Source organism: Diabrotica undecimpunctata, chromosome 8, assembly GCF_040954645.1.
Source record: "Diabrotica undecimpunctata isolate CICGRU chromosome 8, icDiaUnde3, whole genome shotgun sequence".
NCBI lineage: Eukaryota > Metazoa > Arthropoda > Insecta > Coleoptera > Chrysomelidae > Diabrotica > Diabrotica undecimpunctata.
The window spans coordinates 52601495-52673583 of NC_092810.1; the positions used below are offsets into that span (position 1 = coordinate 52601495).

At 33.4% G+C, this 72089-nt stretch overlaps 1 protein-coding gene across 1 annotated transcript; it reads right to left on the reverse strand.

The window, feature by feature from the left end:
• Positions 1 to 41141: 41141 nt before the first annotated feature.
• On the reverse strand, positions 41142 to 56318 carry LOC140448821 (uncharacterized). The gene is made up of 3 exons (XM_072541941.1): positions 56267 to 56318; positions 41910 to 42219; positions 41142 to 41775 (listed from the first exon to the last, which is right to left on the reverse strand). Exons 1-3 carry the CDS (start codon positions 56316 to 56318, stop codon positions 41142 to 41144), a joined length of 996 nt encoding a protein of 331 aa, XP_072398042.1.
• Between the last annotated feature and the right edge of the window lie 15771 nt (positions 56319 to 72089).

Consider the following 72089-nt stretch of genomic DNA (forward strand, 5'->3'; position numbering starts at 1 on the left):
TCTAATTTTAGCATTATTTATAGCGTGTTCTACATCGCATTTCATAATTTCTGGGCCGCCAGTACAGTTTTGGTAGAATTCGTCAATATTTTTCCTGTCATCTTCAAACAACTCTGATATATACAGCTGCCATTCTTTTCTTATTTCGTGCTCATTTACAATAATTTTGTTATTATTATCAACGAGTACAGAGGGAATTTGTTTTTTAAATATATTACTCATTTCTTTTAATTTTTTGTGCTGTGTTTAAATATTACATCCTCCATTTCATCGCACCTTTCTCTCATCCATTTTTCTTTGGCTAATTTGATCTCCTTTTTTATTCTTCTTTGCAGGTGTCTATATTCTGTTTCATTAGATTTTATCAGTCAACGTTGTTCCATTAATTTCAAGATGTCGTCTGTCATCCATTTATTTTTCTTGATTAAGTTTTTTCTATAATCATTGTTTATGGAGATTTCATTAACTTGGTTTTTAAATTCACTCCATAGTTCTTCTGGATCTTCTTGTTGTTCTCCGATGTTTTTTATTCTATTGTTAAATGCTTTTTTAAGGGTTGTTTAACAATCTCAAATGTGTGAGCCATCGATAATTAATTATTTCTATTGGATATTCTATCGAAAACAATATTAAAGCAACGTTCTGACGTAAGGACATTCAATCTCAAACTGCTCAATTTCTGTGTTACCAAAACTATCCTAAAAATACTTTTGTCTGCAAAGGCATGTTTTGATACATCTTCTAACCACTTTCCTGTTCTAAAAACTGCACCTAAATATACCACAAAAATCTAGTTCCCAAATCAATGCAGCTGTAGACACTTCACCCGTTTAGTTCAGCTAGCTGCATTGCAATCTACACTCAGTCAAAGAAAAAATATATATTACAATAATTATGACTGAGCAACACTCATTAAAGATGAAATTGATAACAAAAGGAGACTTGGGAAAATCTGGCAAAGAAGAAGGTCACCACGAGATAAGGCAATGCTTAACAGAACAATGATGAAACTAACAATAACAAGAATTTAGGTATTAACAGCTACCTTAAAAACCTAACAGCGACCAAATCAACACAATACTTATTATGGAAGACTACAAAAAAATTAACAGTCCTCAACACCTAGTCTCTCTAATCCGTACGAAAAATGGCAACTGAGCCTAAACTAACTAGGAAAAAGCTAAAACGTTTGCTAACCACTTATTGAGCATTTTACAATCGCATCCTTCGAGGTTAAACCCTGGGGAAGAGGAATATTTTTTATAACCTACTGGTAATTCCATTCCATCTTAAACTCCCACTGGCAAATATTTTTAAATCAATCAAGTGAAAGAAACCATTAACACTAAAATGAATCCAAAAAAGTCTCCTGGTCAGCATATGATTACAATTACAATACTTACAGAATCGCCCACTAAAGGGCTAAAATTTTTAACACAAATCTATAATTCCGTTCTAAGGACCGCTCACTTCCCGACTCAGTGTAAACTAGCGAAAATTATACTTCTGCTCAAGCCTGCGAAACCTCTGAATAGTGCTACTTCCAATATATCAATTAGTCTGTTGTTAATTACAGGTCAAAACTATTTAAAAAACTCTTGCTCCTAAAATTATAAACCATATTGAAAAACCTTCAGATAATACTAAATCATCAACCATCGTGTAACTTAGTACAATCCAATACCTAGTTTGTATTTTGATAACGATTTCCAAAGTAGAAATTGAAACTTCAAGAAACTTATTTTAAACTTCAATTGTGGCTTATTCCCATTAAAATAGTAATTACTTTAAGTCGCCACAAGAAAATAGCTTCAGAACTTTATTATGTTAGTAATGTTATGTTGTGTAAATATATTTGTGTTAAGTTAATATTAAGTGGGTGATCGATGAGCGAGCCATAATACCGAGGTTTTAAGAACGACGGTTTTATGGGTGATCGACGAGCGAGCCATAATACCGAGGTTTTAAGAACGACGGTTTTACTCGCGGCTCGTTAGTGCTGATCGACTAGCGAGCAAAACAGTCATTGTCAACCATCCACAGCTAACATGTCGTATTCAACTGAAAGTGAAGTTTTATGTTACCTCGCTATAGCATACTACGAAATTACAAAAAAAAAGCGGAGACGTCCTAGACGTTGGGTATTAAAAAGTTGAACATATGCGTTAAGTCGAGTTGTTTTGTTTTTGTCTTCTGGCGATGTACATTTCCATAAACAAACACATTCTCGTAAACAATATATAAATTCTAATAAAAAGTCGTGGCTGAGAGTTCGCATATCCATGATTAAAAACTGATCTTTTCACTTCAACGGTCGCTGAAAACTGCCGGTTTTGCTCACCAGTAGTGATACACGCGCGGTTTTAAATGACGAGCCAAGTAAAAAATAAATCAAACTGACGAGCCACGAGCCAGGCTCGTAGGTATATAAAACCGCGGTATTGCAATGATACACTGACGAGCTTTACCAACGAGCCACAAAACCGCAGTTTTACTCACCTGTCGATCATGGCCTTTAGGTTAGTTCACTTTGTATAATAAATAATAAGGTTATTTGCCTATAATAAATATGTTGCTTGGAGTATAGTTAAGGTCGAAGTATGGTTTCTGAGTGTTCAACTATTTTGAAACACCGAAAGCAAAGAACTATTACAAAAGCAACGAAAACGCCAACGAAAAGGAAACCCCAGCAAATACACAATATTATAAATTAAACAATTTAAAGAAAAGTGTATTCATTTTATTTTAAAGTAATATACCTACTTTGGACAAAATTTTAGCAGACATTAATATTGACGAAACTTTGCCAAACATAATTAACATAAATTGTGGATAATTTTGCACGAATTATACTTCATTTGGGAAAACACGATAACACAAGATTCAAACTTAACGAAAGACTACTTAAAAACTTGAGACAAAAGGGCGAACTCACTAATATCCCTTAGTTTCTGCCAAAAGCTGGCAAGTCTTTCTTCAGTTGCGCCCGTAATTGTCTAGGCTTCAACTAGATATAAAAGGACAGAGAATAGTAGCATCTTAATATTCTAGTTTTAATTTATATTACCAATTATCCATTGTTTACTTGTTGTATATGTACGTGTAATGTAATGAAAATGGTGTTGAATGAATTTTATGTTAATTTTTCACTAATTAAAAACATGTGTGTGGTAACCTACATAACGTAACTCCGTAAGTAATGAAGTTAGTAACGTCCCATGACATCTGTCAACGTCCAAGTGTCATGTCATAGAACTACTAAAATGTCAAGTATACGACAATACTACTGATTTCACCTTATTGAAAGCGCTTCTGGCCATCTCAATGCATCGTTTTCTTTCAAGACTTTTGTCTCACTGTTCATTTAGCTCACACCCAATTAATTGTAACTGGATAGTTTCTCTAAAGCTTTTCCTTTAACGTAAATTGTTTCGTTTTCAATCTTGTTCTTTCCGACAATCACGATTTTTGTGTTTTTTTTGTGTTCAGAGCCATTCCATACCTCTCGCATTACTGTGTAGCGCAATCATTCAAAATGTACACTCCTCCTCTGCTGTTATCAAGAAGTATTGTACTGTCTGCATATCTGAGATTACTCACTAGTATTCCGTTAATTAATATTAATTCAATGTTGTTTTCCAGTGCTACTTTTGTAGCATTTCAAATCACCTTGTATAAGTTAAAACACCGAAATATTATTTCAATCCTTTTTGCGTCGCCGAGGTCGATAATAAACACATTTTAAAGTTTGTTTATATAACACAGATGGGCATTTTTTCGGTATTCTTTAATCGAGAGCCATTTTAGGATATCCTGTGTGTCAATTTAACCATATATGTTTTATTTTACCGAGTTGTGCGAATGCATTCTAAAGATAATTACATCACTCTCCGTAAAGCCGCTGTCAAGGGCAGTTGGTTTCGTTGTAGTCCGGATTTTCATCAAATTCGTGGGAAAACGTGTAGTTGTGTAGCAGTGCAATGTGTAGTTACAGTTTTAAGAGAGGTTTGGATGAGATTTTGTTGAGACAAGACGCGGCGAGTGACGGCGTTAAGAATCCAGCAATTTTTTTAAAGAAAGTGAATTATACTCAATGTAATGTGTTAGTTTTGAAAGAGTAATCACTGTTTCTATGTCTCTAAGTATCTAAGAGATTTGCGGCGTTTAAAACAACTTTGAAAGATACCCACATGTGTTCCAGTTTTTAAAAAAGCCGAGTGTCAAGGTTTGCGTCCCAGTGAACAGCTTCTATCCTCATTTTATTTGTCCCTGGTTGTCATCCCAGGCTATTTCGCAGTTGATGCATTGTTTGCGTGGCAGAGAATCTAAATCCAGTTCTAACCTCAGAAATTTTAAAAGAAAAAAATTAACATTTAGTGAAATACCAGGTACCATTTTATAGTTAAACTTTTTTCATGAAAAAATAAACAGTTTTTCATTTGTAGCATTATAACATTTGTAAATTATAACCACATAAATTTTAGTCTGTTTTTTAAATAATAAAATTGCTTTCATAACAGGTGTTAAGAAATTGTAATAATTAAAATTATAAATTTTAGGTTGTGGCCTAGCTGTCATATCAATTATTCTCAAGTTTTAAAATTTAATGTTGACATCTGACAGCTAGTTTTATTTTTGACATTTGGTAAATACCTAATTATAAATTGAGATCTTTGTTTTGGTTTGCTTTTTAAAAAAAGGTTAACCACTATGCATAGTTCCATTTAAAAGCTATTTTTCATTTCTAATTTTTTCCGTTACAAATTATCGCCCAGTAACAATTGTAAATTCTTGTAGTATCCCCAACTTCCAGAGTTTGTAAATGGATAGTAATATAGTAAGTTTTTTTTTGTGTATTTTATTATTACTAGGTATTTATTTATGTAACTGTTTGTGGTGAGATAATAATAAATATTTAATTTTTTTCCCTAAACTATTTTGTTTATTTCTTTTAAAACAAGTTCCTACTTTCTTCTGAACATATATTAAAAAGTAGTGGAGATAATACACATCCTTGTTCTACTCCTTTTATTATAGGTATCTATAGATTTTTGTTGGTTTTGTCGTATTATGGCTTTTTGATATCGATATAAATTTGAAATCATTTTCACATCTTGATCAACTATTTCTGTATTTCGTAATTTGTTTACAAGCCTTCTGTAATGTATTTTGTCGAAAGTTTTCTTAAAGTCAACCGGACATATAAATACGTTACAGATGACATCTCGACACTGTTAAATGAGTGTTTTTAGAATAAATAACGCCCTTCTAGTGCCAAAGACTTTTCTAAATCCCAGTTTGTTTCCTGCTATTCTATCATCTAGTTTTTTGTAGACACGTTCATGTATCACTCACAAGAAGACTTTAAACGTGGTTCATCACGCTGATCTGTCTATATTCTTTACATTTCATTGCGATGGGTTTTTTTAATATTGGATTGAACTCAGATATTAGTCAATCTTTCGGAATTTTCCCGGTATAGTAAATTTCATTGAATAATAATTATCCTAGTATATCAATATCGTTTTCTGTTAGTAATCTTAAGATTTTTGTAGGCGTTTCATCAGGTCACATGGCTTTATAAATGTTTGTGTGTTTCGGTGCTATTTCAATTTTCTCTTTTTTAATTGTAGGTGCATTTCTAGCCAATATATTTTTTATACTTGGTGTTATGTTCTTTTTTTTTAACATAGGCCCTCCAGCGTAGCCCAGCGTCTAATGTAATACTTAAATATTTTGGGGTATCTGTATATTGTATCTGAGTATTTTAAACATTAACAAGCCTGTATTGTTTTTTCTTATATGTAAAATTAATGTGCACTGACTTTATTTCGTTTAATTCAATTCACCAACATTTAATCCAATTGTTATGTCTCTTAACAGAGGTTTGAAGTTTTCTTGTTGCTTCTTCATGACCTTCACCTACGGCCATCACGGTAGTATCATTAGCAAAGTTTGCTATTTTATTATGATCTACTTTAGGTATATCACTAATATATAATGAGTACAGGACTGGTGCTATCACACTTCTTTGTGGTGCACCTTAATTGATTTCTTTTCCGAAGGGGCTCTCTAATCCCAGAAACTCTATCTGAAATGTATGATTCTAATATTTATGTGTATTTACTTGGCAAAATTCTGTTTAATTTATATTTAAGGCCTGCTTGCCATACTTTGTCAAAAGCTTACGCCACGTCGAGCAAGAGAGCGAAGAAAACTTTTTTCTTCTACTGACCCCTCTATTATATCCCTTATCCTATGGACTTGGCCGATAGTTAAAAGACTTCCGCATGTCTGCCGCAGTTGCAGACGAAATGATTCCATGGCCAATAAACCCCGAGTACGATGTACGATTGTACATTATTTATGTTCACATGTACTATTTATTGTTACCGTGTTCTTGTGTTGAAGTCTGTATATTAATTAACATCGTCTGCAAACTTACGGAAGCATTTAAAATCAGCCAATAACTACCTTCTATTTATAGTAATTTGCTCCTAGTAATGTCAACTTTATCATATAATTTTTTTAATATTATATACTGTTCATAACAATATTAAAATAAAATGTTTTGATCATAATTCTTATAAAAATACAATGTATAATGCATATTTCTACTTAAAGAGATGCATAATTTATGAAAATATTTATTACAAATATACAATAATTAGTTTGTTTTCGTCAAAGTAAGATAAATATTATATGTATATCCTTATCTATACGTTTAAGTTCATATTATTATTCACTGATTTTTACTTTTAACAATTAAAGCGTAGAATTTTTATCTTGAGATGCATTTAGTAAATACTCGTCACAGGTTTTGTATTAATTATAAAGACCCTTACCCAAAAAAAAACTAAATTAATCTTATTCAATGAGACAAACAACTAATTCCGGATACCTCTTTCTTCGATACAATTCTTGTATGTGATATAAATGATGAGTCGTTAGTTACAGTTTTCTCAATCTACCATTATTATAATATTTCTTCCTAACGTGCCTTATCAAGTCCTTTTGACGTTGGCGATTAACATGGCAAGACTCTCACTGTCTTGTGAGCTATTCCGAGCAGTTGTTCGACTTTCCATTTCCCGACCCATTCTGTGATATTCTTTAACCACGATGACTCTTTTCTCCCAATTCCGCAGCGTCCTTGTCTTTGTTTGATTGTTTCTATCAATTCCTGGTCGCAATGTATGGCAAGGAAACTGTAAACAACAATGGCGAAATGGTTATAAATATGTACCAACAGTATGACTTAAAGATTTAAATGGTTTCTTTACAGATAAAGACATATTTAAATTTTCCTGGTATCAACACATGATCGGTCTAAAATCGGTAATAGACTACATAATAATAAGACAACATACTAAGGTATAAAGGTAAACAGAGAAGCAGAGTGTTATTCAGATCACCACTTATTCTTAGGAAAGATATACATACATTTTATGGAAAGACGATATAGAAACATAAACGTAGAAAATAGAATGAAAATAGAAAAAGATATTGTTCAACTTATATAGTTTAGACATCGAAAGAATATGTCTACTGCATTCCTGGAGATTAACACAAAAATTGAACGAAGCTCAGCAATAACGACGGCTAAATATATGCATATAAAAGAGGTTATAAAAAAATAGCAGAAGAAGCTTTAGGAAAACAAGATACAAAAGTAAACAAACCGTGTTGGTCCAGGAAATCAAATAGAAGATCAAGAAAAAGAAGAAACTGTATTAAAAAGTATTACAAAAGGGAGACGGACAAACAAAATACAATATAAAGATGTGCCTAGAGAGGTAAAACGAGAAGTAGTTACAAAAAATAAGATCTGGGAAAAAAGTGGAAATACATAGGCAACTTTCTACGAGGCACAAAGAGTTCAGAAGCATGGAGAGCCATAAAAACTGTTAGAACTACTAATAAAAATAATGCTAGATTAAGTATAGTTTATGACAAAACATGGATAAAACATTTAGGGGATCTGACAACGAAAAAAACTGAAAAAAGGTCCTAAAAACAAATGAACAAATAGAAGCTAAAGAAAATATAGAGCTAAAAATAGAACACATAAGAGATGTCGTTAAGGAGAAAAATATTTAAAAAATTCTCACCCAGGTCCTGATGAAAACAGAGCTAATAAAATATAATTCACAAAACTATTTGAAATGCAATAATTACATAGTCAGATTTCTTCCTTTCTACATTACAGATAGTGCTTGGTAGACCGTTTTATTGTTGTCAACTACCCACTGTCTAATATATTGTTTAGTCTTTTTCTTGGATTCTTACTTTACGTCGACTTCAGTTGCTCTCAAACTAACACCCTATTTATTATAGACAGGTTTGAGTGTGAGATCTGGATTATTCAATCTACTTAAAAAAATATTCTATATAATTTTATATTTCATCAGCGACCTCTTATAGTAGTGTCAGTTGGACTTTTGGTCAATACTTAGTTTCATAGAATTTTAAAAGGTGCAGATCACATATTTATAATTGTGACTGCTTATCCAAGCTGTCATTTGTCACATGTCACCCCAACATTTCCGTTAGATCGGGAGCCATTCTGTCTCCGGCTTCGGCACGCAATGTAGCTTTTCTTTAATAATTTTAAATTTGTTTGTCCTTTTGTAGTGTAGTGTGATGTACAATTATATGTTGATGACATTTTGTTCTTGTCAGATAGGCCGCAATTGACGAAGTAAGTCTATATATGTTAATCACATAAAAACTCTTTATCAACCATAAAATTCGAGTTTTTATCGAAGTTAATCAATTTCTTTAGTTATAAAAAAACGTTTCTTGGCTTATTTCAGATGCTCCTGAAGATGATCTAGAGATCGAAAGTACTTGGGCAAGATTAAATTAAACTGTGCTCGATATATGCCTTTTATTTGATTAAAGTTCATTTATTCGAGCATTTAACCTTATATATATATATATATATATATATATATATATATTTATATATATATATATTTATTTTAAAGGAGTTTAAACGACGAAAAACTTCAAGAAGAATGGAGACTGTGCTATATTTCTCTAATGCATAAGAAAGGCACAAAAACTGATCCAGCAAATTATAGGGAAATAGCAGCAATACCAAAAATAGGCAGATTATGCTCCAAAATATTACGAAACCTAGTATATGTAGACGATAAAGACAAGCAAGCTGAAGAACAACCAGAGTTCAGAGTTGGACGATCTACCATTGATAATTTATTTACATCTACGCCGTAGAAAAATGAGTACAGAGAATTAGAGAAACTCATATTTAGCCTTATTAGACTTGGTAAAAGCATATTATAGCGTGCCGCTTTCACAGTTCTACTAAAAAAAATTTCACAAATCTACTCAAAAATATTACACACCCACATTAATTTAAAAGGATATATATTGATAATACAAGCAGAGGTGTAGTGCTATGATAATGAAAGAAACTATCAGAAATCATCAAAAAATAAGGTACAAAACAGAAACGTTTCAAGCTAGTTCAGTAATTGATAAAAGAAAATCTTGAGTTTATCGGTTTTGCTTTTTACTCTCATAGACATATAATACAAATAGACTAACCGTTGCAATACAAGCCCGTTCCCCCAGTGCGATAGAGCAAACTGACGCAAAGCAGTCGCTGCATATCTTTATACTGTGCCGGGTTTATCGACCACGTGACCTAAATGACGAACGAGATTGCCAAGCACACCCATTGACGTTTTAGGTTAATCACAACCAAGGAAAACTGATTCTTGCAGGTAGTTAAGTAATTGAAATGCGAAAAACATTCAACAGGTAAACCGACATACTGGCCTACTTATCCCAACAAAATTCCAGATCTGATTGATTTATTTATAACCAGAAATATTTCTGTTAATTATTTACATATTGAAGAAAAATAGGACATGAACTCCGATCATTCTCCCATCCATCTCACAGTGAGTAATACTGTTATTCAAAGTCAGCCACCCGCTATACTAATTAATGTACTAAGATATTGGTGGATATTTCAGCTCTACTTATAAGAAACAATCAATTTGAAAGTTTCCTTAAAAACTAAACACAAACTTGATGAAAACACAGAATCTTTTGTTAAAAAAAAAACAGCAGGCTGTGTCGGATAACTCACCTGAACTGATCCATTGAATTAAAGGTGATAATTATCCCAAAAGAAATTAGGAAACCTATCGTGAAGAACAGAAAACACATAAATATCTGGCAGTGCTCTACAGCTTCATCTAACACAATTAAACTAAATAATTCTACTAAACAGCTTAAAAGAGAAATTAGAAAAAATAAAAATTAATCAATTAGTAGCTATCTTAGAGAACTCACAACTAATTGTTTCCTCTGAAGAGCCACTAAAAAATTAATACGAATGATCTTGCAAAATCTAACCAAATCTGACCAAACAACTATTAAAACTAATCCAAAAAATATTAAAACAAAACAGAATTCCTCAGGAATGGATATCAAGCATCCTAATACCTCTCTTCAAAAAGGGAGACAAATCGGACCCGGAAAATTACAGAGGAATTAATTTATTAAATGCAACACTAAAATTAACAACCAAAGTGATAACAAATAAATTTAATACAATTATAACACTATCAGAAGAACAACAAGGTTTTAGCTCGGGAAGATCATGCACCGACTCTATATTTATAATGAGGCAAGTGCAAGAGAAATCATTAGAATACAACAAACTGGCATATCTATGTTTCCTGGCCATTACAAAGGCATTTGACCGGGTCAAATTAAAAGACGCTATCCATGTACTGTATTCAAGAGAGATACCTCTAGGAATAATCAAAAGTCCTCTATTGTTCAACCTGATTATGGACGAAATAATTAAAAAAGTAAAAACTAAAAAAGGATACCAAATGGCAGAAAAACAACTTAAAATAATTTGCTATGCAGACAACGCAATACTACTCTCTCAAAGTGAAGATGATTTACAACGTATGCTGCACGAATTTAATATAACCACCAGAAAATTTAACATGTTAATTTCCCCAAAAAAGAAAAAATGCATGGTTACAACAGCAAATTTACTAAGATGTAAATTCGAGCTAGAAGGTCAGATAATAGAACAAGTGATGGAGTTTAAATATCTAGGCATCACATTATTTAGCTACGAAAAGCTCGAAACCGAAGTGGAAGATCAAGTAAATAGAGCAAACAGAGCCGCAGGCTGCCTAAATAAAACAATATGAAGAAATAAAAATATCGAGAAAAAAACGAAAGACAGAATTTACAAAACAGTCATCAGACCAATAATGACATACGCGGCAGAAACAAGACCTGACACAGAGAGGACAAAAAGGATGTTGGACACAGCAGAGATGAGAAAACTTATAGAAAAATTGATGGTAAGACACTATAGGACAGAGCTAGAAGTACAGATATACGACATAGATGCAAGGTGGAGAACATTAAGAACTGGGTAAGAAATAGAAGAGTAGAATGGAACGATCATATAAGCAGAATGACAACAAATAGAGTAGTAAAGACGGCAAGAGACGGTTCCCCAATAGGAAGACTATCAGTAGGAAGACCACGATGGAACGACAACCCACTGGAGGCACATTCAAAAACAGACAGAGTCATGTCTATATAAAAAGAAAAAGAAGAAGATCTTGCAAAATCTTCCGTTAAGAAATATATATGAAAGTTTAGCAAAAAGTTATTTAGAGAATACATTGCTAATAAATTTACTGAATATCTCGAGGAAACATTTCAGCTAAATGAAGATAATAACACACTTGAGTGGGAGAACGTTATACAGAAAGAAGATGAAATTCAACTAGTACTCCAAAAAAATCTCCAACAAAAAATAAAGTAAGCATCAACTCCAAGAAAGTACCTGGGTTTGATTTAATTACTTTGGAAATTTTAAAACAACTTTCTAAAAAAGTCATAATAAAGCTGATATACTCGTATCTTATAAATGCCTAGTTCAGATTAATATATATTCCCAAGGTATGGAAAGTAAGAGGTCATAATAATCCTTAAACCTGCAAAGAAACTAAATACAGTATCATTGCACAGGCCAATTTCCTTACTACCTGTTAGTTCGAAGCTATACAAGCAGCTATTGCTGAAAAGGCTGAAACCTCTTGTAGTCATGCTAAGGCTCTAATTATATCATACCAGTTTGGAGAAAGTCATTTAACTATCGAGCAAGTCCATAAAATAACGGATATAATAGAGAGATCACTAGAAGAAAAGAAAGTTTGCTCCGTTGTCTTCCTCGACGTGGCGCAAGCTTTTGATAAAGTATGGTACGAAGGACATAAATATAAATAAAGCAGAATTTTGCCAAGTAAATATATACAAGGTGTATAATAGGTACAGGACTTGTCCTGTACCTATTATACACTAGTGATATCCCTGAATTAGATCATAACACAATAGCTAGCTTTGCTAATGATACTGCCATCTTAGCTGTAGGTGAAGATCATAAAATAGCAACTGTAGCAACAAGAAAACTACAAACCTCTGTTAATAGACTTCACAACTGGACTAAATGCTGGCGAAATATGTTATACAAAATGAAGTCAGTGCACAATTAATTTTCAAACGACCATGTTAAAAAGGAAAAGAGAACAGCTTAACTTCAAGTATAAAAAACTGTATTGTTACAAAATACTTTTCAAAAAACAGATTCTAAAACCTACATGAACATAGGGCATCCAGGTGTGAGGTTGTGCTAGTAAGAGTAATTTAGACATCATTCAACGACTCCAAAAAAAGTGCTAAGGAGCATGGCCAACGCTTCTTTGGTACTATAGCTTTTACAAGATCAGACTTTAGTCTGCAGCTCAGAATCCGAATGATTAGATGTTACGTTTTTTCTGTCTTACTGTATGGCTGTGAAAGTTGGACAATGGACTCTGAAATAGAAAAAAGAATATACAGACGAATGTTGAGAATTCCATAGGTACAAAGAGTTATTAATGTTGAGATACTTCGTCGCATGTGTAAACAAAAAGAATTACTAAGAATAATCAAAGAGAGAAAAATGCAATACTTGGGTCATGTGTTAAGAGGCGAGAGATACGAATTACTTCAAGTTATACTGAAAGGAAAAGTACAGGGCAAAAGATCAGTAGGAAGACGCCAGAACTCGAGGCTGAAAGACCTGAGGAGATGGTTCGACCGCTCATCCGCAGGAATCTTTCGCGCAGCAGTTTCCAAAACTACAATTGCCATTTGGATCTCCAACTTTCGAAAGAAGACGGCGCCATGAGAAAAAGAAGGAGCAGTGTTCTCCATAGAGACGTAGAAATGGATACTGTTACCAATACCATTGCAAAATTCGCCAAGAGTAACGAACGACGAGTTTTTGACGTGACAACGTCTTAAATTAGGTTGTGGCTCGGAGTCACTCATGAAAAAGTGTAACGCCCGCTCACGTCTGTTACGATGAGTCACCGAACGAGAGAGAGGCCCGCCGGACCGGCGAATACCTTGCGTCTCTCTCCCACTCAGACATGATCGGTCCGCTGCGCGCACAGCACTAGAGAATTAGGCGCGTTGAATCGGTGCGTGCTTGTGTCTCTGTCTTTCTCGAGCGTTCTTGGCGTTGGAAAACCGAGAAAGCGTCATAATACAAGTTCACACGTGTGGTTAAAGTATCGTCAGCTGTGTCTGTAGTGAAAATGTGGAGTGCTTAGATTCGTCATTTACAACAACTACAACAATAAAGGTAAATAATTGTACACTAATATTTCATTATCGTAAACTATGATTGATTGATTAATTGTTAGATTGACACAAAAGTTGAGAAACTGAGTTTATAGGTTATGTCATACTATTGACAAATGTTGATAGTGTTAAGTAAATTATTAGTTTAAATCACTCTGCACTCAATCGTAATTCAGTCGATTCACTATCCTCAACAAAATCACTCAAATAGAAATTAGTTAAGTTTAAGTTTACATGTACAATGTTTTAGTAAACAAAATATATTTCTATAGTTAAAATTTGTGCAATTCTTATTTTCATTCAATTCCTTGTTCCTATTGTGCAATTTAATAATATTCATATCAATAAATATTCTACCGAGAAAAAGACGTTGTCACGTAAAATCTTCGCCCGTAAAACCGACTTTACAGGCAACCGATTTTTTCAACACGTCATTGTTGAGGCCATCCAACTCCTTGACAATACAGATCTAGCTAGAAGACTTAAGAGGAAAAAACCCTTCGAGTCACTTAAGTGAAAGCAGAGTATAGTGTAAGTGATGATACAGGTTTATGTTTGTGTAATAAATTAACAGGGTCTAAGGTATACTGTGAGTTTGTCCTTAGTCGCAAGTTTTTAGTAATAATTTAAGCTAGAATAAAGTCGCTTATTAATCATATTATTTGATCAGATTGTAATATTCCTGAGCATCTTATTGGTGTTTATTAAATAAAAAAAATCTAGACAGATCCCTACAGAAATCACCGAGGAAATGTGGAAGCATAGAAATAACGGCAGAACACAAGTTTTCTACACTCTTCTTTTCTAATGATCAAATAACGATCACGGAAAATGGAGACCATCTTAGCTATGAGATAATGAAATGAAAATCAGAATATGAAGCGGCGGGTTAGAAACGAATATGACAAAATGTAAATATTTAATAGTTAGCAATGACAATACACCCGATTTAGATGTGGAAAAGAAAAAAATCAAGAGTGTCAAACCTGAAAATCTTTAATGGTAATTTTCAATAAGAAAGGGAATAGTAAAGATAAATTCAGAGCAAGAATAAATATGGATAGAGCAGTGACACGAGCAAAGTGTGAGCAAAGTTTTATTTTGGCAAAAGTCAATTAAGAAAAAAACATATCTATATAAGTATGGTACAAAGTATTACATTATACTGTTCCGAGGTTTGCGGTGTTACCAAAGCTAATAAAAACAAACTAATGACAACAGAGATGGACTGTTTAAGACAAATTTGTGGTATATCAAAACCAGAAATAGTCAGAAACGAGCAGCTACGAGATAAAATGAAGCTAGATCTTAAGGCGAGGAGATTGAGAAAAGACAGTTGACATGGTTCTGAAACGTAAAGAGGATTCTCGAAAAATATTAAAATGGATTCTGAATGAGAAAAAAAAAATAGAGGACGTCCTCGAAGAAGTTAAGTCGATAAAGTAAATATAGCTAGAAGCCTAGAAGAGGCAACAACTTATGACAGAAGAGCATGGAAAATAGGGACGGGTTAAATAAATAAAATATACATGTTCTTGGAACTTTTATAAACAGATCCGCTATATACAAGCTCTCCACCAATGCCCGATGGACCTTATATTTAGCCCTGGTAAGGACTAGATAAAAAGTCCATTTAATATTAAAGGTTAATTTGGTATTAAAACTACATCGAAACTTCTTGTATCATCAGTAAGTTTTGCCGAAGCTAACTTAGTGTGCTCAAGGTTAGTGCATAGGACGCTGATTGGTGCCATCGAAGCATCTTATGGTCTTAAATAATATCTTACCAAGTTAATAATACGCCTTGAAGTGAGCAGCCTTCAACATTTCTAAAAATCTTCCCCGATCTTTCGTTGTTTCAATAACCAGTCTTTCGTCTTAATATATTGAGTGTATTTATTAAAACGGGTTTTGGTAAGTGCTTCGTTAGTCCCTTTCATAGGTGAGGACAATAGAGCGATTCGATTCGATAGAATGGCTCATTCACTAATCCACTGCTTGTTCCAATTTATTGAATTGTAGATCTGCTTGAGCCTGATCTAGTTAAGTATCTTTGTATTGTGATGTTCCTGGGATCTTTATGCGACTTAATCTACTTGTTACTGTTCCTAGGTTTTTGCGACTCTGTTGGGAGGTTGTAGTACTCCCTCGAGGTCTTTTATTACTTTCTTCAAATACTTTTGTGGTTCTGGTTCTTTTGCGAGGTTTCTTTTGTTCTTATCCCAGCAGTTATATTTTCGTGTTTTTTGATCTTTCTAATTTAAGCTCCGCTTGTGCCAAGTTTGTTCATAGTTGATTTGAAGTTTATTTTCTTAGAAATCCTTTGGAATAATATTTGACAAGGAGAAAAAGCCCGCAACCAAAATCGCCCCTCGGCTTGTTTATGTTATATTTCTTTATTTGTAAACTTAGGACCACTCATTTCTGAGACCTTTTCTGTGGCATTTTTTTTCTTTTATCTTGCTATTCATTTGTGTTTCCACTTCCTGGGACAAAATGCTCTTACTCACGGCAATGCGCTTCAATAGAGTAAGTGCTTACATAAGTTTGTATGTATAAGTGTATATGGATCATGTTCAATCAACAAATCTACAATAATAACACAGCTGCTGCTGATATGCCATAGTTGATCTACAGGTACATATTTTTTAAGCCCTTTTGTATTCGATAGTTCGAATTTAATTGTAACTCATTTCCTTTAATGCCTCTCTGTCTAGATTTCAATTCATTCTTAGTCTTCTACTGATTTCCGTTGGGTAATTTTCTTTATTTATTTTTATATTTTGATTCAAATAGACATATTCATCTACATGTTCCACGATGGTTTCCTGCACAGTTATTACCGGGTTGTCGTCATCGTTGTTTGATATGAGTTTCGTTTTGTTTATGTTTATTTTAAGTACTTTTTATTTAAGATTTTATACTTAACTCTTCCATCATCCTCCTTAATTCATTACACTTGAGCGCTATTATAACTACATCATTGTCGCATCAATTACTTTTCATTGGCAGCAGAAATTCCTCGCCTTCTTCATTCCAATGACTTGTCCTCCAGTGCTGCTATAAATAGTTTTGAAAATATTATATCACTCTATCTTACGAAACAATTTATTTTAATTCGATTAGGTTTTTGATTGCTTATACTCATCATCTATCCAGCTATCTCCGTGTCTTTCCGGCTGTTGAGCAATGTTTCCTCGATGGCTCCATAGTTCTACACTTCTTCCTATTGCGCCTCTTCTTTCAAAGGTAGACAATCCCAATCGCAATTGAAGCTTTAAAACTGCTGCGTGAAAGATGTCTGGAGATAACCTGTCAAACCATCTGCTCAGATCTCTTAGTCGTGAGACATGGCAACTTCCTACTGATCTTTTTCCCTGTACTTGACCTTACAATATGAGTCGGAGTAATTTATATCTTTTACCTCTCAATATAACCAAGGTATTGTATTTTCCTCGTTTTAATCATGCTTAGTAATTTTTTGTACACTTATGCGCTGAAATACCTCATCGCCGGTAACTTTTTGTCCTCATGGAATTTTCAGCATCCAGTTATATACATCTCAAATATATCTATTCTTTTATACATACATAGTAAAACAGAGAAAACGTAACATATAATCATTCGGATTTTAAACTTAGGTTCCAAACTATGTAAGGCTATATCATAACTTATAAAGACGCAATAGAAAGAAAGAATATAATCGTTTAAATTTTCTATTCGAATTTTTAGGGAGTGCAAGTGGTCACAAGAACTGTACTTCTTTCTAAATCCAGCCTGTTTTACTGATTGGTGTTTATCAAATGTTTGTGTAAGCCTATTGGTAATGACTTTAGAAAACGTTTTGTATAATTATGAAAGAAGCAAAACTGATCGGTCATTTTTTAGGTCCGTGGTCTTACCCTTTTGTGAATTAGGATGGTGTTGGAGGTATTTCATTGTTAAGGCACATTTTCCTAAAATAAGCGTTTACTAAAAACCGTGTTGGAATTGGACGGTTTTTCTTCCTCCTTCTTGCAATGTTTCTATTAGAATTCCATCACTTTCACGTGCTTTGTTGGTTTTCATTTCTTTGATGGCATATTTTTTCACTTCCTTATTTTGGACGTTACTTCTAAGTTGAGTTAATTAATATTTAAATGGGAATAAGCCACAATTAAAGGTTAAAATACATTAATTGACGTTTCAATTTCCACTTCGGAAATCGTTCTCAAAATACAAACATTAGTAAATTAAACAAATTTTGTTTTTGTTACTTAGTGAAAAATTCTTCTAATAATTTAATTTTATCTGACTCATCTATATTGACAATTCAGACATACATTATACATTTTAAAGTAGACGACTTTAAAATGATATTGCCAATATTGTTGAGTTGCGTTCCTGGGACGACTTTACTTATAAGATAGTTCATTCGATTACATGAAATCAACTTTAACGTGAGAATATCCGTCAGAAAACAGACGTCAGTTTTAAACCTTTAAAAAGACAAATACATGCCATGATGACAGTAAAATTCTCCCGTTAGTGATTCCATAGTAAATTATGAGGGAAAAACCAGGAAAAAACCTCATAATACTATCCCGACATGGTAAGTATTTGATCTTGCATTTAGTTTACCTTCAATAAATACCAAATTCCGATTTTATATGTTTGTTATTTAAAAAATATAAATGATGTATTCTCTATATGTTACTGACTTACCAATACTGGTATTTTCCTTTTAATAACTTCCTCTTTCAATATGGGTAACCAGATCCTACTACATTCTGCCGAGGAATTTGCGACGCAATTGGTCTCATTTAGCATAATTAGAGCCGCTTCTTTGATTTTTCTCTTTTTACCATCAGTTTCTTTTAGGACTATATTTGAATCATTCCATTGAACCCTATGTTCATTATCCCATGCATGTTTACATATTTGAGATCTATCAAATTCTCTATTTTTAATATAGGATTGATGTTCACTTATTCTAACATTTAATGGCCTTGATGTTTCACCTAAATAAAACTGATCGCATTCACAAGGTATTTTATAAATGCAATTCTTTGTCCTTTCTTGTTCATTGTTAGGTTTGGTTTTGGACAAAATAGATCTCAACGTGTTTGTTGTTTTGAATGTTGTTGAAATGTTGAATTTATTTCCTATTCTTTTAAGCTTTTCCGATAATCCTTTTATGTATGGTATTGTTATTTTCCTCGTATTATTCCTTGTATATGCTGTAGGATCTCGTTCTAAGTTGTTTTGTTCTATTCGATCGATTGTTGAAAATTCCTTATTTATAAACGATAAAGGATAATCATTTTTTAATAAAACAGTTGTTAACAAATGTTTCTCCTCCAAGAACGAATTTTCGTTAGAACAAGTAATTTTGGCTCTATCGTATAAGGATTTAATGATTCCCTTTTTAATATTAATATTGTGATTTGATTTGAAATTTAAATATCTGTTGGTGTGTGTTGGTTTTCTATACACCTGAGTTTCGGATGTTTTAATCTCTAAGAACGATACTGGATCACAATATTAATATTAAAAAGGGAATCATTAAATCCTTATACGATAGAGCCAAAATTACTTGTTCTAACGAAAATTCGTTCTTGGAGGAGAAACATTTGTTAACAACTGTTTTATTAAAAAATGATTATCCTTTATCGTTTATAAATAATAAGGAATTTTCAACAATCGATCGAATAGAACAAAACAACTTAGAACGAGATCCTACAGCATATACAAGGAATAATACGAGGAAAATAACAATACCATACATAAAAGGATTATCAGAAAAGCTTAAAAGGATAGGAAATAAATTCAACATTTCAACAACATTCAAAACAACAAACACGTTGAGATCTATTTTGTCCAAAACCAAACCTAACAATGAACAAGAAAGGACAAAGAATTGCATTTATAAAATACCTTGTGAATGCGGTCAGTTTTATTTAGGTGAAACATCAAGGCCATTAAATGTTAGAATAAGTGAACATCAATCCTATATTAAAAATAGAGAATTTGATAAATCTCAAATATGTAAACATGCATGGGATAATGAACATAGGGTTCAATGGAATGATTCAAATATAGTCCTAAAAGAAACTGATGGTAAAAAGAGAAAAATCAAAGAAGCGGCTCTAATTATGCTAAATGAGACCAATTGCGTCGCAAATTCCTCGGCAGAATGTAGTAGGATCTGGTTACCCATATTGAAAGAGGAAGTTATTAAAAGGAAAATACCAGTATTGGTAAGTCAGTAACATATAGAGAATACATCATTTATATTTTTTAAATAACAAACATATAAAATCGGAATTTGGTATTTATTGAAGGTAAACTAAATGCAAGATCAAATACTTACCATGTCGGGATAGTATTATGAGGTTTTTTCCTGGTTTTTCCCTCATAATTTACTATGGAATCACTAACGGGGGAATTTTACTGTCATCATGGCATGTATTTGTCTTTTTAAAGACTAATTACATGTTATGATTTTTTCTGACGGATATTCTCACGTTAAAGTTGATTTCATGTAATCGAATGAACTATCTTATAAGTAAAGTCGTCCCAGGAACGCAACTCAACAATATTGGCAATATCATTTTAAAGTCGTCTACTTTAAAATGTATAATGTATGTCTGAATTGTCAATATAGATGAGTCAGATAAAATTAAATTATTAGAAGAATTTTTCACTAAGTAACAAAAATAAAATTTGTTTAATTTACTAATGTTTGTATTTTGAGAACGATTTCCGAAGTGGAAATTGAAACGTCAATAAATGTATTTTAACCTTTAATTGTGGCTTATTCCCATTTAAATATTAATTAATTTAAAATGCCACAAGAAAATAGCTTCAGAACAATTCTAAGTTGAGATCTCTAATTATTTTTTTCAAATTCTCTTTATAATTGGCGGGTGTTGGGGAAAAGTGATATAAGTCGAAAAATGTAAAAAATGAGTTAAACATAGAAACCACTTTCAAATGCATGTATCTTTGATAGGGTGAAGTGATATAAGTCAATTTAATAGGCAAGCAGGTGTTATTTTTTTGCGTTACATGATATAAGTATTTTTAATATCATTTAATATAGTTAAAAATGTTATAAATATTCTAGTACTATTTGTTTTGCCTCTATCTGCCAGACGGGAAAAAAAATTATAGAGAAAACTGAAATAAGTCTAGTTATAATAGTCTTCCCTATATAATTTTATGATTATTATTTGTGAATAGTGATACAAGTGCAAATATATCAAAAGTTATTGGTAAAATATGATTGTGAATAAAGGTATATGTGAAAATATATCACTATTCTCATTAAAAAATATAGGGAAACACATTATATGTTGACATATCACAAATGTTTTAACTCCAAAATTGAAAACTGATGATATATGTTGAGATATACTAGAAGTTACGGCAATAGAAATTCAAACTGTGCCGTTTTAGGTCGACTTACCTCGCTTTTCCCTATTAAAATAATGACCGCTTTGTTCCCGCTCAATCGACTTGTCTGTCATTTGTGGTTTAGTACTACACGTGTGTTACTGTTGGTTTTATCCACTTTTGTTTTGACCTTTTAAATGAGCTTTAAGTATTCGAGAGAAATGTAATAAGTAGTGTAGTGATAGTATACCTCACCTAGTTGTAATATATATATATATATATATATATATATATATATATATATATATATATATATATATATATATATATATATATATATATATATATCGGTTTCAAAACGTCTTGCGTCGTTGTCCGATGCCTAATTTCCACGAATTTCTATCATTCCATTGTTCTTCGGTCAAGTCTCGGGAGCTCATTGCCTTTGTTATTCCCTCCTTCCATGTTCTTTTTGGTCTTCCTCGTTTCTTACGATTTGGTGGTATCCATTCTTACGATTTGGTGGTATCCAAGCAACAGAAATGGATGTATTTAGACGATCACTTCGAATATCTAGAGCAGACAGAATTAGAAACGATGAAATAAGAAATCGGATGGGGGTAGATGGATCACTGGCAACAGACATAGAAAGGAAACAACTTATATGGTATGGCCATGTTCAAAGAATGCCAGAAACAAGACTACCAAAAATCGCCATGAAATGGATACCTAGTTGTAATATAACATCAATTCCTGTTAGAGATTATTTAGTAATAGCCGTGAGAAATAAAAATTAGAGGTTATGGCATCTCAAAGAAGCAAATTGATTTTCGAACTGTTGGAAGAAGATAATGTAGATACTGGAGACCTCCAAGGTAATAATTGTTTATTTATCTGTACAATAATAATTAAAACAGTAATATCATTATTTTTTATACGACATACTAGATTAACAACATTTATTTTTGCGTAAAAGTTTTCTAGATGCAACTTAACTATAACTTGGTGAATATGCCTATTGTTTTTGATTAACTTTAACCAGTGGCGTTACTTTAATTTGTATCTCTAAAAATTTTAAAAATTAATATATGTAAAACTTGATGCTTAGCTTACATACTCAATTCCAATTTCAGATTTCTTTCATTTTATACATAAAATAATATATTTTCGGTTTTCTCTAGAGGGGACCGAATTTCCATAAAAAGTAAAAACCAATTTTGGCGTGACAATTTCATTTTTCTGGAAAAAAAATTGACAAAATTTATTAGTTTTTCAAAAATTTGATATTAATCTGGGTTTTTAGATGAAAATTCCATGATGGGAAATGCGGGTGTTTTCCTTGAAGAACCTGTCTTAGCAGATGAAGATAATATATCAAGTCCTGCACCTTCACTGTCATTCTATGAACCGAATGTTCGAAAGACTTTGGAAGAATTTATTGATTAAGTATGTGGGATTGATGACGACGACAAAGGTTATCTGGAATATCCAGGTAATGAGGAGGCGTTTAATGATAGTGACGCGGACCCAGATTATATACAAGAAAGTGATACCGACTCCGATAATGACATCCCAAAGAAAAAGCTGCAAAAAATACAACAGCACTTATTGCACATGAGTCAGGAAGAGAAATCTTAAAAAATAAACCTTGACGAAAATCGCTAAAAAATGAAACTAGGCTAATTCGTGAGGAACGAAAGCAGAACAGAAACCTTGGGTTATCGTACACCACGAACAGTGGGAAGGTTATAAAAGCACGGACATGTCAGGAGCTATTAATTTGCCGCTTAAAATGCAAAGACAGGATAACTGAAGAAAAACGACAGGAAATTTTCAAAGAATACTGGTCTTTAGCGAGCTTTAACAAACGCGTGTCTTTTATAGCTAGGCTTATAACAACAGACGGAAAGAAAACCACAAAACGTAAATTAGAAAACAAAAAAAACATAAAAATAGGCTTCTGAAGAATACAAAAAATGGCTACCTCACGAGAAAACCCCAGTATCGAAATTCAAATATCAAGAAGTATTCCATTCCATGGGAATAAAAATCAAACAGCCTAAAAAGGATACCTGCGCTACATGCGATAAATATCATATGCTCCTGAAAACAACTAAAGATGCACAAAAAATGCAATAAATTCAAAATCTTCTTGATAATCACCAACAAGAAGCATCAAACGCTTATAAGGCTAAGCGTATAGATAAAAATACTGCGTTAGAAAATGATTCAAAAATCATTTATACGTTTGATTTGCAACAGTGTCTCCCCACACCTGATCTTTAGACTTCAATAGCATTCTATAAAAGGCAGTTGTAGACCTTTAATTTAACATTATATAGATTTAATGATAATCAAGCAATGTGTTTTATGTGGCATGAGGGCGTAGCTGGACGGGGTGCAAATCAGATTGCGTCATGCTTATACAAGCAGATTTCACATATTTCACCTGAAATAAAAGAGATCACCTTATATTCTGATACGTGTGCAGGACAAAACAAGAACTCTTTTCTACCTGCAATGTTCATGATGGTTTTAAAAGAGAATCCCAATCTATCATACATTAACCACAAATTTCTCGTTCCTGGTCACACCCACATGGAGTGTGATTCAGATCACGCAATCATAGAGAAAAAAAAGAAAAGATATCCATGTTCGATAGAACACCCAAGAGACTGGATGAATTTGGTAAGATTATGTGGAAATAAGCGAACTTTTTTAGTTACTGAAATGTGCAGATCGGATTTTCTTGGGTTTTCTTCTTTGTATAAGAATGTCCTTCAACAAAGAAAAATTTACAACTTAGGAGAAAAAGTCATGTGGAAACAAATGAAATGGTTGTTTTCACAGAAGTTTTCACAGAATCCTGGTGTCCTTGAATACAAAAGTAGCTTAAATGTAGACGAACCATTTAAAAGCGTATGTTTTTTAAGAAAAGGTAATACGTGGCCTAAAAACATAAAAATTCCTCTGTCATATAAAGGTCCCAATCCAATAAACATCGATAAAAAAAAAGAACTTGGTAGAGCTATTGCCTTATATTTCAGAAACATATCATGATTTTTATAGAAATTTAACTACTAAGGAGGATATACCAAATATGTTACCCGAGGATGAAAATAGTAGTGACGAGGAGAGTGTACACACAGAAATTGAAATTTTTAAAAATTAAATAAACTTTTACGTTGTATTTGACCATAAATGTAACCCCTTAAGTAAACATAAAACTTTTCAGTTTCACATTTTTTTTGTTAATGATTGTGAAAAGTGATATAGGTCATATTTTTTTTTTAAAATTGTACAACTAGGTCCTTTTTAATAGTAGATCTATTTTAATCCAACAAATTCAAAGCCATTTCCAAAAATTGTTTAACGAAAATACCTTATTTGTATCCGTAACAACAACATTAAATTTGAAAAAACTATAATTGCGTTTTTCTCGAAACTTAAAATTTAGACTTAAACCACTCTTCTCCAACACCCGCCAATTATTGATCTTTCATAGATTTTATGTTCCATTTTGCTAGTTTGTGGCTAATAAATTTAAGGCTTTGGTTTTTGTCTGTAACTTTTTCTATGTAGTCTATTTGATGTGATGTTGTACCTATTTGGTTAAACCTTATTCACACCTGTCTTGTACTCCCATAGTCAATCCCTATCGTCATTTGAAATATGCCACCACGGTTTTTTCTTTATTCTCGTGAGTTGTTCTTTGTCCTTCAAAAGGACTGTAGCCTCTTTAGGTTTAACGTCTTAGTAGAATTTCGCACATACCAGTTTCGTTTCTTTCACAACGTCTTTAGCTTTAATACTTTGACTAATTTTTGTTATCTAATGCGATCGCGAGATTTTTCATAATCAACATATCATGCGTAAATCTTTCCGTCACTAGATCCTAGTTAATCCTGGAAATGCCTAGACTACTATACTTAAGCACTACATTTAGTCCTAGAACTACTTAGAAAGTGACAAAAGTGAGAGACCAACAGAAAAAGTGGTGAAGTTGGTAAAAGTTTATCTTAATCATGTTGAATCAAGAGAGAAATGATGAGGAAACAGGAAGCTTGTGTATAAAAAAAAATAGATAAATTTTTGACAAAGTTTCTTAAGGAACGTCTTATAGAAATTCTTTATCGTAATAATACACCTATTTTACTTTGAATTTACAACATTTGCATTGCTCATATAGGCTAACATAACCTTTAGCTAGATGAGAAAAATTGGGCTATGTAATTCTCAATTATTATAAATACTATTGGAAGATAATTCATGAAGATCCACGTTAAGCTGGGTGTCAAAATTTTGAAAAAATCTGAACAAATCACCCTCTCTTCAGTCCTGACCCCTTGGAGGGAGTGTAGTGGTAATCGTGATATTGTGTATTGTCCGCTTCCAAAGATGTCTTTTTCTGGTAATTTCTTTTAATCCACGCATAGTTCTGTTGCATATTCCTTTAATTTGGTCAATCCATATCTTGGTGGGGATCTTCTTTGTGATCTTCTTATCTGAAAGAATTTTAAATAGAAAATTAGAAACTATGATCACAAGACGAGGATTTCTGGACATACTAAAGTATATTTCACGAAATTTGAGGCAGTCATTAGTCCACTCTACTGTATAGCATAAAAAAAACAAAGGTAATGGCCCTATTAATGAACATATGAAACAAGTAATTTCTAAATTGAATTGATTAAACATTAAACATATTTGGCGAATATGAAGAACTTACTACGACGATAACTATATTGGACGTAACGTAATGGGTTCCGAGAACACATCAGTTTTGAAAACATAGCAAAAAGCATTAAATACTGCTATTCCTGCAATTTCGAAAAAAGTATGCGGGAATGCGAAAAGTTAATAGAAGAATATTTGATGCGTGACAATCGCATCGAAGCAACTAACCCAATCATCATTTATAATTTAAATGAAGATATCGACGACATAGATAAAAGACTGAGTATTTGTAGATAGCTACAATGTTAAGATCTGAATCCAAATTGTGCATTTTAAGTTCTATGTCTTTTAAGTCTATGTCTTCGTCTTGGCGATAATTTAGCGTACACTCTCTCTTAAGAGTCTTTCTTATCACCTCAGCTTTCTCTTCTACAGAGTGGACGATTCCGTTTTCTCTGTGTAGTGCGGGAATCGGTTTTCTTTTGTTTCTTAAAGTTCTTTGGAGCCTTCATAGTTCTTGCATATTTTGGCCCCCTTCCTCCATCTCTTTTATGTAATTGTCTCTTACAAGGCTTCCATGTTCGATTAGTGCCTGCTTGACTTGTCGATTCAGTCGGTTTGCACTATTTTTATCTTCCTAATTTCTTGTTCTTCTGACTCTCTTTGACTTTGTTTTTTTGTAAGGCAAGATGATTTCATTTTCTCATTAAAAAAATATTTTTAAGTGTTTATTACCTTTTCAGTAAATACACACCACTAAAATGTAGAAAAAATAGAATTTGTATTTTTCTTCTATTTTTGCACTAATAATTGTATATTTCTCTAAATGAATGTAAAATATATTAGCGCGTTATTGCTTGTATTCGACGGTGCTTAAAATACTGAGAGAATTTGGCATTAACTTTTTTTATCACAGCGGACCGTTTAAGTCAAAGCTTTTAATCTCTAATCCAAAATTGTCGCTAATTAATGAAATGTACTATAGCTTCGTTTTGTTAAAATATATGTAACCATGAGTTTTATTACCGATTTAATGGTTTCTTCTCATTCATATTTTATATTCAGTTTTATTCCTAGTCAGTAGTATTTCTACTAAACTTTTTAAAAACAACTTGCTATTTTTAATATGTTTATAATTTATTTTTAATTATTTTGTACGATATAAACATGCCATAATTATTATTATACTTTACATAACGTAGCAAAAACTGTAACTGTATATGTTAATGAGATGTTGTTTTCCTTTTTTATCGTAATAAACTAATATAATTAATCTTTATTAAGGACGTTGTCTATCCCACATTTGTTTTCGTCAATCATTCCCATGAATTGAATTTCTTATATATTTATTTCCAATAAACAAATAGTCTGAGGTCTTACTACACAAATAGACCGTCGATTTTCCGACGAAGTTCGCCCACGGTTTTATCCCTTATGCCTTTGAGAGTACTGAAAGATGAAATCAAGGAGAGTAAAATAAGGTGAAGTAGGGTAAATGTAGTCTACTTTTTGATTAGTTCAACTTTTATTTAATATAACACTGTAAAGAAACGTTTCAAAAATGTATCAAAAAAATCATATACTTTTTGAACGGTTTTGTATTCATTGTGTAGAAAAAAATTCAATAATCTTTAGTGTTGTTAATGTTGCATAATATTTTTTAAAATCATATCAATATATCACATTTACCCCACCGACCATGGCAAATGTAAAGAACGTTTACATTTTTGTAGTAAATATTATATTTGATAGTCTGGGATTATTGTATAAAAATGTAATTCAAGCTCTCTAATCGTGTTTTTTTAGAATTTATTTCGTTGAAAAAATACAAAAAAAATTAAACTTTTCGAAAACAATGTCAGAACAAAGGACACAAAAATATAATAAAATTAAACAAACACGCCAAGTTTTCTTTCAGTTAATGTTGATTGTTAAAGCCTTTAAAAGTAACTGGAAATTGGTACATTCCACGTCTGTCGACGATAGGATCTGGTAGTACTTTTATAATATCCTGTTGTAGTATAGTATCAATGTCAGGATTTATTGGCCATACAAATTTGTTTCCTTAAGGTCGTGTAAATTTAAATATCCACTTATCATTCATATTTTCTGATACAATTCCCACATAATGATCTTTTTTGGGCAATATTTTACCAAGACCCAACATCCGAAATATACATTCACACTTTTTGTTGAATTCAAATTCTCTTTGTCTTCCTCTTCATCATTTGCAGCTATTTCTACCTCTGGCTCTGATTCCAAAAGTGTATCCAGAAACTCGTCGGTGTTATCAGAATCCTTGAATATTGGGGACATTGACTCATCGTCTTCGCTGCTGCTAAATGATAATGACTCTCGTTTATTTGTTTTTTTTTTTGGGTTTTGCCTTAGTTATCTTATGAATTTTAGTACCGTTTCCTTTTTGTTGAGATTTCTGTTTTAAAACATCAATAGCTTGTTGTGATGTCAATACTTCAGATCCAGGGCATAACCGTTTCTTATTTTTGGTTGGTGCGTTTGGAAGTTGTTTTACTGTTGATAACAATAAATCTTCAAATGTTACATTCCATTTTCAGTTAAACTTGTACATGGAATTGATTCAAGTTCGACTCTGGCAGAGATATTTTTTACTTTGTCGGAAGTGGTAGTTTCGATTAGATCGTCAGGCGTAGGTTCTTTGTTTTAATAAAATACTTCTTGAGTTACTTTAGTTGGTACCAATACTTCATTACCATTTTTCGTGTATAGATAATCTGGAATGTTTTATCATCTTCCAATTATTAAGCAAGCAGGGTGGAAATGATGTTTCAGGGATGACGTGACGATTAAAAGGAATAATTCCGCCTTTTTTTTAAAGCCGTTGATAATTACTTAGGAGTTCACCTGTTTCCAAGTTGTACATAAAAATTGGGAAAATATTTGTTTTGGTAATTTTTGGCCTACATACTGCCGCTGCCAGGCAACAAGTTTTTCTTCCAATTTAACTTTACAGGATATAAAAAGAGCTAGGTTTAGTGGCTGTAAAAGGTGCCTGGAATGGGGTGGCAGTTTTAGAATTATAATATGTTCTCGCATAGCGGCTTCTAACGTCTTGATATTCATATGAGTGCAATGTCCACCATAAATAATTAATATTGGTCTTTCAGATGGAAGTGATGGAATTATAGTGCTTATAAAGTAATTTTTGAAAACGGCTTCTTCCATCCAACCTTTTTTTGTCGCTGCATAAATAGTACCCTTAAAATCAGTACCTAGTGGAGCTATCCATTGATCCCATAAGTGCAAACCTTTATAAATTATTAATGGTGGAGCTTTTTGGCCAGCTGCATTACACATAAGAGCAATCGTGGTATTTTCTTTACCTCCTGGTACTTGTTCTTGATGAAGGTGTATTTATACCTCGCACAACTTTTGTCTTCCTGTGGTCAAAGCACAAGCTATTCTCGTCCAAATTACAGATTCTCTCAGGTTTGTCGTGAAAACCATATTCGTCCATTATTGATTTTAATAAATCATAAAATTAGTATATTATAAAAGGATCAAGAGCCTTTTTTCGAGAGTATTCCACGTTTTGTGGAACTTTAATACTTAATCTATGCCTCTGTTTAAACCCCAAAAGCCAATCTTCGCCTGGAATTCCATCCTTGAAATTAGTTTCAATATGGTTAGTCTTTACAAAGTTTTCTACAATTTCTAATACTTCTTTCCTTGATAGGCCGTATCCCCATTTCTCCATCGCTTTTAGACCATTGGTTAATCTAACTTCGTCAGCAGTAGAAATTGACGTTGGACGTCCTTTAGTTGCTTTTACTGCTCCCCGTTAACCTTTTACACGGGAATGTAGGGTCACATAAGGTATTTTGTATAATTTTGCAGCCTTATAAGTTGATGTTCGAATTGCTAAAACATCAGACATTGCAGCGTTGAGATCAGCTGTCGAATATTTTCCTTCATTTTAAGTTTTTCTTTTGTAGCAGCGGACCATGGTATCTATAACAAAAAATAAACCTTTTAAAACTTGCCCTACCACTGTTTAAATTTTAAATTCAAGAAGTTATATAAACGGGGTAAATGTGATATACTAATGACACATTTTCCCCAATCTGTAATAATACATTTATCCCAACAACAAAATTCCAAGGGGCAATAACAAAAATTTGAGGTTAATGTTAAGTATTTAAATAACTTACACCATAATGTTCTCCCAAACTAGAGGAAACTGCTATGTCAATTAAAATGGTAATAATAGTCTTACTTACCAAAAAAACAATATAATACTTCACGAATGGGGTAAATGTATAACAAATTCTGTGTTGAATTCGAACACACTCGTCGGCTATCCCTACTCAACTAAAATCCATTTTTGGATTTACGTAGTTTCTAGTGGTGGCTCACTAGACTAACATATTTCAGGTTCCGTCTAATAGGTGGCACACTCGTAATTATTTAAATAGCTATTTTTAAATTCACTATTACAATTGCCCCATTATAACATATACCCCACTTCACCTTATCTGAAAACTCTGTGGTTTCCTAGGGAACTTTTCGAGAAAATTAAGTTTTCTTTTGGAAAAAAAATTTCTTTTGTAAAAAATGTTTCTCCCTTATATCATTTTACGAATCGATAGAGAAGTATTGATTCTACTTTAAAAAAATTGGGCATGACGGCTACTGCTGCCCTAAGGGTGTTAATTATGACCTAAACATGTAATGTTTTTAAGTCAATGTCCAAGATTTTCTCCTTCATTTATAATTTATTTATTATTTTTATAGATTTTAATAAAATTGAAAAATTTTGCATGTTGTATAACGGACAATCCTCGTCACGTAAACGGACTCCTCCAATTGTTTACTGTGACTTCTATTTCGTAAAAAGCCATTACAATTTTTGAACTGATAATTGTGAAAATCCGACGTTATATTTGTATGAAATAATTTTAAAATGAGAAGTATGTGGAATAAAAATTAAAGACCGATTTCATAATCTTATATACTAAAACGCTAAGCCCTTTTCTTGTCCACCACTTTACTCAAAAATCATATTAGATAATTAAAAATTTTTTTCGGAATATTATTAGTATTACGTATGAGATTGTCAAGATATACTTTTGGTACAAAAATTCACTTCCAATTTTGAGATGACCGGAAGTTAAAATTTACTTTAAGTTTTAGACTCCACAATGTATATATGGATCGAAAGGTCTCGTCGAGACGAATCTAAATATGTACTTCCGGTTGCGATCCGACACCGGAAGTGACCCGAAACGCGCATAAAACGTCAAGATAGAGCAAATCTGACACCGGATTCGTGATCAGCATGCAAAATTAACTGCTAAATGATATCCATGTCGACATTTGATGAACTAAAAATTGCATTCCGGTTTTGAGGTCGACTTCCATAATCACTTTTTTTTTACTTGCATTATTATTGATGAATGTTATGTATATTCTTGCTTATATTGTTTGTATTGATCTCTTAATTTTTCTCGCAAAATAAAAATTTCATTTAAAAAACTCGATGTCGAGTTGGTCCGCTAGTCACAAACTAAACTAATGTGCAGTTTAAACTAAAGTACACTTAATTGTTACACCCAATTTTATAATACCTACAGCTCTTTTTGTTATTAAAAGTAAACTAAGCTGTTTAAATAAGTAGGTTAGTAATTATGTTTCTATCAATTTTGCTTAATTTTTGTCGAAATAACCTTATTTTTCTTGTTGTATGTTAATTTGTGTGTAAAATTGTTAATTGCTATTAATTATGTCTTTATTAAAAATAAGTAGTTCTTTAAATTTCACAAAAGGGGACACTTTTACTTATTGAGGAAGTATTCAAATATTAATCAATTAAGAATAGAAACAAAGAAAAAATATTCACGAAAAGTGTAAGTTTTAAATGAAGAGAGCGAAAGGCCAATCATGAAAGATATTAAGAAACAATAATTAAAAATCAAAATATGTATTAAAAATTGAAATAAACTTAAAACAAAAATATTCTCAAGAAAATTTGTAATAAATATACTGCACAAAAAGTGTTCTTTTAATATCATTTATATTAAATAAGCAAATTTAAACTATACACAAATTTTAAGAACACAGGGCATAAATTGCTGAACTAATATATTTGTGATTAATATTATGTACAATTATAAAAACGCAAATTACTAAAATATAAGCATAATAATATCCTATAAAATTTATCTTGACAAAGGTAAAAGTAAGTGTCAAACTTATACTTTGTAAATTACCTCAAATAAAAAGTAACATGTAAAATATTTTTTTAAAAATTATTGTGAATCTAGCACTGCAAAATGCTGTCTAAATGTTGATACATAATTAACAATAATGTTCCCTCAATTTCACCTTGAAATTGAGGGAAGTTGTCCTCTTTTTTTTTTCTCTTTTTATGACTTTAGTTAAATGGTTTTCTTGTTGATATAGATTTTGACCTACAGAAAACAAAACTTCATTTTCTATGGAGATATTATGAAATACTACTGTTACTACTATAATATTCATAGTCACTTTCAAATTTAATCTCATTTGATTTTTAAAAATTGGGAATCATTGTTTCCATATCCTATATTGCCTTTCCACAATATTCCTAGTTCGTATGGGAAATTCATTATAAAGATTCTCTGTTTCTGTTCTGGCATCTTGTCTAGCCGTGTCATCAAATATGATTTCAAACTGTAGTCACACTGACCAATTATAAAAAATAGTACAAACCTAACAATGTCTCCAGCGTCAATTCTTTGTACGCCACTATTATTAAATGTTGTTTGATCATGTACAGAACCCAGCCATTTCGCAACAATATTTCTAATTTTTAAACTAGTCACTAATTTTTTGGACATTTAATGCAAAAATTACCATAATTATATTAGAATAATATTATTATTAGAAATATATAAAAAACGATATATTTCTGCATTTGCACCTCCATAAGCATTAATTTGTATTAAAGTACAAATAACTGCAGCTATGCATCCTAGAAATCATAAAATGGCATAAAACTCTTCGTCAACTTAGACCATTTCATTATTTGTTTGATATATTATTAATTGTTGAACCTGTTGTTCTCGAAATACCCATATAGTCAGCTATTGATATATGCATTTTCCAGAGCAAAAAATATTAAGGATAAAAATCACTCCTAGATTAGTGTAATAGCTTCTCCCCTAAAAATATGTGCTGAATATTCTCGATATACATTAGAATTGCACGTTATCAGCTGTCCCGAAATATAGTCATATTATATGTTAAAAACAAACCATAATTTAATATTTTATACCTCTACTACAAATTTAAGTGCAATAGTTAGTGCTGACAATATTATCTCAAGTGAGTAGTACTTCTTTTCGTATTATTTGTGTAACAACAACAAAATAACTTTTAAATAATACCTACGTAGAGATAATAAAAATTCCAGTTGGGTTTTGACCAGTTTTTTGGACCGGCCACAGGATCGGCTCAACTTCTGATCAAGAAAATTAATAAAATGACTTCATACAATAATAATACTACTCACAACTCCATTAAACACAGTTACTCAGTTGTCGTAAATTATTTTCAACATCCAACAAAACAACAAGCAATAGTTATTTCCAGCATTTAAGATACAAAAATCCATGATTACGTCGTAGCTGTTGGATCACTAGTGGGTCCAATTAATGTACTTTTTGCCACCAGAATTTGCTAACAATAGGATATGCATATACCTCTCTTCAAAAAACACTGTTGATGCTCTTCTTCATTCTTATAAATATATCGAAATAAATTTATGTCAAGTCGAAGTAAGAAGATTAATTTCTCCAGCCCAGAGACTTCTAATATTTAATGCATGTCCTACAATCCTGAACGAAATAATTGAACAAGAATTACAAAAACTTGGTATTCACACTGTATCCAAAATGACTTTTCTTCGAGTAGGTATGTCTGAAAGTGAGTACAGTCATGTTCTGAGCTTAAGAAGGCAATCATTCATTACACCCCTGGAAAATATGTCTATTCCTGACTCTTTTACCGTAACTCATGATAATACTTCTTACCGGGTATTTCTCTTCATAGACGAATTCAGTTGCTACAAATCTAAAACCATTGGTCATCAAGAATCAGAATGCGCTCGCATTTCAAACCAAACTAATTCAACTACCCTCTTAAATTCAACCCAAACCACATCATCATTATCTAAACCTCATGAACCTAAGGATACCCCTTCAACTCCCCTCTCAGATTCAACTCAAACTACATCGTCATTATCTAAACCTAATGAACCTAATGATAAAATATATCAATCTACGGAAACCTACCTCATCCAAAACATATCTAAAGATAATCCAAACACTTCGTCTTTTTCTTCCAAAACAACATCACCAGCTGTAAATAACACTGAAAATACTACGGAAATCGACGTCGCCCAAAACACGTCTAAAGAAAATACTACGACACCAGAAACACCAATAACCTTAAATAATGCAGTCAATTCTAAACAGAGAAAAAGGCATAACATATCATCTCCTGAAATTAACGAAGACAACCCAAAAACCGACTCATCCATTTTTAATACCCCTAAACAATATAAACCAAAAAAGAAACTCAAGACCACTTCCAAAACCCCCCGCGAAAATGTCATTCACTCCCTAGAATCCATCAAAGACAAAATCGAAAATAGATCACTTCCATTTATACTAAATTTCAATGAAATATGTGATTTTATGGAAAATGTTTTAAACTCTCATAACCCTGAATTAACTTCTAAAGATTACTCCAATGAACCAGAGGCTAATTCAGATCCTTAATTGTATTTATTGTTACACACAAAATTCTAGGTTGAGATATAATATCACCCGACTAGAGAAAAAAATAAATCCTAATCCTTCTTCAGCTGACGAAACTGACGAATCATCACTAGTTGAGGGATAATCAAGGGATGATTCTCATTAAACACTTGTACTCCGAAGTGATATCTCATTATCCTACTTATCTCCAAATTTTCAGTGATGCCTCTAAAGCTCATGACGGACACGCTGCTGCATACTACTGAAAATACACTACTCACACTATATCCATACCTATAAACTGCTGCATCCTCACAGGCGAGACCGCAGCCATTTTGGAAGCCTTAATTTTCTTCAAAACGCGTAGTGAGAATAAATGTATATAAACAAATATACCCTACAAATCCAATATTTCAGGCTATAAAAAATGAGATAAATGAAGTGAGTGAATCATATTCTGATTGTTGTAAATATATTGTATGTAATTGTTATTGATATATAGGAGTTGCTGTTTCAATTTCGGCTTTTTATTTTTTTTTTGCTTAAAAAACTTACATAAAATAAGAACTTCTTGTGTATAATGGTATATTATTTCCAACATCAGAAAACAACATCGTCCCCTAAAGGCTTTTAATTTTTCATTAATAGTTACGAATTTGTACAGGCTATACCTAGCTGTGCAATTGTCAACGAACGAATAAAAAACTGTCGATCTAACTTTTTTCTCTGCTCACGGTCATTTTTTTGATCAAATCTGATACATCTGAAAAGAAATTTGAACCGTTTTAATGACATCGTGAGCCGAAATATCTCAATTTCTCTACCGCTGCTTTCCCACAAGTCTTCCAAATTGACATGACTTGCTTTATTAAACAAAACGAATAATTTCAAACAAAATCTACGACTATTAACTTTAGTCTACAATTTATGAAAATCGAACATATCTTATATCTTATAAGTATCTTAAAAAAACGTCACTTAGTTACCATCTCCTCGAGCAGATTAAATCACTGTCCGTCCTTAAGAAATCCTGTCATTATTAGCGGACTGAGCACACTAAGATACATAATATCAAGGTAACTTTATCAAAAAACTTTTTTCATCGTCGGTCTGTGTATTGTAGCTATTTAACTGTCTTCTGCGTATCTCAAAATGTTTACAACCCTCAAAACCAAAGCAGTATGTTTTACGAAAAGTCACCAAATACAACCGAAGAACTTATATGTAAATGGAGGACAGCTTAAATATGTAGACAAAGTTAGATTTCTTGGTATGATCTTTGACCAAAAACTATCTTGGAAGATACATTTAGAATATTTAAAAAAGACATGTCAGCGTGGAAAAAAATTGTTACGATCACTAGCAAACAGAAAATGGGGCTCCAACTCTTCTACATTACTACATATCTACAAGGCCCTAGTACGCTCCAAACTGGACTACAGCTCAATTGTTTACAACTCCTCCAAAAAAACGTACTTGAAAACAATAGATGTTATTCAAAATACAGGTCTTCGAATTTCCTTAGGAGCACACCACACAAGTCCAATACAAACCCGAGATTGGGAAACTGGAGAGATTTCTTTAGCGTTTAGAAGACAATATCTAAGTCTTTCTTATGCCGCGACAGTATCGTCTAATCAAGATAATCCAGTTATACACAACGTATTCGCTGACCGCTTCAAAAGTTGTTTCCAAACTTCAAATCGAACTGATCACCCTTTCTATTACCGCCTACATACCTACTTGTTAACAATGGGTATCCATTTTTTAGACACCTACGATATCTCCTCAATTCAAACCCCTCCTCCTTGGACAATTCGACTTCTCTCTACTGACACCAGCTTATTGCGCCTAAACAAATCAGAAACGCCTGCAAGTCAAATGAATCAAGAATTTCTAAAAATATTAAGCAAATATGGTAGTGTCCTCCGGAGGCGCGACAGCCGTGCCGGAGGCATCAAGGAATTTGGATATCGGTCAAAATACTTGGGAATTCCAAGGTTGGCCAAATCCAAATTTCTAATTAATTCGATGCAGGGAAATTCCACTTTCGCTACGTAAAACAAAGGATTTGTTTTACATAAAAGCAGGTAGATTTTCTCTCATCGGTCAGTCGAGCTTGCCTCTTCTACTGTAGACCTAGTCGGTGCTATTATTGTTCCAACTAAGTTATTGTTTTTTTTCTGATTTTTTTATATACCATTTTATTTTAGCATTAATGTATATTCAGACCTTTTCAGGTTAGAATAATACATTGATCTATATTTGTTCATGTACTGATTGTTTGATATTTTATTTGATTATTTTGATTGTTTATTTTTCTTGTATTTTGTGTCTAAGTTGTTCTTCCGTAAGTTAAGAACACTTAGAAATATTTATCTCGCTTCTTCTATTTTATATTTTGATTTGTACTTTGTCTAAGTAGTTCTTTCCGGTAAGTCAAAGAACTCTTAGAAATATTTCTCTGAATATTTGACTTGTTATTTTAATTGTGCGTCTAAGCCATTCTTTTCCGGTAAGTCAAAAGAACACTTAGAAATATTTTCATAATCATTGTTGCATTATTATTTCCGATATTTTATTTAAGATATTTTCTTCCTTAAGTTAAGAAAATACTTAATACATTTGTCTCTTTCATTTTCTATTTTATGCTAAGTTGTTTCTTCCGTAAGTCAAGAAACACTTAGCAATATTTCCACATCTTTTCTGTATTTGATTTTTCGTATTTGTAAGTCGTTTCTTCCGTAAGTCAAGAAACACTTAGAAACATTTTCTTTGCATTGTACTTTTATACCATTTTATTTTTCTTGTTTACTAAGTTATTCCTTCCGTAAGTCAAGGAATACTTAGACTATTTTACCTGTTCTGTTTTCTATTTTTGATCTGTTATTTTGTAACTGCTCCTTGGAACTGTTACCTATAACAGATACTTGTCACGGTAACCGTTATTTTATACCAGTAGAAGTATTAAACCATTTTATCAGTGACAAGCAAAGATGGTCAACACCCGGTCTAATTCCGAGGACAGGAAGAAGTCCGCAGAGCCGGCGATGGGTCCTACAGGCCCAAACGCCCCCTCTCGGCAACAGTAGCTGTTTCAAAGGTTACACCGATGCCTCCAAAAACGAAGACAAAACTGGGACAGCAATCTACTCATCAGATTATACAGAAGCTTACAAATTACCTCCATATACAACAACGTTCTCAGCTGAACTCTATGCGATACTAAAAGCACTAGTTCTGATAGTTAACTACTCCTTATTAAAAAGGAACTAAAACATGTAGAAAATATAAACATTAAAGTTAATTTTATATGGGTATCGTCACATACTGGAATCGAAGGAGGTTGTAGACAAAATAGTAAAAAATGCACCTACGAACCCAAACGCAGAAGAAAATACGAAATCTCTTCACACCGACCTGAAAGCATTCTTTAAAGAAAAGATTAATTTAATATGGCAGGATACATGAAAGAACTCCCCAACCAAGCTGTACGAAGTTGATATTAATCATAAAAAATTCCCAAAATTTAACAATAGAAGACAACAAGTAACCTTCACTCGCCTCCGGATTGGTCATACTCGGTTAACACACGACTACCTACTAAAACGTGCTGATAAACCTGTGTGTGACATGTGTAAAAGTGTCTTAAAGGTAAAAAATCGTTTATTGCAGTGCCCCAAGTACGATGTGCAACGCAAAATGTATAACATACCATGAACATTAAATAGTGCTCTTGGAAAAGACAGTGATACTAAAAATATTTTCGCCTTTCTCAATCAATACACTCTAATAACCCTCTAATAACCCTGCGTGGTTGATGCGTCATGTAAGGAAAAAAAATGTTTACATGTCTTCTGTCGACTTTAATTTCTTGTTCATATTTTTAAGGGCTCTCTGTACAAAAGATGGTAAACTTATTAAAACAGCATAATTTGTTGTCATTGTATTATCTAGAATATTTGTTTTATTACAACGGATATTGAAGCTATAATAAAATCTTATATTAAGAATAAGATCTTGGACTATAAAAAATCCACACGTGGTACTAACAGAATTTATAATGTTTAAGCCATGTGAATTATGTATAGTTACGATAATAAGAAATTGCTTTTCTTAATAATTTTATTAATAATAAATAGAAATGAATTATTGTAATACTAGTAGTACATTTATGGGTTTAGATAAAAAATATGTAGACGATTTTTACAGACAGATTAATAAAGGTTAACTTATTTATGAATTGTAATTAATTTTTATTTTGAATTTTAATGTTACTTAGATAATACGTGTAAACTAGATTTCAAACTTGTAGATATTGTTTTAAGTGTTATAAGAACTATAGAAGAATAAAGTTAATGTTGCACACACTGAAAGTTTGGGAGATAACTTTAGAGCGAAGGTTAAGAAGACATCGATAGGAAAAGAACAGTTTGGGTTTATGCCAGGAAGGAGGACAACTGATGCCTTGTCTGCTTTGTGACAGTAAATAGAAAAATACAGCGGGAAGAAAAGAGCTACATTTGGTATTTACAGATCTTGACAAGGCATACGACACAGTTCCTAGACAAGAGCTACGAAGATGTATAAAAGCGAAATGAGTAGAGAAATTCGTAGCTTTTTTTTATAGTTCTCTATTCTGTGCTATTCTTTTCTATCTCGGTCCAACATGTCGTTTTATCATATCATCTGATCATCTAAACTGCGACCCTGCTCTTTGTAGTTTGTAATTTCATATGGTCACTAATGTACAATTATTTTTTTCCTTATCTGTCGATATTAATTTATTTTTTAGCATTTAGCAGCGGCGGCTGGTGATATTTATTTTAAGAGGCCACTAATTTCTTATATTCTTGAGACGACTGAGACATCAAGGAAGGAACTTATAACTGACAGCTGAGGCACAAGTTTCTCAACATGGTAGATTCTTATATGTGGTAGAAATAATAGTAGAAACGATTAGAAAGAAATAAAAAAACTTGTCCAAAGAAATGATAAATCATCATCAGTTGGCGCTAAAGCCCTTCGTGAGCCTTGGCCTGCTTCAAAACATTCTTTCATCCTTCCCTATCGAATGTCTGTCTTCTCCAGCCCCTCACTCCAATCTCCCTCAAATCTTCCTGTACATCGTCCAGATATCTGAGTTTAGGTCGCCCCCTTCTTCTTCTTCGAACCGGCCTGTTTAGCATAGTTATTTTAGTGGGATCACTCTCATCCATCCGCATAACGTGGTCCACCCACCCTAGGTGGTTTATTTTGATGGTCTTCACAATATCTGCATCACCAAAAAGTCTATAGAGTTCAAAGTTATATCGCCTTCTCCACAGACCCTGTTCGTTCACTCAGCCATATATGGTCCTCAATACTTTTCTTTCAAAGACTCGCAGTAACTCTTCATCTCGGGTCGTCATTGCCCATGTTTCCGATCCGTATGTGAGCACTGGGCGTATTATAGTTTTATAAAGTTTGCACTTTGTTGCTATTGACATACTTCTCGCTCTTAGTTGGTTGGATGTGTTATTTTTGTAGTCTACCAGTGATCCTAAGTAGCAGAATTCTTCTACCATTTTTATCGTTTCGTGTTGCACAACTAAGTTATTTTGTTGAATTCTTGATATGGCCGGAATATATTTAGTTTTATGGATGTTAATCAGAAGTCCGATGTTTTCTGCGGCATTTTTGATACGTGTGAAAGCCTCCACTGCTTCATTTTGGGTTCTTCCAATTATGACGATATCATCAGCGTATGCCATTATTTGTATACTACGGGTATATATCGTACCTTTTAAGTTTATTCCCGAATCTCTCATAACTTTTTCTAACGCTAGGTTGAACAGCGTGCATGATAGCGCATCTCCCTGGCGCAGTCCTCTGTTGGTTTTAAATGATTTTGAAACATCCCCTTGTACGCGCACTTTACATTCGACTTTCATCATTGTCATTTTAATTAATTCTACCAATCCTTTTGGTATTTCTAATTCGATCATCGCCGAATATAATTGGGACCTGTCAATAGTATCGTACGCTGCCTTAAAATCTACGAAGATGTAATGGCAGTCTATGTCGTACTCCGTCGTTTTTTCTAATATTTGTCTGATGGATGATATGTGATCAATGGTAGATTTATTTTTCAAGAAACCTCTTTGGTAGGATCCTATTATATTGTCAGCATAACGTGCCAGTCGTTCGTTAAGTATCAGTGACACAATTTTATATGCTGTATTAAGAAGAAAAATCCCTCTAAAGTTGGAACATTCAAGAACGTTTCCTTTTTTGTGTATGGGGCATATAATTCCAGTATTCCAATCTTCTGGTAACGCGCGTTCTTGCCATACCTGTATTAGTAGTTTGTGAAGGAGGGTTACAAATGTTTGACCGCCACATTTAAATATTTCTGCGGGTAGGTTGTCTGCTCCGGGTGACTTGTTTCTGGCTAGAGACTGAATTGCTTTGTTTATTTCTTCCAAAGTTGGTAGTTCAGTATCCTCCTGTTCTATTTCTATATCATATCTAATTTCAGCTCTACTTTCTCCATTAAGTAGCATACTAAAATGTTCCTGCCATCTTTCTAGTACTTTTACTCTCTCGTTTAAAAGAATTCCGTTAAGGGCCTTGACTTGGTTCGCTTGTGGCTTGAAAACTTTTTTTTATGTTAACCTGTTTGTAAAATTTTCTGTATTCGTGTTCTCTATTAAGGTTTTCCATTTCTTCGAACTCTTTATTGATTTGTTGCCGCTTTTTCTGTTTGTGTTTTTGTTTTTCCTCTCGTCTCTTTATTCGATATTCTTCAACATTGCTCCTAGTCCTTCTGTTGATCATTTTCAGATACGCGTCGTTTTTCTCTTTCGTTACTCGTTGGCATTCCTCATCAAACCAGTTGTTTCGCTGTCTCTTGGGTACTTTACCCAGCACTTCCTCTGCGGTCTCTTTGAGCGTGGTTTTCATAAACTCCCAATTTGTGTTAAGTTCAGTGGGATATACCTCACTTCTGGGATGTTCTGATATTTTACGATCTAAGCATATTTGGAAGTTTCTTTCGACTTCAGTACACTTTAATTTATCAACATTATATTTGATTATTTTTGGTTTAGTTTTATCGTTCCTGGCGTTTGATATACGTGCTCTGATACGTCCAGCTATGAGATAGTGATCGGAGTCAATATTTGCACCTCTATAATTTCTGCAGTCTAGTATATCTGATCCATGTCTTAATGATGATCTGGCGATGTCCACGTCACTTTATGTATACGTTTATGTTGAAAGTATGTACTACTGATCGTCATGTTTAGAGATGCTGCGAGATTTACAAGTCTCGTCCCATTATCATTACATTCTTTGTGTATGCTGGAAGGTCCTATGGTTGGTCTGTACATCTCCTCTTGTCCTACCTTGGCATTCATGTCTCCGATAATCAACTTAGCGTCATTATTGGGACACTGTCTATATGTTTGTTCTAATTTCTCATAGAATTCTTCTTTTTCTGTGTCTGTTTTATCCTCAGTGGGGGCATGTGCGTTTATAAGACAGTAGTTAAAGAATGTTCCACGTATTCTTAGAACACATATTCTATGATCTATAGCGTCAAAACCTATTATTAGGTTATTAACTCTTTTGCTAACTACAAAGCCTACCCCAAAGATATGTTGAGTTTGGTAGCAGCTATGAAATGATAGATGCCAAACTAAAAATGGAGAAAGTATATAAAAGAAAAGAATGGAATAATCATCACCAACTGAAAAGACAAAAAGAATATTTATAGTCTTTTCACTTAACATGGAAATAACATACAACAGGTGTAATGTAATCAGTAAACAAAAATAAAGCCAAAATTGATACTATACTACAATAAAGACAAAGCAGAAGTTGATTGATCCTATCAGCTGAGAACTTACTTCTATATGGGCATATTACTACATCTTCTAAGAAAAAAGCGTAAACTGGTTTCGGAAAGTGGCTCACTCTAAACTAAAGAAAATTCTCAATAATAAAGATCTTACAATAAACCTTGAAACGCTAATGAAAAAATTAAAGGTCTGTGAGATGGGGATCTACCGACGAATATTGTCGATAAGTTGGGTTGATTGAATAAGAAGTAAAATTGTTTTATACCTAATCAAAAAGAGCACAGAAGTAACAAAAACAATAAAAATTCCAAAGTTACAATATTTTGGCCATGTAATGAGGGGTATAACCTGCTACACCTTTTAATACAGGGCAAAATCGTTGGAAGAAGCGACCCAGGCCGAAGAAGAACGTAAATTTATAAAGCCAAATCCTTTAAATAAGGACAGAATCCCTATTACTGTGGAAAAATGCAAGGATCTTTTGAATTTGATTAACACCAAGAATCCGCAATTCCTATAGAAAATAAGAATGACTTCGAAAACCTGCCTTTCAAGGCAACAGGAAGAGAAGTATCCATTGATTCTGAAATAAGTGAGACCGAGTAAATGAGTATTATATTGGTTTTCGTATTAAAAAGTTTTACTTATTGCTAATTCAAAAACTAAATATATTTTATTTTTTTTTTATTTTAATTGCTACAACTACATATCGTGTTTTTCAATAATGCTTCTTGCTATAAATAGTCAGAACCAAAGTTCATTTGTTGTAATACAGCACGGATTGTTTTTTTTTTCAAGTTTAAAACTTCTTTCCTTAAAAATAGCAAATTTTCTGTTCCCTAAATTGTAGTATTAAGTGGACGATATATGATATAATGACATAACGCTACGCATAATTTGTTTAATTAATTTAATAATTCATTTCATTGCCATTTGTGGATTTAATATTTTTTAGTTTTCCAATTATTTATTAAATTATTGTTAAGTATCTATTTTTGTTATTACTTTTTGGAAATTTTATGTTATAAACGCATCTAAATATTATTCTACGGTAATATCTGAACAAGATAGACACTAAAAATTCATTAATGTGCTATTAATCATACTACTAAATAAAATTTCATATTTTGATAATACCTAAACATACTCAAATAAGTTATGCAAGAGCAAGATTTGAGGACAATTAAAGATCAAAACAACACTGTGCTTGTCATAAAATACAATAGACAACACAATAAAATGTTCTAAAAATAATCTAAATTAAGTAAGCAGAGAATTATTGTTCTAAAATATAAATCTTTAAATCCCAGATAATCTGGCTCGCCTTTTTGTATTATTGCATTAAATTATTACTGCGTAGTTGACACACATTGCGGTGTTTACAGGATTTGGATATAAGCCCACTAAAATTCTCTGCTTAATGTTACAGAGCCACTGTGACAGATAATTTTAAATAAGACCTTATGGCAAGTGATCTCATTTAAAAGGTATTGAAATTACCTATCTAATCATACTAATGTTGTTTGGGATTAATCTGATTAGTCCATTCGTAAGAGATTTGATCTCTAAAAATCATACGAATAAACTGAATTTTGGTGAGAATGTCAATTTTAGGACCATCCAAGATGTTGGATCGTTTGCAATGTGAAAGTTTAAATTTAGCGTTTTTTTTTGAATTTTTTTTCCATTTTTCCCCTTCTACGGAGAGGGGTTTTAGGGAGAAGCCACAGGGTAAGTATCTTTTGGGGGTCCCAAAATGGACATTATTAGCAAAATTCAGCTTGTCAGTATAATTTTTAAAGGCTTAGTGGTATTTTCGTCTCTGACGACTGGAGTAGATTTTGACGAATAAATTAAATAAATACTAAAATTGTAGTTTCGCATTTAATTAAAAACCATAGCATGGATTTAAAAACCAGTTCTTATATTAAGTGAGCAAAATATACTCCATCTACTTCCTGACAGTAATACATCCTATTGCTAAACTCTTGTCGTACTTATTAAAATGTGTCGGGGAAAATTGCCCTACAATTCGTTGTTTTAAAATGTTAATACTGTAGCATACACCTTAGATTTCAAGTAACCCAGAGAAAAAAAATTAATGGTTCGGTGACTCAGCTGGCCATTTCATCGAACCTCGTTGTTTAATCCATCTACCACGATATTCCTCATCTAGGTAACGTCTTACTGCACCATAATAGTGTGCAGGAACACCATCTTGTTGAAGCGGTATTTCCAAGTTGCCGAATTCATTTGAATAATTTTACAGGATTTCAAGAATTAATGGCTTAATTGCGTTTTGTAATATCTCCAGATACACTTAACATTGAGAAAAACTGGCCCAACTATGAGGTTTGCCAAAATACCTGCTCCAACATTTACTTTTCTCGAAATTGAGTATGTTTTTTAAGTATGACGTAAGAATTTCTCTGACTCAAATACCTAACAATTGTAACGATATCCATCGCCCCCGCCCCGTCAGTGCTCCATACACACGCACTCCTATTAAAAGTTCCTCTTCTATCGACACGCACTAGAGAAGATGGAAGGCCTTCATCTTCTTATAGTTTGTATCCATTTCGTTTCCATTTTCATAATTTACAATCATGGCAATCTGTATTTTGCAAACTGCGGCTCTGAAAATATTTTTGGTTGTTGTGTTGAACCACGTACGTAGATTTTTCAGCCAGGAAATTCTTCGGCTTCATGGTCCTCGTTTTCTTCTACTCTTCCTTGAAGAATTAATTGTAGCAACCCATATCTTTCGCTGTTTCCCATGATGTGATCGAGGTATTCAATTTTGGCTGTTTTTATTGTGGTTAACAACTTTTTTCCTTTTTGCATTCTTAATAAAATGATATTATGTGTTCTCTACTCTTTTGTATGGTGTCAAAGGTCGGACTTTGACGGATACACTTCTCAAGAAACTGGAAGCCTTTGAAATCTGAGTGTATCGGAGAATCCTACGAATAAGTTGGGTGGATAGAGTTCGTAACGAAGTTGTTTTGCATCGGATGGGAAAAGTTACGGAAGTCGTCAAAACAGTTAAAAATCGCAAACTGGAATATTTAGGCCATGTTATGCGCCACCCAGAGATATATAATATACTCCATTTAATAATACAAGGCAAGGTAGACGGAAGAAGAGGCCAGGTCGAAGAAGAAGCCAGAAGCCAGAAGGCCAGAAGGACTGAGAGATTAGTTTAACAGATCCTCTGCATCTCTTTTCCGAGCTGCCGTCAACAAAATTACTATAGCCAATTTGATAGCCAACGCTCGATAATCGAGCTCGAACGACCTGGTTAGTAACGTGGCCGGTATAGGATATCTTCAGGATTCCACGATAAAACCACATTTCGAAAGCCTCAATTTTCTTACAGGTAGCGTCTGTGAAAGTCCACGACTCAACTCCTCTAGGAAACATATAACATCGTAGTAACCTGATTTTTATAGGTACTAATAAATCGTGGCATTTGAGGTACCATGGTAGGTGTATGTTTTTACTTTTTTAAGGAAGGCCTACGACGATATAAAACAGCGTACTCCTCAACAAAGAATTGAGTTCGGGTAGAGTGCTGATTTAGTGGGAACTCTACCAGGCCACCGGGTATTGACTGAAGGCCAACTGTCTAGAATTCCGTCAGAGTGTTGATCTGATAAGAACTCTACTGGCTCTAGGGTAATGACTGAAGACCAACCGCTTCTGCTAGAGTGTTGATCTAGTGGTAGTTTCATACCCGGTCTTGAAGTATTCACGATTGATAGACCTATTTTTTTCCGTGACTAAGTATTGATTATTCGCTTTTTGCTCCTCTCCGGACCGAGTGTTGATCCATCTCTATTTCTTTGACATGTCCTTTCCTATTTTGTTATTTATTTGTTCCAAATTTTTTTTTTGTTTTAACTTAAACCTGCGTTTTACTGAATTTGTTGTCTAAAAGAGCTACCCGTCACATATTGTGTGTGTTATTAAATATATATTTCCATTGAGAAATATAAATTGTTTTTAGGTAATCTTTCTGTTGGTTCATTTGTTTATATTGTATATATTATATTGTGACATATTTTCATAGAATTCTAGTCTAACGTCGGGGTCATCATCTGAAAGTTGGTGTACGATTTTTAATTTGTGTGGATGAAATTTGTTTTTAGCCAACACTCCGTGTACTGTCTTTTGACTAATTCCATAGATATACACAACTTGGGCGGTAGAAGAAGTAGGGTTCTTGTAATTGTTGGTCGACCAGATCTTTTGGCGTCTTAAACAGTAGCTGTTTTTTCAAACTTCCGAAGAAGCTCCCTCAAATAAGTGTTCGATATAGGGTGATCGGGATATCTCTTATAAAAAAGACGTTCCGCTGCATGAAAATTGCTTCTACATTCAGCAATTATTAAAACAGCGGCTACTTCCTACTTAGTCAGCTACAGTAGGGTACCATTCTGCCTATGTAAACATTTAAACGTCTCATTAAACAATAATTAAATTAAATATTCAAGGTATAATCACTTTTGCAAAAACTTAGCAAAGTAAAAACAACTAGAGAATTGATTACGTCAATTTTTTTGACGAATAAGCAGGGGCGTACCTTGGAATCTTTACTAATTAAATGCAAAACCACAATTTTAGTATTTATTTAATTTATTTATCAAAATCAGCTTAAACCCAAATAAAACTAATATTATTAGAAAGGTATGTTCAATATCTTCCAAACGAGATATCACTTGTTATAAGGACTTTCATTTCTGCCATGTCTAATATTTTTTATGTTTTGGTCATATCTGCTCTTGTTTCTGCTGTATACGTTACTATTGGCCTTATTGTTGATTTGTATATCCTAGTTTTCGTTTCCTTTGTTCGATAGGTATTTGCTTGGCCATATTATTTGTTTAGACATCTTTTGTTCGCCTTATTCACTAGTTTTTGTACTTCTTCCCGCACTTTCCCGTAGTTCGACAATTTGATCCCCACGTATTTCGTTTCCAATAACTTGTTCTAATATTTTGTTATTTAAAATCAGTTAACATCTTTTTGGTTCCGCTGATATCACTATTCACTTAGTTTTCTCTATTGAAATCACCATGTTATTATATCAGCGCCGTATCTTCTAACTGGTTAAGTAATATTTGTAAGTCATCCTCATTCTCTGGTATTAGTATGGCGTAGTAAGCATAGCACATTATCTGTATTTTCTTGTTCCCGTTTTGTATCCTTTTCTTTGTTTTACTTTCTTTATTAACCCAGCAGATTGCAATAGTTAAAACTATCGATAAGGTGTTAATCCAAAAAATAAATTTTTTGATATTTTCAAAATTATATTTCCTATTTTTATACAGATCACGACATTGTTTTATTGACCTTACAACACAATGGCAATCGCTGTGACATGTTAGACGTTTCACCTCTATATTCATTTCACAGTAGGTACGAATTGTTGTAATTGTCACATTGACATTAAACATTTCAAACGAAGTTCTGAAAGAATAAACAAATAATTAATAAAATGCCTATTACGTTGTTACCGTTGTAGTGCAACTTGTAACATGGTACTTTTAGGGGCATTCGATACGCGAAGTAATTGATTTATTTATCGTTGCCTTTGAAAATAGACCCCCACCAAGTGTTAAAACAGTTAAAAATACCATTAAACATTTTCAAACTTCGGGATGTGTAAACAGTTGTAAAAAGTGTCATGAAGGTAATGAACCACGTGTTAGACCTGTCGATGAGGAGCATCAAAACAAGGATGTTGATAGTTGTGCTTTTGAGGAAGCTAGTGAACCCTGAAATAGTGTACAAATTGCTAGGGAAGTGAACGTGAATGCTCGAACTGTCTAGCGAGTTCCCAAAAGGAATGGGTATCACTGTTTTAAAATACAACCAACACAAGAACTGTTTCCGGAAGATAACTTTAGGCGGATGGAGCTTTATGAAATTATGTTAGATAAACAAAATGAAAATGTACACTTTTTAAAAAATATTGTATTTTCTGACGAATCTGCATTTTCATTACATAAAAACACAATCCATCCGTTGCAAGGTATTATTCTCGAAAAAATAAACACCTCAGTGTTGCAGTGCGAACGCAGCATCCGCAAAAGTTATGTGTTTGGACTGAGTAGTTAGGCGACCATATTGTCGGTCCATTTTTTATTGATGGAAACCTAAACGGGACCAAATATTTACAACTTTTACAGAATGAGATCATTCCGGCAGTTCGACACGTTCCCGTTAACTTCAAGGAGATTGATTTCCAACAGGATCGGTGTTCGGCTCACAACTCTAGAGCAACTATTGCCTTCCTCAATCAAACGTTTCTTGATCGACTGATAAGTACACGTGGTACAATTAAATGGCCCGCTAGATCCTGTAAAGAAAACATTTATAGGCATCAGTTTGAAAGGTCCACAAAACTAGTCGAAATTAAGGGCGTGTGTGTGTGTGTGTGTGTGTTTGTGTTTGTTTTATTGGCACTGGTTTTGACAACCAACTGGCCAGTCAATTTGTTTTGAGTTCTCTCTCTCACACACACACACGCAGTGATCAACCCTGCCCCTAGGAACATGTGTATACCAATGTAAGAATGGGATCCACATGTCCGAAGATCAAACCGGTCACACCTCGCTAGTCGAAGTGGTACCTATCTGACCCCCAGGCTTTTCCACCACCCCTCCTCATCGTGTGACTTACGTGAGGAGGCTTATGATCTGAAATTTACTTAAGATGCCCTGGGTAATAGGACATCCTCGGTTTTTAGTGAATGTGGTTATGCCACCTAACTGTAGGGGTAGCCACATCTAGGCTTTTCTCCCTATTTACTTTACTGACTCAATTGATTTTACTCTAGCTTTACGTCGGGACTTGAGTCCCTAAAAAAAGAAAAAAGAGCGTGTGTTTCGACCATAGAGCCATCAGCCTGAGCTGATGACTTTATGTCCGGAAAAGAGTGTGTGCTCGGTCACTCAGCCGCCGATTTGGCAAAATAAATTTTGTTCTCCTCGCCGGCTGAGCACCCGAGAGGGGTCCGGCCACCAAGCCCATGCATGCCGCACATGACCTCAGTGCTCGGATTTCGCGAGTAGATCTTTCATTTCGATCTGCCTTAAGGGCCTAGTCCGCGGAGCGGTATATAGAAGGCCTGGCGGGCCCCTTCTATATTTGCTATATAAGGTAAATTTACGTTAAACGGTTTAATGAAAAGTATGAATGTATCAATATGAATTTACGTTATTTAATCAGAAAACACTTTTTTTGTTTTTTTTTTTGTTTTTTTTTTTTGTTTTTTTTTTTTGTTTTTTTTTTGTGGACTTCCTTGTGGCGTCGGGACTATAAAATGCCTGGGCAACAATTCTTTCCTTTTTTCCTTAATCCTATTTGTGTGCGTGTATTGGGGTGTGCATTCCCAAGTGTATAATGCTCTCACACACCCCGGTGTATATTGGACTTATAATTACCTAAAAACCTAAAAACCTAAAAAAGAAAAGCGTACCCTCTCGCCAGAGTTTTTTTTGGTGTGTTTTCTGATTGACTGCATTTCTTTGTTCGTTCTTCTTGCAACCATCTCATTCTTTATTTATTCGTTCGGGTTCTCCCTATATCGAGCTATCTGTTGTTTTGGTCTTCTGTGTACCGTCCTTGTGTTTTCATTGTAGTTAGTCAGCTCTCTTAACATTCTGCTGGGGTGGTTTCTTAGTCCGTTAAAAATTTCATATGCTCTCTCGTCTAGCGTGCGTAGGATTCTTGTTTGTCCTGAGTCTCTATATACATATCTCAAGGGTACGTACCTTGGTATCTTAAGGGCATCTCTGACTATTTGATTTTGAGTAGTCTGTATCTTTTTCCTGTTTGTTTTACAGGTGTGTCCCCACACAGCGGATGCATATGTTAGGACTGGCAGGATAATACTATTCGCAACCCTGATTTTGGTTTTAAATCGTAGTTTACTTTTCCTTCCAATAAGTGTTGAGAGCTGACTTTTCAACGCTTTGGCTTTGCGTATTTGCTGATTGATGTGCTCAGTGAACGTTAGCTTCTTATCTAGATGTACCCCTAGGTATTTAGCCTGGTTGGTCCAGTCTACTGGGGTGTTTTCGATTGTAATTTCGCGATTTGGTACACTTCTTCTGTGACTAAACATTACAGCCTGTGTTTTATCTGGATTTAGGGCTATTTTCCATTTTATGCACCATCTTTGGAATCTGTTTAGTGCTCTTTGCAGATGATTAGCTGCATGATCCGGGTTTCTCCAGCTAACAGCTATTGCTGTGTCGTCAGCGTAAAGACTCAACAGAGAGCCTGGCTCTTTTGGCGTGTCGGCCGTATAGATGGTGTACAGGTACGGCGACAGCACCGCTCCCTGAGGCACACCCGCCTCCAGGGTCCCGACTTCGGATAGGGTTGCCCCTACTCGAACTCTGAACCTTCTGTTGGCAAGATATGACGCAAGGAGGCATGTCATCGCCTCACTGTAACCAAATTCATTCATTTTATAGATGAGTCCATGGTGCCAGACTCTGTCGAAGGCTTTGCTGACGTCCAGAAAAGCTGTAGCTGTGTACATTTTTTCATTAAATCCTTTGGTGATGAATTCTGTAAGTCGTAGTACCTGTAATTCACAGGAGTGTTCGCTTCTGAACCCGAATTGAGCCTCTGGTATGGTTCCTAGCATTTGTGATTCTTCATTAAGTCTTTTTAGTATAACTTTTTCCGCTATCTTGCTTATAGATGATAATAAGCTGATAGGTCTGTAATTTTGCGGAAATGTGCCGTTTTTACCAGGTTTTGCAATCATTATTACGTGTGCCTCTTTCCACCTATCTGGGAAATATCGTAGTTTTAGCATGTTGTTTATTATGTTAGTGATATAAACAATAGCTTTTGTTGGTAGATTTTTCAGCGCCCTATTTGTGATGTTGTCGGGTCCTGGGGCTTTTTTGGCATTTGTCATTTTTATAAGTTCCTTTATTTCTTCGGGAGATGTATGTGTAATACCTATTCTGCCCTTTTTCCTTCTAAGTCTTCTCGCTGTTCTTTCTACCTCTTCTTCAAAGTCTATGTCATCGTCGGGGTCTTCGTTGTTTCTACACGCCCTTTCTAGTTCGTCCTTCATGACTTCGGCTTTGTCGATTTCCGTATGGACAATCCCGTTTACTCCGTGTAGGGGAGGTATGGGTTTCTTGTCCTTTCGAAGGATTTTAGATAACTTCCAGAAGGCGGATTTGTTAGGATTTAGCTCATCGATATAGGAGTCCCAGCTTTCATTTCTATGATTTTGAAGTTGTTTTTTCACTTCCCTGTCTAGCTCATTTGCAATCCTTTTGTCTTCTACCATTCTTGTGCGGTAGGCTCTTCTTCTTTTCCGGTTTTTCTCTTTGATTAGGTTTTGAAGTTCTATACTTATATCCCTGAATCTTCCTTTTTGTCTTGTGATTGTTTCGGTTTTGGAGCTGGCATCGATAGCATTGTTTATTGCTTGTTCTAGTTTTATTACACTGTCTTCTAGTTCTGTAATATTATTAATTGTTGGGATGTTACCGATGTTCTCGCTCACAATTCTTCTAAAGTTTGGCCAACTTGTTTTCTTTCTGTTGTGGGGCTGCAAATAGTTCAATTCTGTTGCGCCCAGGGTCAGGACGATTAGGTTATGTGTCGAATCGCCTTCATTTAGAGAGTGTATCTCGTATTGTTGACCCACGTTGTGTAGGATTGCAATGTCGAGATACGTAGGGAGTTCTCCGTGGAAACATGTCGGTTCTGTTGGTCCGATGACATATGTGTTCGGTCTGTTCTCGAGATGGTTGCAGAGATATCTTCCGTTTCGGTTGGTCGTCCTGTCAAACCAATTGGGAGATCTAGCATTTAGGTCTCCAATAATTATAGTTGGCTCTTCTGAGTTCAGTATTAGGCTCAAATCTTCGTTGAAAATCGGATCATGTGGTCTAACGTAAGCTGACACTATTTTTAGTGTTTCGTTGTTGGCCTTAAGTCGAATAATTGTGGCTTCCATTGTCACCAGTCCGTCTGGTGTTGGGATGTGCTCGTGTTCGAGTCCCCTTTTGACTAATATAGCTGTTCCTCCTGATAATGCTCTATGATCCGTTCTATAGATATCGTAGCCTGGAAATTTTGTTTTTTTCCTTTCCACTAGTTTGGTTTCTTGAAGGGCTACGATATCGAGCTCTAATCTGTTTATTATTTCATCCAGAAGGTTGATCTTTTTGAATATTCCGCCGGAATTCCATGACCCAATGCGTAGATCTTCGTTTTGGTTTGCTAACATTTTCGGACGGCTTCTCCAAATGCAGTCATCATTTTTGTTGCTTTGTCCATCATGGACATCATTTCCATCATTTTGTTATTATACTCTGTATGGAAGTTTGCGATGAGGGTAGCTGCGTCCTGTACCGACACTTCTTGTGGTTGTGCTGGAGATTCTGAGGTGGTTTCAGCGGATTTTTTCGCTGCCTGTGCGTAGCTGACTCCTTTGTTGATTGGAGCGCTGTTTATGGGTCTTCCTACCGGTCTTGTTGGGGCAGGTGTTTTCTTTTTGGGGGCCTTAGAGCATCCTCTATAATTTGCTGTGTGCGCTTCACCACAGTTTGCACATTTGGGGTCGGTTTCCCGGCTTTTCTCACAGTCGTTACTGATGTGGTTTTCTCCGCATTTTACACATCTGGATCCGCAATGGCAAGCCTTTGAGCTGTGATAGAACCCTTGACAGTTATAACACTGTAGGGTGTCTTTTGTGATTTTGAATTCATCCTCCACATAGATGCGCATGTAGCATATATCAGATATTTTTTTAATTTTTGCAACGTCTTCCTCTTTGAGGGTGACGATGAAATGTGGCAGTACTTTTTTATCAGCTTTTTTGGAGATCATATTGATCACCCTTGTTGCTTCTATTCCTTTATTGTATAGTTCGTCTTTAATTGCTACTGTGCTAGTAGTAGCAGATAGCCCTTTTATAATGACTCTTTTTAGTTTATCGCTATCTATGGGATATGCGATGAATTCTACTTTTGGACTGTGTTCTTCTAGGATGTGTACCATTCCTAGGTAATCTTTTCTGGTTTTTGTGTTAATAACAATCGATCTGCCTGATCGTGCAAACTTATTGACTGATATTATGCCTTGGTTGGCTGCTCTCTGCAGGATTTTTTGGTGTTCTCCTACAGTTTTTAGGATTATCGCCGGTGGTTTCGGCTCTTTTACTATAGGCTCCTCGCTTGTTTGCGGTGAGTCTTTTGGTACGTCGTTTTCTTTTTCAACTTGGCTATTTTTGCTCAAGTTATTTTGGGCAGTTTTCTTTTTCTGGCTTCTTTCATGAGCCTCTTTCGCAGCCTTGTTAAATTCGATTTCTTTCCGCTGATTTATTATCTGCGTCTGCTTTTCGGCGACGCTTATTTTTGTTTTCACACTACTGTCTGATTTCTCAGTAGTGGTGCCTGTCTTTTTTCCTTTTTTGTTTTGGACTTGTGTCCAACCTGCAGGTTCTTTGGTTGTTATGATTCTTTCCGGCTCTTTAGGCTTGCCCTTACCGGATGGCTTTACGGGGGGAGGTGAACCGATTCCTAGTTCCACTAGCTTTACAACGTCATTATCGAGGGAGGCTTTCCACGGGTCGATTTCCATTATTGACTCTTCTTTCTCCTTGGCTGCTGTTAATGCCATTATATGTTGTACAAGTTTTTGTATCTCCTTGTCCTTTTCTTTGTTTTCGTTTCTCAGCTCAGTCATCTGAGCGAGAAGGTCTTGGATTTGTTTATTTGCCTTTTCCTCGCGGATACGGCTTTCTTCTTTAAGGGATTTGATCTGTTCCGTCAGTACATTGACCGACCTTAAAAGCTCATTGGCCTTTTCCCTTTCCGCCATTTCTCTGGCCTTTTTCTTTACTTCTTCGTCTTCCGAAGAGTCTTCTTTGGGCCTTAGCCTTTTCATTTTCTTGCCGATTTCGGGCTCGGCTTCATTTTTGGAGACGTTGTCCACGGCGGGTTGTGTCTCTACTACAGTTGGGGGTGGGGCTTCGCGCGATTCTGCAGCTGGGCTCGGCTCTTCGTCGATGGCGTCCATCGTATTGATATCGTCATCGGTGTCGATTTCGCTTTTTTCTTCCTCCGACTCGGGCAGATAGGAGTCATCGTCAGATATTACGATTTCTATGTCGTCGATCGCGGGATTAGTCGATTTAATAAATTTATTATATAGCTCGATCGAGCTGTCAACAGAGGGGTTTGATGATTCGGCTAAATCATTCTCTTCTTCTTCTTGTGTTGTCACCTGCGTGACAACACTTTCTGGGGGGGGGGGGGGGAATATCACTCATATTGCCGTAAGGCAGTGAACAAATAGTTCATAAGATATAAGAAAATTCTACTTAGACGACTCTGTTTTTTTTCCACCGACTGACCGCTGTCAGTACGGCTTACTGGGTGCCGTCCCAGGTACCTCGCGGTAGTTCACTCCCTGTATTCACAGTGAGGGATCCTCTTCCTGTTTCTCACACCTCAGGAGCAGGGGCCGTTTCTGTCCGACCTTGTCAAATGTCAAGGCCTTACAGTGTCATCCCTGACGACACACTGAGGTGATCCCGAATTCTTCGCAAACGCGAAGCTATTATAGCCTCCGCGAGGAGCCTATAAAAACAGCTCCTCGACGGTTTAACTAGTAACAACCTCGCATCCGCTTTTCGCTAATATGTAGGACAAGTGCCTATGCCACACTCGGTGTCTTACCCACCGGGAGCTGAAAAGCTCCGTTGACAATAGGTCAGTCGCCCCCACCTAAGCACGCTTCTCTCTCACGTCCGTACTGTTCGGCTGCTCGAGTCGAACTTTTGAGTTCTCTCTTTACACAAGATATTGTTAGTATTTAAATTTAAAACTATTGTATTGACAGTTAAGACATGTAATGTTAGAAACTTACTTACTAGTTTACTCTGTTTTTGCTGTTTTATTTTTTTTATCTTTTTTTTTTATTTTTTTTTTATTTTTTTTTTTTACTTTTTTTTTACTTTTTTTTTATTTTGTTTTATTTTTTTTATTACTACGCTAAGATCTAAACCCGATTCGACACCTCGAAGGTTTACATCTTCTTAGTAACTTTTTTTTTTATTTTATTTTTTTTTATTTTGTTCTCCATTTTTTTTTTATTCTTTATTATTTTTTTTATTGTTTTTTTTTTGTCAGAGCTTTAATTTTAAACAATTAATATGACCATATAAAATTTTATATACATCTAGATTCTTTGACTCTAAAAGATGTGTTAGACTAGAAGGTAATTGAACATTAACTTGAACAAGCTTGGTAAAAAAATTTGATATTTCAATAAAATGTAAAGGACATTCTAACAATATATGTTGTAGATCAGCTAGCTCTCCACATATACATTCATTATTATTTGTCAGTCCTATTTTTCTTTTGTATACTGGAGTCATACAATGATTGCTTCTTATTCTACAAATAGTTTTGATGAAGCCTCTGTTGGAAACTTGTTTAAACCATGTCTTGACGAAAATTTTCGGTTGGATTCTTTTATAAAATTTGCCTTTGTCTGAATTGTTGTAGTGTCCCTGCCATTTTGTGCGTTTAAGAGATCTGATTACAGATATTAAATCACCCATAGGAAGTTGATAGGTTTGCAGAGTGGATTCTTTCATTGTTGCTTTTTTAGCCAAATCATCTACTATTTCGTTGTTTTTTATACCAATATGTGCTTTTATCCAGCACAATATGATATTTTTGCCCGATTTCAAAGCTTCACTATTCAGTGCTATGATGTCACTGATGATATAATTTTCTTCAAAATTATGTAAATTATATTTCAGTTTATGTACAATGCTTTGGCAGTCTGTAAATATAACATAGTTTAGTTCTTTTTGATTCATACATATTTTGTAGGCTTCTTTGACTGCTACGAGTTCAGCTGTGAAAGTTGTCATTTTGTCAGGTAATCTGTTGTTTATCTTTATACTTTTTTGGGGGTAGAATATAGCATATCCAACTTTGCCGTCCATTTTTGAACCATCTGTATATAATTTTTGATAACTCCCCCAATGATGTTGTACATACTGAAGGTGATCTATTTTAGTAAGAAAATCTGTGGCAAGAATATTACTTAAATGACAGTTAAATGGAGATAAATAATCTTCATAGTTTAATTTTCGACATGAGGTTTGTTCCATTTGGTGTATGTCATCAATGTAACTAGAAACGTTGAGAAAACTTTCCACAACTAAAAGCTGCTTCTTTTTTTCCCAGTAATGATGAGTTAGGTATGTAGTGGTTAGTTGTACAATTTTACTTAACAACAGTTTATTGTTAACTGCCACTTTAACTATAAATTTCTCACTTAAGAATTCTCTGCGTAATGAAAGTGGAGGTTCATTAAGCTCACATTCCATGACCAATATGGGAGTACTACGAAGATAACCAGTGCTTAACCTAAGTGCTTTATTTTTTATACTTTCGATTTTTTGGAGTACAGCGTTTGATGCTGAGCCATAGAATATAGATCCGTAATCTAGGATCGATATTAAATTTCTGTATAGCAATATTGAGATGTTTGGGTCAGCTCCCCAGTTACTGACACTTACAGTCTTGATGATATTCATTGCGTTCTCCGTTCTTCGCAATATATAATTTGTGTGTTCTTTCCAATTTAATTTTGAGTCTAAGAATACGCCAAGAAATTTTATTGAAGTTTTATAATGAATTTTATAATTATCAAATTGTAGGTGGTTTGGAGGAGAATATCGTTTTCTGGTAAAAGTAACAATGGTTGATTTACTCTCCGAGATTGTTAAATTCTTATCCGTCGCCCATTTTTTTATAATATTCAATCCCGATTTAAGGTACTCATTACATTTATCTATTGACTTATTTTCTACATAAATTGCAACATCATCAGCATACTGTAAGATTTTTATATGTTGAGGAAGTTTATTTTCTAAATCAGCAGTATACAGAATATATAATAGAGGACTCAAGATGCTACCTTGTGGTAGTCCCAAAGATGTGTACCGTGTGTTAGACTTATCTCCATTTAATCTAACGTGTACTGATCGATTAACATACAAATTAATGATATTCCATGTTACAGTTTCAGGTATTCCTATTTCCAACATTTTCGCATATAGAATGTGGAGATTAACATTGTCATAAGCCCCTTTTATATCTAAAAACAAAGCACTAACTGCTTTCTTATCAGTAAAGGAACCATAAATGTCTATCAATAAGTGACTCAGGCTTTCTTGTGTGGATTTACCTTTTCTAAAACCAAACTGAGTTTTTGGTAATAGGTCGTTCTTTTCTAACCAAAATTCCAAACGGTTTTTAATTAGTCTCTCATATGTTTTAAGTATACATGAAGCCAGTCCTATTGGACGATAAGAATCACAATTATTTAACGATTTTCCGGGTTTTAAGATCGGGAGAATAGTATAAACGTGCCAATCGTCAGGAATCTTTATGCGGCGTGACCAAATTTCATTGTATATATTCAGAAGCACAGTCTTTGAAAGATTTGATAGCAGCGAGTAATGGATTTCATCAGCACCTGGTGCTGAATTTACTAATTCTGCAGACAGTGGAGTGATATTTTGGTGGAACTCTTCTATCCATGAAGCTTCCGATAGTATTATAGGGACTTTGTTCTTAGTTTTTCTATTTTTTAGTCTATTAACTTTTGACCATACATCTTTAATAGGGACCTACCTATTTAAGGACCTGACATAATCTCTCCAGCTATTTCTTTTAGCTTGTTTAGTGATCTTCTTCACTTTTATACTTAAGTAGGTTTTCTTGGTTTGGATGATCTTTGAATATACAAAAACTTTCCCGTCTTCTTGTGACTGCTTCCTCACATTCTAAATCCCACCAGTATTTTCCTCTGGAAGTTGGTTTTTTTATTTTAAATTTGGGGATGCAGTAGGATGCAGTTGTATTTATATTGTGCAAAAAATTTTCATATGAATTTATATCTTCAGATTGAGAGAAGATATCTTCGGAAAATTGTTCATATAATTTCCAGTCGGCTTTCTTTAAATTCCACTTTTGTGAATACGGATTATATATATGAGTTGGTTGATCCTCTAATTCGATCCTTATAGGTGCATGGTCTGAACCGAATAGGTCTTGAAGTGTTTTCCAAGTGATCAGATGACTTAAGTCAGGAGTACAAATGGTCAGATCTATTGCCGATTTCGAAAAGTTCCTAAAGAAAGTAGGAGAGCCATCATTTTTGTATATCAAATTATTATCATCTATACAGTCCATTAAGATTTTGCCTTTTATATCTGTATGATTGTCCAAGCCCCAGGCAATGTGATGAGCATTAAAGTCGCCTCCTATTATGAACGGTCTTTCTATAGATGTTATGAAATTGTTCCACTGTTGTAACGATAGCTTTTCTCCTGGGGGAACATACATCGATATAAATGTGACAGTGAATGATTTAAACTTAATTTTAATTGCTACTTTATTTATGTTTAATAATTCGACTTTCATGGTGACTTCCTCATAATACAGATTTGAGTTTATTAAAATTGCCGAGCCACCACCGACAGTTGCTGAAAAGCGGTCGTCTCTGACAATATTATATCCATGAAAGTTAATATACTTTTCTGGTTTAAATCTAGTTTCTGATAATAATGCGATATCAACTTTCTGGTCTTCTAGTAGGTGGAGAAGATTTTCTCTATTAGAGTTAGCCGATCTACAATTCCATTGACAAATTACCAAACTATTCATTATTATATGAGAGAGAACTTAAAACTGTTTGAATTAAATTTATTAAAACTGATTTTTCTGGGATTTCAAAATTTTTGTGATTCATATTAGAAATAATACTTATAACTATATTTGATATTAGTTCTGTTAATTCTTTAGGAGATTCATGTACTTTGGATCCTTGTTCTGTATTAAATGTAGATTGATAAGCAGATGAATTGAAAATGCCGCCAGGTCTGGTGGACATGGGGTTTAACTTTATTATTTTTTGATGTTCTATTGCTATTGGGTCTTGTGAGGAAGGGAGGGGTCGTTTGGATTTTGGAGGTTTTATTATTGTATATCTGTTTGAAACTGTAGGGAGGGCGAGCTGATTGGGGGGTGAGGGGGGTGTGGACAATTGAGTAGAGGAATATGAAAAGGATGGAGAGTTCATAATTGGAATTTGATGTGAATTTATTGAGGAATTATTAGCTGTTATCGATGCATAGGTTACTTTAGGAAATAATTTAAGCGTTTCTTTGAAAGACAAGCTGTTTTCAGACATGTAATGTTTTATTTTTTTTTGACGGTCGAATTCTGGACATGTCTCCCATTCATTAGTGAAGTGTTCACCTTCACAGAAGAGACATTTTTTATTAAAGGATGATAAAGAACAAGAATCGGAAGGGTGAGACTCATGACATTTAAGACATCTAGGGTTGCTTTTACACTGCTTACTCATGTGTCCATACCTATAACAGTTGTAGCAAATAATTACTTTTTGTTGGTATTTTTCTACATTATGTAAAACATGGTTAATTATGATATATTTTGGTAAACTTTGACATTTGAATGATACAATTACCGATTTTGTAGGTTTAAAAACTACTTTATCATCTGTTACTATTTTTCTCTTTATTCTTTTCACATAATCTACCGAGAATTTACAATGGTGATCAAATTCTTTTATTTTTTCTTTAAGATATTCTTCCGATATATCTGATTCTATATCCCTAACTACACCTAATTTAAATAATTGAAATTTCGGAATATATGCAATTAGATTTTTTTGAATAAGCAATTTAGAAGTAATTAAGGTATTTGCACTAGCATAGTTTTTAAATGTTATCCTAATCCGATTGCTTCCAATTGAATCAATTTTTTTAATATAATTATCAATTTCTGGGTGTACGGTAAATAATATTTCACCTATCTTAACTGCATTTAATTTGCCTGTAAAATTTTTATCATTGTTTTCAATAAAAATGTGAAATGGCCCTAAATCAGTTTTATCATATAAATATACAGGTCTGCTTTTTTCTGGCTCATTAGAAGTTAATGAGTTAATTTGTTTATCGGTTTTTAAATGATTAATATTATTAAGACTACTTATCGAGTTTTCTAGCTGATGGGATAAAAATCCATGGGAACCATAACTGCAATCATCCATCGCATCCTGATCTCTTGGCAATTTATCGGGGGGCTCGCCCCCGTTAGAAGACTCCATAAATGGAGCCTTCGACGATCGCTTCGACGACTAAATTAGTACTAATATATATGTATTAAACTATAGTAATAGAATGTAACTGTGTTTAGGACTTCCTAAATCGCAGAGAACTTTAAAATGTGTAATTTAACTTGAGTTTATACCTAAAACTATCTGAAATTAAACTTTAAAATGCAGAGAACTTTTAAGTTCGTATTTACACTTTGACGTTTATTTGACGGATTGAAATTAAGGGCAAAAATACTTCATTTCTCTGCAAGCATTACACCGGCCCTACTCCAAAATATGAGGAGAAATCTGTATGACAGATTTGGTTACTGTTTAGCACAAGGAGGTGGAATATTTGAGCCCTTAATTCATTAATCTGCTTTCCTAATTTTTATTTTTTGTTAGGTACATTTTACGAAGTTTGTAGATTCTTTATTAGGTAGTATTTTTTATGTTTAAGTTTGGAAGAATTTTATTGTTTTTTTTTTATTTAAAAGTATAAACGATCCTTATTCTAATTTTTTTCTTCTTTCTTGTCTTATTGTTAGGAGCTTTGTCCATAAAATTTGTACAATTTTCAGTGACAATAAAGCATATTACTTATTTACTTACTTATTTATTTGTATTGCTATTAAGGCTAAAAAATAACCAACAAATTAGTTTTAGAGCATTATAATAAATGTACTCTAGAGATGGGATTGCAATAAATCTTAATTCCTATGGTCAACTGAACAATATCGTTATCTGTTCACCTTATTTTTAGTTTACCTTTTGTTTAATATAAACGTGATCTAACTAATTTAAAGTTTTCAAGTAAGTATTTAATTACATACTGGTTAAAGAACAGTAAAGTACCTTTTTTAAAACAAAGCGACATCTTGTTAGTTTAAAAGCCTATTGTAAATCTCTAACGGTGTGTGAAACAACGCTAAAATATTTTAAAGGAATATCGTGATCCACTTTTTCTTGGACGTTTGATCCGCTTTACGATGTTACGTGGAGAGAATGGATTTGAAAGTGCATTTATGCCTCTCATGCTCGAGTTGTTAGTGATGCCTCGTCCCTCTATTTTACAATTTCACATTGACACTTACTCTCGTAGTCCAGTCAATACATGATAGAAATTATGAAAATATAGTTGATTTTTAGTGTCATGATGTTGACAAGCAGATATAATTATATCTATTAAAGAACCTGTTAAAGATATTAAAAAAAAATTATTACAAATGCCAACCAGTTTTATAGATTTCCTATGGATAAATAAATATCGTATTGTACCGTCCAAAATACTCTGCATCATTTAATATTCAGGTTATTGCAGGTCGTATCCAGTATTTTTGTAACTGTTACTATTAGAATTAGTTTCTTTGACTTTATTCTTCTTCTTCTTCTTCCGCAGTATTTCCAGTTTCAGGAGTGGCCGTTTCTTACTCTTCTTCTTCACTTATTTCTGCCTATTATGTCTTATTTATTTAAACCTTTTCCCTACAGTCCTCTACCATTCGCTCCGTGCAGCTGAACAAGTATCGCCCTCTATAGGTTATTATATAATCACCAAAAGGTTTACACCATTGAAACCATTTATAAATCTACAGAAATAAAATTAAAAATTTGTAATTAATCGTAAATATTGTCCTTATATTAATTATTTTGACAGTTCTAAATTTGGATATTTTTAGATATACGTAAGTTGGATTTATATATTATGCCTAAACATTTTACTAGCTTATTATGTATATATTTTTAATAATAATGTAATACCAATTTATACAGTCTATATTTATTATACCAATTTATATAATTACATAGTTTATTTATACTAAAAACGTGTTTAACTGATTATTTCAATAACGATTTTTTGAGATCCTAATTCTAACCTTACTTTTGCCATTGTACATGCATATTACTGTTGTAAATATACAGTAGACTCCCTCTATAACGAGAACTATAATGACAGACTAATTACCTCGTTATAAGCCGATCTCGTTATATCAGACAATCATAATACTGTGCATACATATGAATCTGTAGTTTTCTAAACCATTAACTTCCTATAGTGAAGCCATTCGGAGCAATATAAGATGCTAATAAATATTGTTTGAATGGCGTTTTTGAAAAAAAGTTATTTACTTTTATTGTCAATGAAATATATTAAAACATAAAAGAGTTGTTTACTTTTATTATAAATGATATACGTTAGAACAAAAAAGCTGTACTTAAATTTTTTTCCAACTACATAATGTATAAATCGTATTTTCAAGGATAACAAACTATTGCTTCTGCAATTTTAAGAACTCTGTTATTTTTAACTGCTTTAAATGGTCCAGTATCATTCTATCATATATTTTCTAAAGATGTGAAACAGTTGTATTTATTCATTGTAAAGAAGTTTATTGCGGGCTGCAGTTAAGTTTATTGAGGGGCTGTTTGAAAAGGTATTTATTTATAGCCACGACCCGACTAAAAACGTAAAAAACACTTACCAAAAAACACGTTTTTGGATCTTATTTATAATATATCTTTCGTTATAACCAAATTTGCCTCGCTACAGACGGTTATAGTTCAATAGAAATTTCACGGGACATCTAATGTATCTCGTTATAAGCGAAACCTCGTAATAACCGTGTTCGTTATAGAGGGAGTATATTGTATAAATTATATTTATATATTATTGTTATCCAGATTAAGACATACGGCTCACACTACATCTAAGGGGAAAATTCACTCATCCCATATGTCTACGACATCAAAAGGATTGAGCTCTGGTGGGACTCTTTCCGTGTTATCGAGTCCTAGGTGACTTGGTACGTCGGTGTATCTCCCAAAAATTTTTGCACACATTTGGACGTCGAAAGTAGCACAGCTTTCTGCAAGATCTTATATAGATGTTCATTTAGACCTAGCTTTTTTATGTTTTCTAGGAGGTTCTTCGGAATGACTCCGGTGGTAGAAAGAATAATAGGTATCATCTTGTTACTTTCCATTCTCCATTGTCTCCCTATTTGCATTTTCAGATCTCTGTACTTGGCGATCTTTTTTTGTACTTAACACGCAATACGATCGCAGTATAGCTTGTAGTTGTCATTCTCAAGCATACTCTCAGGAACGTATTGATAATACGGGAGATGGTTTGTTTGTAGAAGTCCCAGTTTAAAAGCTACCTCTTGATGGAGGATCTTTCCTACTGAGTCATGTAGTTCTTTGTATTCAGTTGCGGCAAATGCCTGGCAGCCCCCGGTAAGATGTTGGATGGTTTCTTGGGCTTGACATCTATATCGGCATTTGTTGTTTTGGACCTGAAGGTCTTTGGCGATATATTTCAGGTAATTTTGGGTTGGTATAACCTGTTCCTTAATGGCAAGTAATGTACCTTCTGTTTCAGGGAGCATATTTCCTGATGTCAATCAATAGTTCGACGCTATATTGTCGGCATAGTCTTGACTGACTTCGTTCGGATGTCGCTCGTGCAAAGGTTTACCCATCCAGATGCGCATTTTTTCGTTCTTAGTAAGACGGTTTATGCGCATTTCTTGTTCCCTTAATTTGATCGGTGTTGTATCATTTACTGCATAAATCACTCGATGAAAAGTAGATGTCTTCACCTGCACCTGAAATTGTTATTGTTATTATTAATATTGTTATTTGTATATTTATGTATTATTATTTTACGGAAACATTTTATAAAACCAGTTAATAGATTGTAAAAATATATGGAATTTAATTTGCAGTAATCATTACATAAAAGTTTCTTTCTATATAAATTAGACCTAGAATATATAAGCCTTATAAACAATCCACAGTTTACATTGATGCATTTTATGATTTTGTCTCAAAAATCGATAATAAGTGCAACCACTTTTATTTTTACTGTAGTAGTTTGCGATGCAACAAATATTACATAATATCGTTTTGAAAAATAATTATATTGGATAATTATGAGCTATAAAAACCTTACGGTCATGACAAATTTGGCCGATATGAGCGCTTTAAACGTGACGTATATCCCCTCTCACTAGCTGCACAGAACGAATACAGCCCTTTCCTCTTCTCCTTGATTTTCCTCTATATCTCTTTCCCTTAACTGCTAACAGAACTCTTCTTTGTTCAACATGGTTCTTATTTATATGCATAACGTGACCAAACCATTGCAGTCTTTGTTCTTGAACTTTTTTGAGATTGTAGTCACCACGGCCTTCTCTCTTATTACGTCTTTCCTGATCTTGTATTGTCTAGCCTTACCCAATATCCACTGTAAAATTTTCATTTCAGCTTCCTCCATCGTTTTTTCCTGAACCTTCTATATAGGCGACACTTCACCGCCTGACACCAATACAGGCCTGACTATATTCTTGTATATCTCTACTTTCAGCTCTTCCCTGATTTTTTGATCACAGAGTGTCCCGCTCATTCTCTTTCAGTTAAACCAACCAGCCTTTATTCTGTGGACAATTTCTGATCTAGTGTCCCATTTTCTTTCAGTAGCCTCTCTTCAACTCTCTAACTTGTCCTTTAACATTTCGTTGCTCTCCTACACTAACACGATATCATCCGCAAAGAGCATTGACCAAGAAGTCCTATCCTTTACCTTTTCTGTTAGTACGTTTATAATAGGGTTAAACAGGTAGCGACTAAGTAAAGAGCTCGAGGCAAACCAACCATCACCGGAAAAATTTCGTTCAATTTGACAGCTTTAGTGTACCCTCCCTTATAAATATCATTTACGAGCCTTATGTACTTCTCAGGAACCCATTTCTCTCTCATACATCTGCATAGCTGTTGTCTAGGAACTGAGTATGCCTTATCAAGATCTATAAATGTATGGTCTCTTTTTTCTTCTCGCCGTATTTCTCTATCAACTGTCTCAAAGTAAAGAACCCATCCATTGTTTTCTTTCCTGGCATAAACCCAAACACTTCTTCTCCTATTGATGCCCCTCTTAAGGCAACTAAAAATACCATATGTGGATTACATTATCTAATATTTTTGTCAAGGTTGTAAAGACATTTATTCTGGTTTTATTTAGAGCCACTTAACTCAACCTTAGTTCTGACACTATTAAAGGCAAATACTAAAAAAGTAAGTAACAAACCACATGTTTTCAGTCCTTTTGGATTTTTAAAATTAAATTTTTAATTAAATATACTTATTACAACAGAAGTATTTTATTTCAATGTTAGAGTTTTTTTTTATATAATTTCACATTTGAGTACCAGTGGGCCACCATATAAAAAATGCGTTGGTCCCATCGGCAGCCTATTGAGGTAAGTTAGTACTCTCAGGCGCCGTTGGTCCGGTATCACATACAATAACCTATATTTTAATATGTCAACAATTAGTTTGTGAACATAGACATGATGCAAATAGACTGAGCGCTGCAATACAGAACTGTTTTTGTATTGTTTTTTGTTTTTGTCATTAAAATCGTAAAACTACTTACTAAATATTAAGAAAACTTATTAAAAAATGTATTATCTAAAAGACTTTTTTTAGTACTAATAAGAAGAAAAACCAGTGGCTACAGAAGCAAGTAGGAAAATAAATCTCTACAATTCGTTATTTAAGCTGGTTATCGCAGTTTTTCTTTAAAATTATGTTATCTGTCCTTTATTAATTCAGTGCAATAAATTAATATTATCTATATTACTACGGATTGTTTACCGAAAGACCGGACTATTTTCATTACCAACATTCATTCCGGCGAAAGTCAATATCAATGGCCAGCTAGGGGTCAACTAACTTGGTTTTCATAGTTTTTTACACGATTATATATTACAATAATTATCATAAGAGTACTTTTCAATCATTATAGCAATTTAGAATAAATAGTTCAATACAAAAATTTAATAAAGTGAATGTGCCTTTCAATAACGGTTTCTGTTTAATTGAAGAGTTTACTAAAGTAGAAAGATGCCAAGAGTATGGCTAATAAGAGTAAAAGGAGTACTGGTAGATAGTAAAAATATCTGAAATATAGTACCTATCCAATATAAAATTATTATTGAAAATGACTTAGTTGTTTGTAGTTCGTTATTAGAAGAACATGGTTAGTAAAGAATTAGGGTTTGAAGGCTTGAAAGATTATTTTAGCTGTAGTAACGTTTGCTTTGATCCTCTTCTTTTCTTTTATAATGCCCACTTTCCCATTTATTATTTTGTTTAGACAGAAATAGTCCAGTTTCCAATTTTTTATTGTTTTAGTTATTTTTATCTTATTTTTTATCATCACCACTGGCTTGACAACCCTTTTTGGATCTTGGTCTCTTCCAGGATTCTTCTCCATTCTGACACCTTTTGGGATTTTTCTTCATTTTTTTATTTGTAAGGTTTTATCATTATATTTTGTTGGATGTATCTCAGCTTCTTCGTCCTCGATCTTCATCTTGTTACATTTTCTTTTCTGTCTTTGTATATGTGTCGCAAGATTTTTTGTCAAGGGTAGCTAATAATCTGTCCTCACATTTTGTTTTCTTGTGACGTTATGATTAAGCCGTGGTCACATTTATTGTCAATAAATACTCGCCTCTTCACTTCCCCTGCAAAGTTGTTACCAAACGTAAATATGGATCCAAAGTATGTAACGGTTTTTTACCCCTTGCGTTTTTATCTGCATGTATATATATTTTTTTTAACATGACTGTTTTAAAGCAACTTTCATATCAGAATTTGATAAAGCAATATTATTTCATAGTTTTGGAACAAATAGAGTGCTGGGTACGGGGTATTTAATAAAGGAAAGTCTTAAGGATGAAATAAAAACATGTTAGGATGTTTGAAAAGATAAGTATTAATGCAAATCTATGGAGCACTGGATGATAATAAAGTATGAAGAAGATGATACAACTTCGAACTTTATAGAATATACCAGGAACCAGATATGGTAAAACATATTAAGATAGGATGTCTGAGGTATCAGGTATAGGAGATCTGAGTGCGTGTAATGCGGATGGAACAAAATGAGCTAGCTAGAAAAACGTTCATTAATAAACCCATTGGTCAGAGAAGTGGAAGACCCTAAACAAGGTTCCCTGAACATGACGACGATGAAGGCATGAGAAATATGGGAATACGTGTATGACGGAGAAAGACGATGGATAGGGACGACTGGAGAGAAGAAATTCTTGAGGAAGTTAGGATCCACGCATGGTTGCAAAGCCAGAATGATGATGAAGTCTCAAGGATAGTATAGTAGACTTTAAACCAATCTCGAAAAGGATCTGTTGTTTACGTCTGAGAGGAAAGTACCGTAAAATATCTATAGTCAACGTATATGCACCGAACAAATATAAAGACATCGATCTAAAAATGAATTTTTACCAAAAATTAGAAGAACTTTTAAACGACCTATGAAAGGATGATCTAAAAGTAGTAGTAGGTGACTTTAATGCCAAAAAGAAAAAACATCTACAAAAATATCACAAGAGGGAAAAGTAAACACGAAACTTCAAATGAAAACGGGATGCTGTCAATAAATTTTGCAATAGAACCAAATATGAAAATCATGAGTACACAATTTGACAGAAAAGATATCTATAAAACAACATGGACCATAAGACAACAAAATATGGACCATTTTATGGTAGTAGCGACTATAAAACAAGAAATTCCAAAGAAACCTCAGCAAAACTAAATGCAACCTAGCGTTTTAATGTAAAAAAGCTAAAGGAAGAAAACATCAAAAATCAGTTGAAACGTGATATAACAAAAATATAAGAAGACACAATTACAAATGAAGATACTGACCCAGACTGGACACAAATAGAGAAGATAATAACTAAACCGACAAAAAAGTCATTGGGGAAAAAAATAAAGCAAACAGTAAAGATTGGTTCGATACAGAATGTAAAAGGGATTTGAAAGCTAGAAGAAAAGCTAAAATACAAATTAATATACTAAATGCAATAAAAACAAGAAAAAGTTATGAAACATCAAAGAAAAAAATAAACGAGAATACTGGAAAATTAAGTTACAAGACATAGAATATCATATAATAAACAAAAAATTTAAGAATTTTTACCAAGAAGTCAATGTCAATTGTGGTGGGCAGAATACTTAAGAAACTGCTAAACCCAGAGGAAAATACCATTTAAATAAAATCATAAACCGGACCAGAGCAAAGCAATAAAGAGGCCTACATAAACGAACCATCAGATCAGGAAATAGAGGAAATAATAAAACAGCTAAAGAATAACAAGAGTCCAGGAGAAAACGATATTACAGTATAAATATTCAAGGAAGGTCGATAGCTATTTCTTAAATAACTTACCAACCTAACAAAAGGAATTTGGAAAGATAAAAAATTACCACCAGGCTAAAAACATGCATCTATTATGTCCGATCAACAAAAAGGGATATAAAAGCCTATGCCAAAATTATAAAGGAATTGCTTTATTGGATGTATCGTATAAAATATCGGCTTTAATAATAAGAAACCGACTAACAAAATGCGAATCTGAAATAATAGGTGAATATTACGGAGGATTTAAAAAAGGAAGGTCTACAATTGATCAGATTTTTATAATGAAACAAATATTGCACAAGAGCTACAAACAAAATCTAGGTTTGCACATTCTGTTTATAGACTATTTGTTTTTTGTACTTGATCTCTCACTTCTTTGTTCAGGTCTCCATAGCTAGACAGTGTAATTCTATTTTACATCTGGTTGGTTCTTTGCTGACTACTATTTTTTTAGTTTTCTGAGATGAGATTGTCATTTCTTTTGCTCTTATGTTAAATATGTGGACCAGTCTTTGCAGACTATCTTCATCTTGGGCTATCAATTGCGTCGTCTGCGTAACAGAGTATTTTTATTTCTTTGTTTCCCATTCTGTGTCCTCTTCCTTTGTTAACGGTTTTGATGATTTCATCCATGATCAAATTGAAGAGCATGGGGCTCAATGAATCTCCTTGTCTTATTATGTAAGTTGTCCATCTATTTTATTGTGTTTTATAATTTTATTAATTAATGTTAATTGTTCTGTCATTGCTGTCCCACAATATTTCAGTAACTCCTTTGATATCCCGTCTTTACCTGCTGTTTTTCTGTTTTTCGGGTTTTTAAGTATTTTCCGAACTTCTTGTACATTTATATTTATATTAATTCGAATTTTAAAAAAGAAATGTTGAACAATGGTGGAAGACCTTCACCGCAGGAGGAGCACCCACTCTTCAAGCAGGTGAGGGCACTTGTACTTGTCATTCATTTGGAGGTAGAGAACAACTGGGATAGTGTCTCTATTGAGATAAAAGAAAGTAAGAAAAACAACTTTTAGTTTTCTAGAGTATACAAATATATTTTTTTATTTCAGAAAATGAAGATCATGACCATAATTATTTGGGCTTGCCAAGTACGTATTTCATTAACTTTTGGTACTATCTTTTAATAGAACTGTATATGCTTGTAGTTGAAATTTAAGGCAACAAAAATTAATCTTAACATTTAAGATTTCTTAAATGAGTCAATTTTGATTATTTGTACATTTGAAAATGACATGTCATCCCTATAACTCATTTAAGAAATCTTAAATTTTAAAATAAGTTTAAGAATGCTTTGTGCCTTCTTATGTGATTTATTATCTAAAAACTCACTTACATTTTAATTTGTGTTGATACTGTTTTTATTACTCCCCTAAATTCAATGTTAACTGTGACTTCTTTTTCTTCTTCTTATGCCGTCCCCATTAACGGAGGTTGGCGAGCACATTTTTAAAAGCTTCTCTGTCTTTTGCAACGTGGAATGACTTTTGCAACTGTGACTTAATGTTAAGTTTTTTGTTAAAAATACATATATATTTTTTAACTGTAGGTATACATAGTTGTGCTGTAGATACTGTATATTTAATATACTCTTGCCATATTCACCAATATTTTTAATGTATATTATGTTACTTAATGTGTAATGTTTTATTGTAGACGAGATGCCAAGTACAAGTTATGGGCACATATATAAGAAGAAACAGGACAAGTACCAAGATAGATGTAAGTAAAGTTGTTGCCAATCTATTCTCAATTTTATCAAAATTTTTTTTAGATACACCAAAAAAGTGCAAAAAATCAGTATCACACATTAAAGAAGAAGCTCAATTGCGAATTCAGTAGTTAAAACAATCAATTGAGCAACAAACAGAACTTCAGTTGATAAAGATGAAGGCTGCAGAAGCAGAAAAGGAATATTGGGAAACCAAAAAAAAAAAAATGTAAATGTCAATAAATATCTTACATGGCACGTTTTTTATTCATTATAAGAACCAAATTCAAAAGAGGAAAGTAAAAAAAAATCTATATTATACAAATCTTATTTAATCACAAAACTAATAATCCATATTTAATATTAAAAAACTAATTATTAAAGTGAGCAGTGATAAACGCTCTTTTGTATGCTATAAGGCATTAGCATTATGATTATCAATACTATATTGATTAAAATGAACTTCTTTTTCATTTTCTTTAAAATCGTCTAAATCATCAACTCCATATTTTGCTATATTATGTAATACATCTAAAGCACACATTATTGCTACTGATGTATTCAGTTCTGTGGATAACTGACGTTTTAGACAATCAAAACGTCTTTTCCATGTGCCAAACAATCTCTCCATAATATTTTTTTTCTTCTGTGAGAAATATTGTATTGCTGTTCTGCTCTGGTTTTTGGATCTATTAGTGGAGTTACAGGTACCTTATATATGCATAACCATTGTCACCTAAAATAAATCTTAAAAATTATAGCTTGAGAAAATATAATACTTAACTAACAGTAGTATAGGTTTTCTTTTATATGACACTGCACACCTTTTATTGGCATGGTGGACCTTTCATATATGTGAAATGTAACTGAAGAACAAAATTTATTTTATGTTAATGATATGAAATATATACCTTGAATATCGTTTCTTTTATATTTAACACGAACTACATTATTAAAAACTCTCCAACTCTGGCTATTGCTATTCCCAATTTATCACAATATTCATTCAATGGAAAAGGGATTCCATTCTTTGGCTCCAATTATAACATACTATATGAATATAAACCTGCTGTAGTAATTCCTTCATTTATTTAAAATTTTCACGAAGATTTAGTAGTACAGAACAAACTGGAAGACAGTAACCATTCTTGTAAAATTTATACCGATGGCTCACAATCGCCTGCTGGTGTTGTCTATGCCATTTACATAGACAATATTCAAGATTATTTTCAGTACAAATTAAAATCAGATTGTTCAATATTCACAGCTGAATTGGTAGTCATTGTCAAGGCGTTGGATTGGATAATTAATAGCACATTATATTTCGAACGATATATAATTTTATGTGACTCACAGTCCGTCCTCCTCGCATTAAGACACTTCTCATAAACACATACATATATATATATATATATATATATATATATATATATATATATATATATAAATATATATATATATATATATATATATATATATATATATATTTATATATATATATATATATATATATATATATATAAATATATATATATATATAT

Bases quoted from the DNA above. Each gene is read 5' to 3' on its own strand.
- LOC140448821 (XM_072541941.1), bottom strand. From the start codon at position 56,318: ATGACAACTTTCACAGCTGAACTCGTAGCAGTCAAAGAAGCCTACAAA. The intron at 42,220-56,266 runs GTATGAATCAAA...CTCCATTTTTAG, and splicing joins CAAAGAAGCCTACAAAATAT to TTTGGCATCTATCATTTCAT. The intron at 41,776-41,909 runs GTACAGACCAAC...GTATACATAAAG, and splicing joins AAGGTAGGACAAGAGGAGAT to TGACGTGGACATCGCCAGAT.